The following is a 72,089-nucleotide window of genomic DNA, read 5'->3' as shown; positions in this document are numbered from 1 at the left end:
TATCTCGGGACGCGAGTCCCGAGAAAAACGGCGTTCGTCAGCTCCAGTTTGTATCCAGCCTTTCACAGAGACTTCAGATACGCCAATCACAAAGCCTGTGAAGAGACGACTCAACACCGGCGATATGGACCCTCTATGGTGGACGGCACTGATCCTCAACAACTCGTCTCAACACCGGCGTGATTACTTGGACTTCCAAAAGATGGAAATGGATAAATATTCTAAATGTTCCGATCCAATCTGACTAATCCTGCCCGAATCATAAATCATGCACTGTTCCTTCGTTGGCCAGAGGAGAACTGGCCCTCCGACTGAGTCTGGTTTCTCCCAAGGTTTTTTTCTCCATTCTGTCACCTGATGGAGTTTTGGTTCCTTGCCACTGTTGCCTTGGCTTTTGGCTTGCTTAGTTGGGGACATTTAATATTCAATAATATTATTGATCTGCCTTGCTTAAGGTGGACGTTGACTCAATTTTCTTTTAGAAACAAACTCTGAAATATTATTTTCATGTTATCACTGTGATGCTGCTTTGATACAATCTGTATTGTAAAAAGCGCTATATAAATAAAGGTGACTTGACTTGACTTGACTTAATATTAGCGATTTAACTGCACCTAGACTATCAGATGAGTACAACATTTTTATTGAATTGAGCTGGATAATGACTCTAACTTTGCAACATAGACACTGTTATTTAACTGAATTGAACCAACATTGAACTGACTTCAGCTGAATAATGACTCTATTGTCGGTTCTAGAGCTGCTTATAGCTGAATTGAACTAGTTTCATTACTGATGATCTTTGCAACATTGACACAGTTACTGAACTGAATTGAAACAACATTGAGCAAAGTTTAGTTGAATAATGACACTACTATCTTCAACTGCTTACAGCTGATATTGAATTAATGAATTTTACAATATTGACATTGTTATTTTCCTGTTTATCAATGTTAAGCTGCTTTGAAACATCTGTATAAAGCGCTATATAAATAAACGTGACTTGACTAAAGTTTAATATTGTTAGAAGTTTGCAAAAATCATTAAGCCAAAGTATGAGCAAAAGTATACACCAATAAAAACACTGCAGAACTGTTGATCTAAAAATGATATAAAAATAAGTGTAAATGTGTGTGAATGATGTGTACATCACAAATGAAGTAGGTCACATATTTCACTCTTTCTCGTATAATTTTAAACTCATCTTCACCATCAATAGTACTAAAACAGACCTGTAAAACTTCCAGCTCACGAGAAATGGATAAATTAATGCCTCTGTGAGGTCATGCCTCTTTTTGTAAATGACTGAACTTTTCCTGACCCTGCAGACCCGTGAAAAGCCCCCTCTTGATTATAAATAATAGCAATGGGTTGCTAATAGTTAATCCGATTGAGAGCTGGAAAAGTCTGATATGATTCAGCAGGAGGCCAAGAGGGCAGCAGACGTGTAAATGCTTTTAGAAACGTTCTCAATGACCCTTGTGCTAATGAAAAAGTCATTTTCACTTCAGTGTTGGAGAGCCATATCAGTCAGACATCTATAACACTTCCCCTGTGGAGTAAGTTTAGCTGACATTAGATTTTGAATGAACCACTAACCCTGATTATATGTTATAATGCAGCTTGTTGTGCTAATAAGCGAAGTCAATTCACATTTATTCATATAGCACTTTATAAAGTACAGATTGTGTCAAAACAGCTTCACAGAAATAAACAGGAAAAATAACATGCTAATGTTGTAAATTTCAGCTCTATAGAAGGCATTAAGCTCTGTTCAATGTTGGTTCAATTCAGTTCTGTAACAATGTCGATGTTAGTGTTCATTTCTGATATTGTGAGTGCAGTCAATTCAACAATATTTCTGAATTTTAATGCATTGCAATAGTTCTGGCTGCAGTACCGTGAATTTTACACTGGAATCATTTATATTTTGTGCAGAAAATGTAAAAAAAACAACATAAAAAAACAACAACAGGCTTTTCAGCTCAAAATGCTTCTTTTGTCCCCTTCCCTTATGCTAAATAACAAGCAGTTCAGTGTCTGGGGGGGAAAAACCCTGCAATTACACTGATTTACACTCAGTTCAGGGGAGTGAATAAAAACAGGCCTCTTTCATTTGCTTGCTATAAATTCTGTATATACTCACAAATTTAGAGAAAAAATGGCTCCGGGAATAAAAAGTTTTGTTGTCGCCCCTAGATGTCAAACAATAGGCCGGACAGACGTTCTTTACAAGGTGATAGGAGGAAAAGTTCAGCTGCATCTCTCCCCAGGCCTGGACCTGCAGCGATAGGGTGGCTGCACATAAAGGTGTCAGCCCTGCGGCGGGACGCGTGTAAATCAGCAGTAGAGAAAAGACCAGAAACGGCTGAGAGAGGCATCTGCCAGCATCTCACCGCCTTCTCTGTCTCCCTCGCCGTGTCACACAAGGACACGTCCCTTCTACATGACCCCTGTGCGCTGGGAGACGCGCCCCCTCCGGAGGTAATGCGTTTGTGCAAATTTGCCTTTGGAGGTCGTTAGAATAACCGTACGGCAGCGTAATGAGCTTTTGAAACGAGCAATGATGATGACTGTACTGTAACACATGTCCTTTGCAAGTATACTTAAAACATTATTACTCAAAAAAGAAGTGACAGAAAAGCACGGTATACCAGTAATAAAATAAAATAATAATAAAATGTAACTCTCCCAAAGTAACTCTTGCATGACTTGATGATTTCTGTTTAACTACAAACATTTGGATTGAAATTTAAGAATTAAGTTATTTTTCAAAACTTACAGTAAAAATGTTGAAGCAAGAACACTTGTAAGTGTTTTAGGAGTTAACCTTGTAAAGCCTGACATATGAAATAATTGTCAGAAATGTCAATTTTTTTCTAAATTGAAGAATTGAACCTTTAGACAAAACATTTGAATAAATAAATAAATAAAACTTTTTTTTGTTGAGTATCATATTTGATAGATCAGGCATTTATGGCTCACCTGTATGATATATGAGAATATGGAGCTCATACTCAAGGAGTAGGAAAAAATTATTCAGAGCTCCAAACTGAGCAAAACCTGCAATTTGATGCAGTTGCTGATTAAATTACCAAAAAATAAAATGAAATTCTGATAGCATGTATCGTAAATCAATCAGATCTTTATAGAAGTATAGCAGACCACTTACATATAAATATCAGTTGTCACTCTATATATCTCCCAATAATATATCTTAGTAAGAACATATTTAAATTATATTTTAGTATTTATTGTGGAGGCAGAACACATTAAAGCAATGTAATACAATGATCATTTAGAGATGAACAAATAAACATTCCTCAAAAGCCTAATATATTATATTTGATACACATATTTTACATGATTTTAAAATATGATGTATGGATTCCAGTGTTATTCTTTTTATAAATTAGAAATTCATATATCAATGAAACAGTAGACTTTAAGGGTTAAGTACAATTAAAAACAGGACTCCACATCGATCTACTTCCAGAAAGAGAGCAGTTTGGATGTTTAATCTAATTGCCACTGATTATTTACTGTGATGAAGTTATCTCCATGCAAACAGTCTGACTACATGTTCTATTCAAAACCATTATCCTGATGTTAACGGTTTCTTAAATTAAGGGCTCCAGGTACTTTGCATTTCATAATACTTTAGATGTCTGAGATATCAACGTTCCTGTTTGCAGATTTAAAGCCTTTTCAGATAACATACTTTTTTGTTTTTAACATGAGAAAGGATCGGGCAATTACACTATCACATTTTATCTTGAAATTTGCATATGCATGTGTTTCCAAGTGGATCAATTCTTAAAACATAATCCCAGCAATGAAACAACTTGTTTTATTAAATAAAACCCATATGATAAAGAGCAAGTTAAATAAGTTGCATACAGTACAAAAGGTATATAACACAACTACATTATAAATATACATCACAGACACTTTGTAGAATTACAGTGATCCATGAAAAAGTAGTGCCCTCGTTTTTTGCTTTCTTGTATAGACTTATATACACATCTTTTATATAAACAAAATATAAAATATTCAATACATCACAGCTCATCTAAAAAACATATGTACAAAGCTCATGTTAGTTCAGGACTCATTTCCAGACTAATTTCTGACGTAACTACTGAACTTGGTGGGGAGATTGTCCACAGGGTACACTGTTGGGCCCGTTTTCATTGTCGGGGGTCCGTTAGAAAGAACCCAGTTGCATTGTTGTGTTAGCTCAACTAAAAAGATCTTGAGTAACACTTTGGCGAATTCTTTGCCGACACACATCCTGGAACCGCCTCCGAAGGGGATATAGTTAAACCTGGAGCCGTCCTCCAGACCTTTGCTCATGAATCTCTCTGGCTGGAACTCATCTTTGTTAGGAAACACCTCGGCGACGTCATGCGTGTCACAGATGCTGTAAATGACATTCCATCCTTTAGGTATCTGGTAACCCTGAAGAGCAAATAAAAGAATTCAGTGTTAAACAAATGGGAGAGTATTTCAATAGAGGACATTTTAAAGCGGTCAACTGTAATATTAAAATCACCAGCCCTGAAATTTAACTCACATTTAATTCAAAGGTTTTGAGAGCAACTCTGAAGCCTCCTGGTACAGGAGGGTTGATTCTGAGAGTTTCTTTAATCACACATCCAGTGTACTTCAGTTGATCCAAAAGCTCCATACTTAAGGAGTTTCCAGGTGAGTAAATGCCCAATTCAACCTGTGGATAAAAATTTTAAAAAAAAATGATATTAGCCCACACATTGGTCGAGTAATGAGAAGAATCAGATTGAGAGAATGAGATTGAGAAGAACTTTTTGGGTCATACCTTCTCATGAATCTCCTCTCTAACTTTCTGCACCACCTCTGAATTCAGACCGAGGAACATCACCAGTGAGGTTGCAGTGCTGGCGGTGGTCTCATGACCTCCAAACAGAAGCTCAGTAGCTGCTTCTTTCATTGCCTGAGGAAAAAAAAAAACACTTCATTAATGATGTTTGCAGACTGGATCCTACTTCACTTTTGAGCATAAAACAATATCTGACAAGTCTAATGGGAAATAATTACCTGCAGACTGAAGGGCTCTTCACTTCTCCTGCTGTTCTCAATCAAAAGCTGAAGAGCATCTTTGTGTTTTTGCTCATTTTCATTGTCATCGTCTTGAATTTTCTTCCTGATGTTCTCCTCAATTTTGGAATGAATGAAATTGCGTGCTCTCAAACCCTGCCAAACAAATTACAGATCGTTATTACATGAACTTTATTTCGTATAACCTAAAATGCATCTTTAGACTGTTATTATACAATAACTTACCCTGTACAAGCCACTGAAGGGAACATCAATAGGCAAGGAGAACAAGTTTTTGATCATTTCCTCAAAAGCTTCCACCAGTTCCTGCTCGTCCGTCTTGATTTGCTCCGGCTCGAAACCAAGCAGGATTCTCATGGCTATACGGAACATGAGGCGTTTCATCTCCGGGTAAACCAGCACACATGGATCTCTTTGCAGCCAGTCTTGTATGGCACTCTTCACCTCCTGCTGGATCACTGGGATGTAGTGCTCTAGAGCATCTCTTGAGAACGCTCTCATAATGGCCTAAACAGGACAAAAAAAATAATAATCAATGCATAATTTCTCATTTCAATACAAAGATTAAGGTTTAAGATTTACATTAGAAAAAAAACATTTAAGGTCGCTCAGAAAATCTGAAGAGCTTCTAGGCTCCTTTTTGATGATGCCTCAAATATTCTATATTATTTAATCAAGGAGTGTTGAAAATCAAGTTCCTCAAAACCTTTCAAATATAGCAGCTTTACATGAGCAACCACTGACAGATACAACAAAGTTCTCGCATGAGTTTCATCTTATCAGTTCCTCAGAGAACAGTGTAGTTGAAAGTTGTCTTTTAAAGTAGACTACACCCAATATTAATACACAAAAGCACTGATTAGCATCCTTACCTTTTTCTTGTTTTTGTGTTGAGTGCCATGAACATTGGAGAGGGTGTCAGAGCCCAGTATAGTTCTCACTGATGCTGGCCACTGAACAGAGACCAGCTTGTGTTCGCCCAGCAGAATCTGCCTCACGTTCTCAGCTCCCATCACCCTGACAGTCGGGTTCCCAAAGAGGTGCGTTTTGTAGATGCATCCGTATTTCTGGCGTTTCATCCGGAGGAACTTCCTTCTCTGTGTAAAAGGACAACGTGTTATTGGCACAAAGATTCCAAACGCATGTTTTGATCCACATGTATCCGATATTAAACACAACAAAACATTTGTGAGCATCGCATTTACCAATTAAGTACAATCAGATGAACTTGTGCAAATCGCAATAAAAGTGCACGCGTACCTGGAGGATCAGCTGGAGCGTTTCTCCAATGAAGGGTAAGCCCATTGTACCTGGCGGCAGTGGTCTACCACAGCTCGGATCGACCCGTCGAATCAATAACATCTCCCACAACTTAACCGCGGCGAGAAAGAGCAAAACGGGAAGCACGATGGTGCAGAGAAAGGTGACTATGACAGTGTACAGACCCATGGTGAAAAGCGCAACGATCGCCAAATAGCTTCTGGATAGGAGACGCGTCTTTACGCGTAGACTGAGAGCGTTCTCGCTTGTGCGCCCTTATATATCCATTGCGCGCAGGTCTCCTCCTGTTACCTTCCTCAGATAAATTAGTTCACACAAAGTTCATCTTTAATTGTGGTGTCATCTCGCCCCGCCCACAGGGCAGAAGCTGCTCCAAACTCTGAACCATTTGTTATAGGCGCATTTTAATACCACCTCCCGTAGAAGGCAGACAATCCTGAGATTTCACTTTGAAAAGGTGTTAATTCCCCCAACACAAAAGGAAGCATCCGAGGCTCTTTTGTTGCCAATATTCCCGTCGTTTACACTCATTACTCTGGGCTTGTGTGCCATCAGAAATGCCGCAGAGGATTTAATTGAGGAGCTTAAACTGTGAAGCTCTACTTTTACATTTTAAATCCCTTAAATGGCCCTCTTTTTGTCCTTCTTTGGCGTGGGGGTCCTTAATAGGCCATTACACAGGTTAGACAGCTTACCTGTAAAGTTAAATGGGGGTATTTATCTGTATTTATTTATTTATTATATAGATTTTTTTTCATATTAAAACATTTAGACTCTGGGATTTTTTTATATATAAAAAAATTAAGATTATTTATAATAGTGACATTTCTACCCAACAATATGTCCTGTTTCTAATAATATAAACATGTACAGTTGATTTGCTTAAAAACCCATTGATACAGAGCTGATTCAGGTCGTTATTCTCTGGTATTTGCTGCTAGATCTGATAACAATAGCTATATACATTGCAAAATAATAATGCACTTCTGTCTGTTTATCTACATCACTGAGATCAGTGTTTGAAATAATTTATGACAGATATATGTGTTGTCAGTACTGTGGTGAACTGGATCTGATTTCATATTAGACTTTAACCTGGAACAGTGCCATAAATGTTATGCTGTTTTCATGTGGAGCAGTGTGTGCCGTAATATCATAAATATGAACATTGTCTCATTGCGGGTTCAAACCTGGGTCAGCTTAAAAAGTGACGGAGCAGAGCAAGGTTACGATACATGAAGAGCAAACACCCACAGCAGTCTGAATTACTGTTTTTACGACAGCCATAACGTGGAAAAAACAAGCTGGGAAGGCAGTCAATTAAAGAGACAGGATGGCTCCAAATTTTTCCCTCTCTTCATTCTTTGATGTGTGTCTGCCCTGCCTTTCACCTTTCATCCTGTGTGATGGGATGGGGAAAACTCACGCATGACATATCTATGTTAAGCCGGTATTTTAGGTATGTGTCTATGTAAGCAACTCATTCATATGTTACCCCATTACACGACCGTTGCCATATTTATTCTTCGACATGACCCGACCGTGCCAAATGCCCTAAGCGAACCTTCAAACTTGGCCTTTTTTGTGAATTTGTGCAATTATGAGTCCTGTTTTCCCTCGTAAGAGTCGTAGAAGTGTGTGAAATGCTTTGATGAACCTAATAAACTCTTTCAACCGGCGCCAAGAGCAATGCAACCTGAAGTTCAAGGATAGTTCCCTAAAGAAAGCTTGTATAAATTCTTCCTATAGCTTCTTTCTATTACAATTATATTCTATTTGTAAACTGTGATACTCTCAAGTGCTGTTCTTTAATCCATTTAATCCACTGGTAACATTTGTAACCAAACTTTACCATTGAGTTTGAAAATGGATTTTATATGAATTTATAAAGCTGTTTAATTCCATCCATTTTTGCCCTTGGGAAGAATATGTGATACATGTCATAGATCCATAAATGTATGCATATCCTGTGTCCTGGTAAATCTGGTAAACTCAACATTCTGGGGCAAAATGTCATTTTCAGGTCCCCATGAGGAAAACAGCTTATAAATCATACTAAGTGATTTTTTTTTTTAAATGTAAAAATGTATAACGTTTTGAGTGATGTGGGTAGGTTTAGGGGTAGGGTTAGGTTAAGGGGATATAATATATAGTTTGTACAGTATAAAACTCCTAAGTCCCCGTTAAACATGAAAACACGTGTGTGTGTGTGTGTGTGTGTGTGTGTGTGTGTGTGTGTGTGTGTGTGTGTGTGTGTGTGTGTGTGTGTGTGTGTGTGTGTATGTGTGTATGTGTGTGTGTGTGTGTGTGTGTGTGTGTGTGTGTGTGTGTGTGTGTGTGTGTGTGTGTGTGTGTGTGTGTGAAAATCTTCAATTGGTTTCATTGAGCCGACCCAAATAAACACTATAAAAAATTATATGATCAATAAATTGACAAATTATTTTGATGAGTTAAATCAATGTAAAAACATGTGTTAAGTAATTTTCAACTTTTTTAGGTTATAAAATTCCAGCTTTAAAAAAAAAAAATCAGTTTAATGTAATTCAAGTGATTGTACTTAAAAATTTGAGGCAACAGATTTTTTTTTTTACAGTGCATGTGATACAGCTGCAAACACTTGGGATTATGAACTATCTAATAGTCCTGACAATCCAGTGAACTGAATTGAATTTTACATGCCAAATGTTCTATTCTTTAACATTTTAGTCTAAAAAATACTGTGTGATTTAGCTTCAGTTTATATTGAAAACATCTGAATGCAAAATGAAAGTGATTAAGTTTTCATTACTAAACAGACTCCAAAGGGAGTTGCCTCAACGCTTTTCCCCCCTCTATTTATTTCTCATTTCGATGTTTATTCAGCGATCTTGAGAGTAATCTGAGTCATCGCTATCGATGCGTGTCTCGTATGAGCTGTAATCTCCAACACTGAGTGTGTGTTGATCTCAGTGCTCCTTCCCGGGTGCTGCTGACCCGCCAGTGACCCTGCAGCGCGGACCCTGACATCTCTGTGAACTCCGGCCACAAAGCTCGCCAAGTTCACTGTCCATCAAATAACGAGATACGCAGCCTGAGCAGCAGTAATTATCCACACTGCCATCTATTCTGTGCTGTCCATCACAAAAATCAAATCAAGGGCATCATTAAAGCCACTTACAGTAATGTTCTAATTGGGTCAAGAGATAAACAGCCTTTCACTGGTGTACGAGAGAGAGAGTTTTAATTGGAGCCTTGGATGTTGGTCGTCGCCTTTATCACAGTTTCACCCCTTTCATCACAGAGGTCCGTCGCCTATATTTAGCTATACAAGGAATAGGCCGTTTCAAAAAATGGTGGTAAAATTGAGTCTGCAAATTATATAATGACTTTAAGAAGGGGTAGAATTTGTAAATTCATTTCTGACAGGAATTTCCAGGGCACAAGATGTGGGTTTGTAACGAATGCGCAGTAACAACTTGTATTTTGTTAAACGCCAACCATTTTAAATGTTTTAAACAAAACACTTTTGTGCGCCCTGACTTGTAATCTAACTTTTGTGTTGACTAAAAATGTTGGCTGCATAAAAACAAAAAGTAGTACCAAGCCTTTAAGGGAAAGTTCACCCAAAAATGAAAATTCTGTCATCATTTACTCACCCTCAAATTCTTCCAAACCTGTATGAGTTTCTTTCTTCTCCTGAACACAACAGAAGATATTTTGAAGAATATGGGTAACCCAATCAGGCTACTATGGAAGTCAATGGTTCCCCACAACTGTTTGGCTACAAACATTCTTCAAAGTACATTCTTTTGTCTTCAACAGAAGAAAGACACTCATACAGGTTTGGAACAACTTGAGGGTGAGTAAATGATGACAGAATTTTCATTTTTGGGTGAACTATCCCTTTAATTAGTGGCGTCAGATTCCCCCATCCCCACATAATTCAGACCGTGATGAAAATGAATCGTTTTCTATTACCACGTATAAAGATATACCTACGCTCGGTTGAAATTACTTTATATAGCCTACCCTAGATCATATAAAATTGTTTATTGTCAGCTATTTCAGAGTTTATATGATCCAAGCCCCAACCGGCATTTCTTTACATTGGATGACGTGTACGCAGCCTGCTGGAGCTCCTGGTTTTTTTTTTTTTTTGAGTTTTTTTTTTTTGAGCTACTGGTTGTTGTTGTTGTTGTTTCCTCGCATAAAATGACTCGCATTAGTGACACGTGGCACAGCTATAGGTAGTGAATTTGTCTTTGATTTATGAGTTTACATGACATATAGACCAGCGAACGCTGTTTGAACCGTGAGCACCGCAGGAGGGGGTCACGAGAGCACAGCCAAACAGTTCACTAAAGGGTCAGACTTAATACTGACTTTAAGCTAACCTCCAGCCTCTGGAGCCTCATTCTGTCTTTTATTTGCATTTAAAAATACTGCTGCTATTAAAGGCTCCTTCCCTGCCAAACAAAACAAAACGATTAAATGGCAGAGTATATAAAACGTTCTTAACTGTGTCACTAATGGGTGAAAAACCCTTATATGGTCATTCCTGTTCTGTAGTGGCTTTGAATGCTCTTGCTTTTGTATTATATATATATAAAAAATAATGTCACTGAGCTGTAATCTAAATAATTATTTCTATAAAAGAGTATAGTGGATTAAAACATTAGAAATATGCTCCTGACAAGATTATAGGCACTTAAAAATGTAATTATTATACCTTGATCAATAACAAAATTGGCTGAGCTGAAGTTATGGCCTTGCTCATTGCTCAGTGAAAGTTCACTTTAGGTATGTCAACTTGAAGTTAATTTTGATAATTTTTATTTAACTTTAAGCATGACCAGCTTCTGTAATCGTGTTGTAATTCTGTACTTTATTTTACAGTCTCTGTTTCACATGTACATACTATGTACTTATTATAGTAATCACACTATTAACCCTGAACATACCCCTTAACCTAACCTTAACCCATGTATTACCTTACACTACTCGGTACTTAAATGCCTGATGAAGGTCGTGAGACTCTGAGACCGAAACGTTGCTAATAAAGTTTTGATACTCATGTGCAAGTATTGATAGTGTGCGGGAGTTCCTTGTTTTTTTTTTCTATGGCATGTTAAAAGCAATTTAAATGTCCTAATTGAACTAAAGCCAAACCCTGTCTTTAATCTGAGCCCTGTTTGTGAAACCAGGCCTATACACTGTAAAAAAGGGATCAGTTGAATTAACTTAAAAAAGTGAGGAAACCCATTGCCTTAAAATGATCAAGTAGGCTAAATGTTATAAACTAAGTTATGTGGAATTTTCAAGTTCACATAACTTCATTTTTTTCAATTACACATTCAATACAGTTTATTTACTTAATCTTAAGGCAACGGGTTTCCTCACTTTTTTGAGGTTATGACAACTGATCACTTTTTACAGTGTACATAATATTTTATTTTATATTATATACAAATAGGCTATAGCTTTTTTGTCTGGGTGAGTGACAAGGGAAAAATTGATAAAACATCTAAATAAAAGGCACTTGAAAAGTAACGAAAATACAGGATGAAGGCATGGAAAAAAGTTATCAAGTCACTTATATGGGAACTTTCATTCATCAAAAATGAAAAATGGAGAGCTGAAAAAATCCAATAAAAAAACCCAAAGTTGTTGAAGAAATACCCTAAACAGTTTTTATAAAGCACTGCTCAACAAGCTATTATTTTCTGGTGTAGACTACTGAATAAAGCAAAGGTGCATGAGATGCTGAAGTAGGGTGAATTTAGGTTGATTGGGACAGTAATCTCATTGGCTAATAGTGTCCCAATCCCTCTGAATTCACCCTACCTATAAGAGCCAGTGCAACATCTCTCCACTAGAGCGGCCGGCCCACAGAGCCCCCGGGGAAGGGCAGACGGCTCGAGTGAGTCCCGTGCGATGGTCCAGCCCAGGGCCCAGAGGTGCCGGTGTTGTGCCGAATTCTGACCCCGCCACATTATTATCCCCTGAGTCCCCAGTAGGTTTAGGATTAGGGGTGGGGTTAGGATTAGGCAACCAGGCAGTGGCTTCAACAAGGGGGTTCATAATTTGTAAATATATTAATTCAAATGCATTCTTCTAAAACAAACAAATTAATTAATTAAAAAAATATAATAAAACTATTCTTGTAATATAATAATTCACAGTAGGTTAAAATACACTTATATATATATATATATATATATATATATATATATATATATATATATATAGTATTATACACACACACATTTATTTGACGTGAAATCTGTATGTTTACATCACAGAGCAACAAGACTGTGGTTAAGATATTAAGAAGCAAAAAAATTATCAAATGTATTTTTGTGATAATATTTTATTAAAGCACACAAATAAAAATGAGTGGGCTTTGAAAACAACTGAAGTCACTTGGGTTTGTGTAACTCCAGGTAATGCCAGAGAGAGATTTATGGATATTGTGATTCTGTCTGCCTTATTGAAATGTTGAATATCAGGGTGACACTTTATAATAACTTTCATTAACAAACATTATATAATGCTCAACAGATCATTGGTTAATGTACATTCAAATACTTGTGATGTCTTGAAACCATGATTCATCTGTTTTGATATTTAAATATTATGGAACTAATGATTTGTTAAGGAAGTCTTTAAATCATGAGAGTTATTTCAAAGCGAAACCAATATTAGTGTTGTTACAGCCATGAAATGGAAATATGGAAACACTCTCAGAGTTAATGACAAATGTTTCATCTTTACACCCCCTCACCACACCCCCTTTTAACAAAATATTGTGGTATATACAATGGTACTCTAAATACATAAGCATACAGTTGCTTTTTAAAACTTAAATAATTTTCAGTGCAAAATGCCTGTTAAAATAAATTTTAAGAAACAAAATAAAACCAAAAGTGGGTAATGAAATATTGTGATTTTTTTCCAATGCAACTTTGCACATGCTGTAGCTGGACCAATTATTGCTTATTTATTTTCACCTTAAAATGAGATTGTAAAGCATTTGAACCCAAAGCTTTCTATTCACCCTGAGAAAATAAAAATTAGATATAATTCTGTGGCGCATCTGTAAATCATCATTCAGTGAAATGTAGCTGACTACTTTAGATTCTTTTACATGAAGAATTGCTTTTTGTGTGCTCAAGTTTGAACAAAGTCTGCCAATTTAAAAAGAAAAAAATGAAGCATTCTCATGCAAATGTTTTTATCTTTTATAAGTCACCTAATCTGAGTCAAATTCAACTCAAGGCAGACGGATGGGAAGCATGATTCCATTGCAGTGTTAAATACATTTAAAAATATTTACAATAAAAACTTCATCCTTGTTACACTAGGGAGAATTTCATTCAGGTTGCAATATGACCATCAGTATCAGCAGTCACATACACACCTCCGCTCTCTCAAGTGTAGTGTTACAGTCATTGCACTTTCACAACGTACAAAACATAATTCTCAACCTTTAAAAATACATTACAAAAAAATTACTGCATAACTTTTGTTTTTTTTCTCTTCATCAATTTACATTATTAGCCTACAGTGGTGAATATTTTGGCAGAAGACATGGAGGATGCAGTCAAAATATACCACAGTACTTTGAGAGTTGTTACCTTACAGCGACTTAAAAAAAGGGCCAAAGCAAGAATAATAATATAGTTTATAAGTTACGTTGTCAAAACCTGCCCAGTGTTTGGAGTTCATGTGAACGACTCTAGGAATGCTGGGACATTCCGTTCACCAGACTTCTAAGCTGCTTCACCACCGTCTCGATCAATTTCTGCTTGTCACGGTCGTTCTTTCTGAACTGGGAGAAGATGTTGTTCTTTTTACTTGTGTCTTTCATCCTAGAAAAGCAATATGAGACGAAAATATAACAGTTTATAACAGCGTTCGAGCTTATGATGAAGACGTGAACAGTTCAGAAAATAGCTCTTTAACACACACACACACACACACACACACACACACACACACACACACACACACACACACACACACACACACACACACACACACACACACACACACACACACGAACGGGTATTGTTAAAAATTCATGTATAACTTTGATATAAGGCGTTTGATCCACTTCAAATGTTAACTACTGTGTGAATATATACAGTATCTCACAAAAGTGAGTACACCCCTCACATTTCAGCAAACATTTTAGTATATCTTCTAAAGGGACAATACTATAGAAATGAAATTTGGATATATTTTATATATGTATAGCAGTATATACTGTTCTCTGAAAATAACTCAACATACAGCCATTATTGTCAAAATAACTGGCAACAAAAGTGAGTACACCCTAAGTGAACATGTCAAAACTGTGTCCAACGTGTCAATATTTTGTGTGAGCACCATTGTCATCTAGCACTGCTTTAATCCTCCTGGGCATGAATTCCCCAGAGCTGCACAGGTTCCTGCTGGGACCCTCTTCCACTTCTCCATAATGACATCACAGAGCTGCTGTCTGTTAGACACATGGCGCTTCTCCACCTTCCGCTTGAGGATCACCACAGGTCCTCAATAGGGTTCAGGTCTGGAGACATACTTGGCCACTCCTTCACCTTCAGCTTCCTCAGGAAGGCAGTTGTCATCTTGCCGGTGTGTTTGGAGTCGCTATCATGCCGTTCGGCCCAGTTTCTGAAGGGAACGCATCATGTTCTGCTTCAGAATGTCACAGTGCATGTTGGAATCCATGTTTCCCTCAATGAAGCGCAGCTCCCCAGTACCAGCAGCATTAATGCAGCCCCAGACCATGATGCTCCCACCACCATGCTCGGCTTTAGGAAAGACACAATTTTCTTGGTACTCCTCACCAAGGAGTCGCTACACATGCTGGACACTATCTGAGCCAAACAAGTTCATCTTAGTCTCATCAGAGCACACGACATGGTTCCATTAATTCATGCTCTTGGACAGGTTGTCTTCAGCAAACTGTTTGCAGGCTTTCTTGTGAGCCAGCTTCAGAAGAGGCTTCCTTCTGGGACGACGGCCATGCAAACCGACCTGTTGCAGTGTGTGGCGTACGGTCTGAGCACTGACAAGCTAACCTTCTGCTTCTGCAACCTCTAAAGCAATGCTGGCAGGACTCATGCGTCTGTTTTTTGAAGCCAGCTTCTGCTCCTAATGCACAGCACGAGGACTCAACTTCTTTGATTGACCCTCGCGAGGCCTGTTCCGAGTGGAACCAGTCTTGGAAAACCTCTGTATGACCCTGGCCTGTACTGTGACTCAGTTTCAGGGTGTTACCAATCTTCTTATAGCCTAGGCCATCTTTGTGGAGAGCAACAATTCTAATTATCAAATCCTTAGAGAGTTTGCCATGAGGTGCCATGTTGAACATCCAGTGGTCAGTATGAGAGATTTGTACTCAAAGCACAAATTTTAACTGCTCTAATACAAGATACACACATTTGTATGGTCCTGTCAAGCAGACAAAAACATGAAAATGATGAATAGGACATGTGGCTTTGCATGGTTAAACGACAAGCTATTTTGACAATAATGGCTGTATGTTGAGTTATTTTCACAGGACAGTAAATATATATACTGCTATACTAGCAGCACACTGACTACTCTGAAATATATCCGAGTTTCATTTCTATAGTTTTGTCCCTTGAGAAGATATACTAAAAATGTTTGCTGAAATGTGAGGGGTGTACTCACTTTCGTGAGATACTGTGTGTATATATATATATATATATATATATATATATATGTATACACACACACACACACACACACACACACACATACATACATACAGTCATATACATTTACACAGGATTTTTTAGTCACTTTTACATGTTTCATGATATATATGCTACATCAAATGCTGAATATTCAGAGTGGTTAAAATCATTAGTAATGATTTAGTTAAGATATAGTGATGCATGACTTATGTATCATGATATGTGATTTATTCATATTATATTTTTTTCAGCTACTCTGTACAGTATGTACGCTGAAATGGGTGTGGGATGAATAAATGATGGTAAAATAAATTATTATTCTAAGAATGATATTCATGCAGCATATCACATTACTATGGAGAGAGAGAAATCCATGTTGGATCTACGTACCCCCTGTTGACTCTGGCATTGGTTAGTAAAAAAAAAAAAGAAAGAAAGAGGACGAAGATTATATATTAGATTGAAAGGACAAAGCAGAGATCCATTGTTCAGATCACTCTAGGGCTGCACGATATTGGAAAAAAATTACATTGCAATATTTTTTTCCCAACGATATATATTGCGATATTGCGAGCCATCAATCCAGGCTAAAGTCAATAATTACCATACCATGATATTAATATTTTCACTAATAAGCAAGCTTCATTACAAGTGACAAAAAGGTCACCTAATATTTTATTCCAAAATTAGAACATATTTCTGTAAACAGAAAAGCAGAACACATTTTTAAATAAAACAGCAGCTTTACACCAACCCCCTGATTGGTTTACAAAAATATAACTTAAATATATTTTTTATAAAACAACTTATAAGCATTTTGGTTCACAATATTTTGTGTTTAATGGCAGCATATCTTTAGGGATATGAAACGTTATTGCGTCTGTTATTTCTTTATGTAGTTGAGAGCCTTTCGGGTAAGGTGTCACACTGGCAAAGGCATCGCAAATAGTTTTTTGTTGTGGTTGACATCCAGATTTGACTTTGAATTCATCGTAAAGAGCTTTGTGGTGCCGTTTTAAGTGATCAGACAAATTGGTGGTGTTTCCTTGTTTTGTGGCCACAACTTTATAACACTCCAGGCAAAGTACCTGTTTTTGGTCAACATCCTCCTTTTTGTAGCCGAAATAGTCCCAAATAGCTGATTTTGACTTTCTTTTTGGTACTAAATCATCCTTTTCTTGCGGCGGATCCTCTTCGTCGCTCATTTTAGCTACAGGATTGCCAGAGAATGTTGGCTGTGAGCGGTGAGCAGCGGCACAGCGAACCAATCACTGTGCAGGCACGCGGAACGTGCATGTCACCCCAGCAACAAGCCATACAACAAACTCGTGTTTACTGTGTGCTGCCGTTCTCTTGATACATCCATGGGTGCTACCCTTCACATCGCATGTTCCGGCCATTATTTCGAACGATAACTAAATATATCATTTTCATAGGCGGAAGGGGGAAACAACTCCAGGATAAAGCTAAGGAGATGCGTTTTTCCTTTAAAAACACACATAACAGATTTCCATGAAATGGAAATAAAGTTACATGTCACCGCGCAACCTACACATCCCAGCATAAACGCTCCTGATATCTTTTTTGGTTTGGATCAAAAGAACCAAGAGAAGTGAACTACAAGTGTGAACACACCCTAAGGCAGCATGATAACCATAATGGTTAAGTACTCTGAGAAGCTCAATGCAGCTTGATTTTAGCATTTCTTCACTGAGCTGAAGGAAAGAGTAGAAAACAATACGTACTTCTCCAAAAGTGCAAGTGCAGTGGAGGGGTTAACCCGCAGGTACTTTGAGGTGGGTTGTCCGTAGTCTGCCAGGTACGTGGACCAATCCCACACCATAAACAGATCTAGAAGCTTCAACACAGGAAACAGATTTTCCATATAAGCAATGATTTAAAAAAAATCAACAACAAAGTCAAGAACAGAACTTTGTGTGAACCAATAGAATAGGTTGTAAAACAATACTGAAGATGAATCAATGTCATTTGCATTGTTTTCATTAAGCATATGAATAATCATGGCTGTCACACATTATGACCAATGAATTTATAAAATGATGAATTATATTATAGAGATTGCATACAGAATTCAAGCCAATGAAATATATCAGAACTGAGAGTACTGAAAGAAAAAAAATCTAAATTCAAATGTATGTTTTTTTCAATATGTTATTTATTTGCATTACTTTTCCAGACCAGATATTTCTGACTTTTTCCATGTGAAAACCCTGATCACAAGAAACTAACAATATTAGAAGTGCACTATAAAAAAAACATCTTGCAAAAACAATACCTAACAAATAGATAAAAAGTAGCTCGAACTGAGTCTATTATTTTGTGTTTTCTGAACAAGAATACTCTAAACATTTGGCTAACAAAATTTGCTAAATTGACTTAAATATTCAAATATTTGTTCAAAACCTGTCTAAATGTTGTCCCAAATGGATTCATCTGAACAAACAATTTTACGCTGAACAATGTTTTGCATGTTTTTTTGGTTTGTTAAGTATTACATATTTGATACATCAGGTTTACGATCATATAGTATTATAGGATGAGAGTACGGAGCTCATATTAAAGGAAGAATAGATCACCTCTCAACTTTATTCAGAGGCCCAAACTGAGCAAAAATATGCAATTTGGGGCAGTTGCTGCTATTGAAATGGCAAAAAAGATAGCTATTCTGATAGCTTGTAACATAAATCAATGACAACCTTCTAACAGTAAAGCAACTATTTACATTAACTATAAGCTGTCACTCTCCCAATAATATCTTAAGATGATATTCAAATATCTAGATTTATGATTATGTTTTAAGCGTGGGGGCAAAACATATAAAGCAATGCAATATAGAGATGATTGAGAAATGAAATGAACAATTAACGTTCCTAATTTATCATACTTGATACTTACCATTTTAACATGTTTTTTTTTTTTAATTAAGAATGGATAATCAAGTTGATAAGTTGCTTCAGTCCAATAAGTGTTCATCTTGAAATATTACTAACAATATCTAAAGTTATTATTACATTTACTTTGATTTTTGATTTTACAGCAAAAAATACAAATGTACGACAACCTGAAGGGGTATCTTTTTCCAATACTAGGACTTTCTTGCTAAAAAGTTTTCAGTTCCCTAATTTCTTTTTAGTTAAGTAGTCCTTTTATACAGTGCATAAAAAAAAGAGTCAGAAGTTGTCCAAAGAGAAGTGTGTGAGGTCATACACCAATGGTGGGGGTTAGTATTAGGGCACTTATTGGGGAGCTGGGAGCACTTTAAATGCAAAAGGAAGAGAAATCCCTCCGTGACCTCTAGATAACCCGCAGAGGAGCTAATCCTGGCTCCACGGTGCTCTGGTCAGTGGGCTCCCTGCCACTTTGCAACTCGGATTCAAAGCAAGGCTCTGGACACATTGAACTTAATTTGCTGGAGAAGGGCCAGATCACTCACCTCTATGTATGCAAATCAATATCAATCAATGGGGGACAATTCCTGGATGGCTCGTTCATTATGGAGGGCTGGGAGAGGAGGGTTCAGGGGGCTAATAGCACTTCACACCTACTATGTGGTCCGTATTGAGGAGGTCTGTTTTTCGGACTGTTATTTAGTGCTGTTTGCTGCTCCTGCTGGGCTGTGACAATATTGCTGCTAAACACACTAAGACCCTGTGGAGCATCATGGGCAACAAGACTATCTGCTAGTAAATGTCAATATATGTAGACCCTGAGCTGGGTGATATAGCTAAATCAATTGAACTTAAACTTATGCATTTTGTAGACGCTTTGGTCAAAGGAGACTTATACGTCAATCAAGGTATACGTGATATGAGTTCATGCATTCCCTGGATATCAAACCAAGCTTGGACTGTTATGAATTAAATCTTAATGTTTTTCAGCCTTTTGAGAGTACTCGATAAACAGTGGAATCCCTAAGTCTGGGAGTACACTCAAAATCTAAGATGCAAAATCAAATTTAAAGCTGAAAAAGTTTTTTTAGGATTTAAAAATGAATATTAAAAAAATAAAACCAAAGAATCAAAAGCAAAATATAATATTCTTACAAAAATTCCATACATTGCTTCTGTGCCCTTATTTAGCACCATTAAAATCCCAGTAAAGTGGATTTCTTCAAAAGATCTCACCGCTACAGATTCACGAGCCCAACATGATCCGACACAGTTCACACAGTGAGTGTGAGAAAAGTTCACTTCTGAATGTTTTAGTTGAAGATAATTAAGGGGCCATTTATTATTACAGCGATTTTGTAATGATTCAATGTTGTGTTTTGATTGCCAATTGTTGCAAAAAGTACCTAGTTACTGGAAAAGCTGGACTAATAGAACAACTGCTCTATTGTTACACTACTAAAAAAGAGCAGCGTCGCTACTTTTAGTTACTTATTCGTGACGCCGGTGAAAGTGAAGAACACAGCAAACTAGGCATGTTCAAAAATGTGCCTTAAGACATTTCAGTCTCTGTTAAGTGATGTGACAAGTGAATTTTTTACCAGTATTAGTACAAGCATCTGCACAGTATCACCTTACAGACAACAAGGACTTAAGGAAATGTTTAAAACATGACAGAGTAAACACGAGTCTCCATTAGCCGCTGTGTGATTGGCAGGGACACTGTGACCTCTCTATTCAGTGTCGGCACATGCTCAAAGGAAAAAAAAACGTTAGCTACGCCACGCCAGCCTGCGATAAGAGCTCTAGGGCAGGATCTGCGTCATAATGTGTGATGGGAAGGTTATCTACACTGGGGGTTGGGGTGAATAGGTAAATTCTGATCGCCAGCGCTCTGCTCTCCTTATCTCTGACCCTGTTTGAGCCCCGCTCCGTCCGAATTGGTGCCAGAGCTCACTGAGTGCACTTGAGAGAAGCTGTCAGCAAATCCTCCAAGAAACCAGGCGAGGATCAAAGCGGCGTCATGCTAATGGTAATCGAGAGGTCTTGGCGAGTGGCCGCAGTCGTGACACGCTGAAAGACGCCACTCCGACCAGAGCGTGGCATGCAGATAAAACCAGAGCTGCGTGTTTCTTTATTTCCCATGAACAGGTGGTATATGTGATTCACAGTGAGGTTTGAAACTGAAGAGATAAATTCACTATGATTGTTTTCATAGCCTTCAATTTGCACATTGTTTGTTGGACAATGGTGGGCAGGATGTGAAATACATTTTTGTTAAATAAATACCGAAGATAAGGGTGTAACAATATGTCGTGTCACAATATATCGCAATACAAAAATGCAACAATATGTATCGTGGATAGTGACAATCTGTGTTGGGTATAGTTCACTCAAAATGAAAATTACTGTGTGAGAAAAAATTCAAGTTTACAGAGTTTCAGTGTCAGTACTACATTAAATTACTATATATAATGTTCAATATAATGTATAATATTGCAATGGGGGAATATCTGTGGGTCCTGATAATGCCAACTGTCTTATGTTACCAGTAAAAAGTTTCCTATATTATTTTAAAAATATCCAGCCAATGACAAAGTGCAATCATATTCGTCTGAAATAATTCTGTATTTTCAGCTTCAGAATCATGAATATATTATTCTGGTGTCACCGTTGTCCTGTGCATTGGGTTATCAGCACCAAGTCCAAGCCTATTAATTTCCACACCCAATCTAATACCAAATTTAACATTTGAATCAACAACACATTTTTTGTTAACATTTTACCACATGTCTTGGAGTCTCGCAATAATATTGTGAGTTCAGTATCGCGATATTTATCGAATCGTGACATGAGAATATCGTTACACCCCTAACAGAATATAATATCCAAATATAAAATCAAAGCAAATACCAAGATATATTGTATATCGCCATTCAGCCAAAAAATACAGAGAAAAGATTTTTGGCCCATATTGCCCAGTCCTACATGGAGTAGGTCAGGATGTTCTTGACTACTGTGCGTGCGATTTGAAGACACTGGTTACCACTGGTTACTAATTACCTTTAGCTTTCAGAAGCCGTATAATGCCAAAAGAGGTATTAGAAATCAGAGGGGATTTTCCAATTAGTAACGCCACACCCTAATAATACTTCCTTCTATGACATAGCTTTGTAAAAGAAACCTTGACATGACCTCGGTTTACACCTTAAGCACCTCAGGCCCAGATTAAAAGTTCAAACTCAAAGCAGCACACAAAAACAGGAGCAAACGGTGAAAAAGCATAATGAACCCCACTGCGACTAAGTGATTTCCCCTCCTGAAGGTAAGAGTGTTCAGGTTGGGATAATCCATTAGTGCCTGTTAATGCTGTACCTTCTCCACCCTTCCCCTCAGCTCCACTCAAAAGAACTGTTGATCAAGAATAGTCATGTCTGCAGAAAGGTCTGTACCTGTCGAAGGTCGATGAAAGCCAACTGCAGCGTGTCGCCCTGGAATCCTGGCACGGGCTCTGAACTGGCAAACACTGCAAATGGAATACGAAAGTATTTCATATTAATATGGGTTATTTAAACAGTTGGAGCGCATCATGTAAATACATCAAATCAAACTCTTAAACAATGTTTACAGAGCATTATTATTTCTCTAAAATGTTAACCATATGGCTAAAGAAAGCAAACATACTGATCTACTATTTAAACGTCTTCTAGTTATTATTATTTCGAGACCACATTTTCTAACATTAACTCATCGTAAAGCATCCAAATATCCACCAAACTCATGAAAAACCCTCAGACTGAGCTTGTTTTTAGACTTGTGTTGCTGTATCTATTTGTAACTGATCAGACTTTAGGTTTTCCAAAACCAGACGATCGATTGAATGATGATCAATTTTCAATGATGATCAGAAAAAAGACAACCGAGCAAAACTAGCACAACTATGTTGAAGATCTGTCAATTATTCAGATTAGGCGAGAACATTATGCAAGAATCTCTGACCACTGGATCAACAATCAAATTATGAGATGAACAGTTGTGAGACAGTGATCGACGGGTACACACAGCTAGCATAGATCATTTCCTCAGAGGTTTTTATGGAAACATATAAACAGATCCACTATGAGCACTGAGATGAAATAATAGTCAATCATTATATGTTCATATGCACTTGAGCTTAAGTAAGTTTTTGCATAGTTGAGCTGCAGTCTTCACCTGTCTATCCAACTATACATGATGCAAAACTGTGCAAAATCATGCTAAAGAGGACCCAGGTTTGAGTCTGATTTAGGTCATATCTCAAAACCCTTGTCACCTCTCTGTTCCTCCACTTTCCTGTCAACTATCCACTGAGCCACTATATAGTCAAATAAAAAAATCAGACTGTACACTCACAACATGGGAAAAGTATTTCTGTAGGTGCATCTTAACTCTTGTGTTTTGACTAGTGTAAGATGAACTGCCGCTAATGGGACAAACACCATTCAGACCTTAGAGAAGGGTCAGGCGATCCCTGGCGTACCTGTGCAGTTGAACCCTCACAAACTCTACTTCACCCTGAGACATCTGTGACCCGAGGCCACAGGTACGAGCACGCACACACCGCCTTTTCACTTCTGCTGACAGTGATGTAGCGTGACTGAAACCTTAAATGGTCGAGGAGCAGAAGATGCGATGCTAGAACCAAAGAGCTGTCTACGTATTAACATTATTGATGAACACTTTGCTCTGACATCTCTATTGTGCCATTTAGAACTAAAGGGGCTTATGTGCTTCCCTAGGGAGATATTTAAGAGATGAAACCTCAACAAGATCAGGTTCTGCATTTCACAAAAAAATTTAGAATATCATAGAGACTTTGGACTTGGGACAGTGTCATTTTAAGGTCAACCCCACTAGTGGTCCAGTGTACTCAAAATGGACTCAAAATTGTAAATATTTGTAATATATATATGAATTTACGTTACAAAATAGCCTTTGGTCTTATTCTCACCAAAGCTGCATTTACTGGAACAAAAAACAGCAAAAAATGTAATATTATGAAATGCTTTCACAATTTAAAATAAACGTTTTCTATTTTATTACATTTTACAATAAATGAAAACAAATCATTGTAAAATATTTTTACATTATATTTTACAATGTAATTTATTCCTGTGATGCAAAGCTGAATTTTCAGCATCATTACTCCAGTTTTCGGTGTCACATGATCCTTCAGAAATCATTCTAATATGATGATTTGCTGCTCAAGAAACTTCTTGAAAAACAAGAAATTTCTTAATATCAATCTTGAAATGTAACATCTTAATGTCACTTTAAAAAAAACATTTTATACGTCCTTGTTGAACTAAAGTATTAATTTCTTTCAGAAAAGAGCTCATTGTGTGTACCACAGACTACAGTTTTGTCATATGGCTTTGAAACAGCATTAAGATGTAAATTATTTTTCTTTTTGGGTTAACTATTCCTAATATAAGTGGGCATGAATATTGCATGAAAATGCAGCAAAAGAATGAATGTTGACTAAGTGACTAATGTTGCACTAAACGGTTCCATATCAGTTCGTATCAGAACAGGTGTGGATTTCTAAAAGCAGGTGGAGTGCGGGTAATCAGGAATGTTCCTTGAAAGTTAATAAGTAAGATAACTGCTTCTGAGAACAGCTGATAATATCAATAATAGCTGCTGCATGAGTGCATCTACCGCCATGCACAGAGCAAGAAACCGAACATGCCTGCCTGTTAATGCATTAGCCATACTCTGCTTTGAAAATGGTTTCTGGTGAAGCGCAAACTTTTAATTTCAGAATGGACACATTGTGAAGTGGCTCTGTATAATGAATTAATGAATTACAGCGGAGGGGAAGATATATTCAAAACTACTTCAGATGACTGAAAATTTTACATGGAGATATTTTATGGTTCTTTATAGTGTACAAAGGCTGGGAATGACAAGAGGGTAAATAACTTAATTATTGGGCTAACTGTTGAAATGACGTGGCGCTGGCATTGTAAATATGCAATTATTAACTACTCACGTTCACACTGTATGACGTCCAGGTTGAACTGCTGAATGGCTCCCATGCTGATCTGTTTGAGCTCAGTATCCAGCAGCATCTGCATCAGCGATGTGGCCAGGTGTTTACAGGCAGACATACAGGCCGTCTGCGCCACCTTACCCTGAGGAGCGGCACATAAACACACCAGCAAACCGTTACTACAGGTGTCCTCTTCTACTCACGGCAACAGTGTTGGGATCAATGTCTTAATGAATTCATAGTATGAACTTGAAACTGTCTCTGAATAGCTGTTTCACCCTTTTTCTTAAGTATTCTTCTTTTTCTTCAGAAGTTCGTGGTCAGTACGATTTTTTATGTTCATCAAAAATACACTTAAAACAGTAATATTGTCAAATAACTGTTTTCTGTTTGAATATATCTAAGCAGCACAGCTGTTTTTAAACATTGATAATAAGAAGAAATGTTTCTAGAGAATGATTATTGAAGGATCAGCTTCAGAATAGTTTTTTTTTTTTTTTTAGTCTTTGCCATCACAGGAATAAAAATTCAGCTTTGCCATCACAGGAATAAATTACATTTTAAAATAAATTCAGATAGAAAACAGTTATTTTGAATTGTTAAAAATATTTTACAATATCCCTGTTTTAACTGTATTTTTGATTAAATAAATGCAAGTTTGCTGATCATAAGACTCCTTACAAAAAACACATTAATAAATTATTATTCTAGATTTGTAGTATATATATATATATATATACTACAAATCTAGAATAATAATTTATTATATATATATATATATATATATATATCGACTGCTCATTTCCATATAATGAAAGTGAATGGGTCTGTCAAGAACTAAAAAGACAAAAAAGAACATAAAAGTTGTCCATATTATTCATAATCTATGTTTTAAGTCTTATGTCAAAATATAGCTTTGTATGATGAACAGACTGAAATTTAAGCCCTTAACCTTTATACATTTATGTTGTTTTTTTGTGTCATTTTGTGTCACATAAAACTTGGCGGCTCTAGTCACCATTCTCTTTCATTGAATTTTTAAAAGATCGGCCTGGATACTGTTAAAAATTTCCCCTTTTGTGTTCCACTAAGGACAGACAATCATCTGGGTTTGGAACAACATTTTGGTGAGTAAATACAGGCAGAAAAGGTGAACTATTTTTGGGTGAATGTATGAAAGTAAGCACAGCGATAAGTGAATGTTGATTCATTTCCAAATTCATATATACCATAATTCATAAAATCCTAACCTATAATCAGGGGACGTAATGGCACAACATGGAGATGACACAGGCCTTCCAACTCTTGAAAAGCTCAATTTTCAATTCAGAAACGCACACAAAAACACAGTAACAAGTCTCATATCTGAAGCAGTCGCTCATGCAAGCCGACGCGGCTCATAATCAGCAGGGTTGTAAAGAGGAAAGAGGTGAAAGACCAGTCAAACTCGGCAATAACAGACGTCAAACACTCAAACACACGTAAAACTCATGCAACTGCTGCTCCACCAGTACGTGCTGACAACTAGCAAAGAAATGAATAAACAATTCCATTTGGTTTTTCTACCCAAAGCAAAAAATGCAAACAAAGCTCTCTGCAAAAAACAAGCCTGTCATTATCATGTTATCACATGTTAATATCCATTAGACACATCACAGATTGCTATAAACAAGACTAAATATGTATTATTTGGTGTGTAACCAACATACAAAAATTAAGCACCACATTGAACAACCAATCCCATTTAACAAACATATGCATAGTTAAAAAACCAAAAGCCCAAAACTTCAGAACCCTCCAAGCCTCAAATCCATGTTCATTCCTCTTTATTTCTAGAGATTTATATAAACAATGTAAAATCAAGGCTATAAAAGCAGGCCCTATAAAACATAACATTTCACCCTTGAAAAGATGATTTTTGACAAAAAATATTGTGACATTATGTGAAGCAGTGTTAATATAGTTAACTAAAAACCATACCATGATTTCAAAATATATATATAAAAAAACACTATAAAAGTATCTCAATAATACTAGAATAACACTGATGTGAAGTGGACCTTTGGACCAATGAGATATAATTGTGGTTGGGACCAATCACAACACCATATATAAAAACCAAGCGATCAACAAAATATCTTGTCCTTTGTCGCATCCCATTTTGTTAGAAAAATGTGAATGGTTTTATTTAAGCATGAGCTGAACAGCTATCTTTTTTTAAAAGCCCTTTATGCTGTGCTCACATCTATTTCAACCACAAATACAATCCTTAACGGTCTATGTTTATACTAAGATTGCTTATATTAGTGAATTAGAGTGAATTAAGTTAGCTGCACTAACATACAGATTATGTAACATCTAAGTACTTGTTAAAGGTAATGACATACAGCTGTCCTGATAGTGTAGTAGGTTATGTTTCATTATGCAGCATTAACAAAGCAGCATTCTGATTTGAGACGCACTCATTGTTGAGATTATCATCTTAAAGTGACAGATCAGACAAAATCAAAGTAAAACAGTGCGAAACACAATAGAAGATATTTAGAAAAATGTGCTTTTGTCCATACAATGAAAGTCAATGAGGTCCAGTATTGTTCGGGACACCATTCACATTCATTTTATGGATGAAAATTTTTTATTCAAAATATTTTCCTTTGCGTTCCGAAGAAAGAAAGTAAGTCAGGTTTGGAACAGCATGAGGCTGGGAAAATGGTGACAGAATTTTTGGGTGAACTGTCTCTTTAAATACTGGTACTAGTGAATCTCAAGTAAGAATGGCATGTGTGTTCTGCAGATACTGGTATCAGCTTCAGACAATCATGGGCAGCAGATCAGGGGTAGCATGCCAAATGATCTGGTTTACATTCTGCATTACACGTGGAAAGGGAAGCAAAACAAGGTTGGCAGCAAGTCCACAGAACTGACATGAACATGCAGTTTTAATGTTTTTTTTTTTTTTTTTTTTTTTTGCTTTTGAATAATTTTAATTTTTCTGTTCCTCCTCTACAGTTCGAAGAGGGTCTACTTACCGACATTGCAGCATGATCATTGTTGTTATTCTGAGCGGAAACCCCAAGAAAATAAAACACGGACAGGGAAAGAAAGTATAGCGATAATAAATGGACAGACAAAGGAAAATCAGAAATACCAAGCATGCCTGGCAGAAAATAAATCAAAGGATACATTCACTTACAGGAAATATGTTACATTGTTGAGAAACCAAAGCATAACCAACTTAAACTGGAGGTTAAAGCAATTTGTTTAAGAGGACAGTGCAGCTGAAGAGAAACGCAAGCAAGCTGTATCGTTCTGTTTTAATGGATGAGTTGGCTGTGCTGATTATGTGAAGGAATATACAGAGATTAGACTGGTTTTGGGAATGGATGTCTTATTTAATATTATATTTGTGTAACGACACCTATAACACCAAACACGACATTCCTGTGCGCTTATGTTAAGATTTACACCTACTGTCAAACAATGGAAACTAGAAAATGTGTCATTCTGGAAGGCTACTAGAACATCTGCCCAGTTATGACCATCTAAAAAGCTTAAAATGCAACATTGTTTGACGCCACACATGCAATAACACACATTACATGAACCCACAGGTGGAGAATGATGGGTTGAATAGTGTGAATAGGATGACGTGGAACTCACCGGAAGGTGCGTGAAGACCTGGAAGGTGCTGCGCAGGAAGTTGATGAGGTCCATGAGGTATCCGCTGGCCCTGCCGTCCGACTCCGACATGCCCCATTCGTAATCGGCAAGCTGAATGAACTCATCAATCTTCTGATTGAGTTTAGTGTATATCTCTCCTTCAGCTGCATGTCTAGCATCCTAAAAATAAGAACCCATGCATTTAACTTCATCCAGATTGGCAACATTGTGCCATACAAACATTGGCACAACCAATTGAATTCTGGAATCCTTTTAAACAGTATTGAAAGATTCATTTTGCAACCAATACATGTCTGCTTTTTTGTTTAATAGGGTGGTATAATGCCCTTTTACTTTGTTGTCCCCAGAGTGTGTATGTGAAGTTTTAGCTCAAAATATCCCACAGATGTTTTAAATAGCATGTTAAAATTGTCACTTTATGAGGGTGAGCAAAATTGCATTGTTTAGGTGTCTGTCCCTTTAAAAGCAAATGAGCTGCTGCTCCCGGCACAGAGGGCGGAGCTACAACAGCTGGTTCTTAGCAGCTTTAATTGCCTCACACAGACATGCACAGAAAATCTCAAAAACTTTTAGCCTTTTATGTTCAAACTGGAGTAAGACAATTATGGAGAGACTCAATAAGAAGTGACAACATGTAGACAACATTCCTGAATGGTTAGTTGATTTATTTATGCAGCTTATATGTAGTTATCTTCTAGTCATTGTTTGGCTTATTCTGTGTTGATCATCTATAAATCGTATACAGGGGCGGGGTTTATGTAAATTTTAATGTTGGTGGTGTCACTAACCTGGGAAAAAGCTACTTAAGTAGAGAAGTAGTCCCTACCAGCCGTTTGTTGTAGTCCTTAAAAAGCTATTTCTCTTAAAAAGAAAATCTCCCTTTGCTTTTAACTTTGAATGTTGTAACTTTGCAGATGTTGTTTATGCTCCATTATCAACATTACACACTAACTAAAGTTAGAAAAGTGCAATCATAATAAACCACCCCTTTAACTTTTCATGCTACAATCAAATGGCGCTTTTCCACTGCATGGTATGGTACGGCACGGCTCGGTATCGCTCACTTTGTGGCGCTTTTCCACTACATGGTACGGTACGGCTCGCTTTAAATGGTACCACATCTGTTGAGGTTCCAAGCGTACCGTACCTATACTAAAATGTGACGTGAAAACACTTCAGATCACTGATTGGTCAGACAGAATCGTCACTACCAGCGTCACTGTATTTGCGAGACATCAAACCCGCTAGATTTAAATAGCCAGTAACAGCCACCGCTGTAGCACTTGTTTTAAAAATACTTGCTTGACTTGCTTGAAGAAAAAAGAAAGAAAAAAAACTTGTGGTCAGTGGACGAAGTACAGACGTTCCTCTCGTTGGTTGCCGAGGAGCGGATAAACTATAACGATCAGTCTATAATCCCACCCACTTTGAAGCGGTACTAACTGCAGTGGAAAAGCAAACCGAGCTAAAGTGAACCGAGCCGTGCCGCGCTAAGCCGAGTCGTAACACGCAGTGGAAAAGCGAAGCGAGCCGAACCGTGCTGAGACGTAGTGAACCGTACTGATGCAGTGGAAAAGCAGCAAAACATATTGGTTTCACTTTATTTTGATGGTCCCTTTAACACATTCTGTTGACTATAATGGCTCGTTTCCACTGAGCAGTACGGTACGGTACGGTACAGTACGGTTCGGGTCGGTTCAGTAAACCATGATCCAGCTAGCGTTTCCACCGCCAACAGTACCCTACTTGATAGGCGTGGTGTTTGCCGGAAAGAAGCCATCAACCTCATTTTCGCGCGAAGAAGAAAGCGACAAAGTAAACACCAATGGATGGCATACAGCAGATCTTGTCCTTGCTTCTCGGCATGTTTGTCACAAGAAGACAAGCGCCGACATTAGGCATTTCTCAATACCAAGTATGTAAAGTTCTCAGCAGAAGGACTCCTGAGGACGCGAGTCCGGTAATTCTCCAAATGGAACAGCGCATTCGTGAAAGCGTCACTCAGCTCGCTCTGCATGTACATTTTAGGCAACAATAAAACGAAATATGTTATAAAACACCACTCTGCCTCTTTTCGTTTTCATTTAAATAAATTTTAAACATTATAGGCACACAAATGTGGTTCAGGCAATGTATAGACCTGATTATATTATTCACAGCATGTTTAACGGTAGCCTATTTATAACAAAACGAAATATAAAACAACCCTGCATTTCGTTTAAATTAAAAAAAATATTAAACATTCCAGGCAATATGTGCATTTGTACAAATGTTGCAATAAACAACATTACAGTGATAATCTTGTAATAAAAAATGACAAAACTCAACCCTATCTCTTTTTGTTGAATTTCAGTTTTATCAATAATAGCCATTATAAAAGTATAAGTAAAAGGTAACGTTACAAGAAGCTATACAATAAGAAATAAAGCAACAATTCAGTCAAATATACAAATTCAGCGCTATAGTCTAACGTTAACGTTACAACGGAAAAGTTATAGCCTAAATATATGAAACTTCACTTAGCCCTCAGCCAAAACGATTGGCCAGGGAATGAATTATCGATTCACGAGACCAAAGATCACCCGTTAGATATACACAAGACGAATTACCACTACACAGTCAGCGGCAAACGTCAGAACGACTGGCCGAGGAAAGGCTGTTCCAGGCGGGGAACATGAGTGCCGAGCGCCCGGTGATCCCTGGAATGGATCAAATTATCATAAATCCTTATAAATAAACGGCAGATTTGAGCTTTAAACAACTGCATTCTCGCCTCAAAAACTCTTAAAACTACATTTCGTGAAAGAATAACCGTAGTATTATATTCCAACTGTATATAAAAAAATTGCGCTTCTTATGTTGTCATTCCCCTTGTAGCATGCGCAAGTGATGATACTCTGTCAACCAATCAGCGTTCTGCAGTGAGTCTAGCTCCACCCTTTAGTACCGTACCACTGTGCTAGGTACCCCAACGGAAGGGTACCCAAAAAGTGGTACGGTACGGTTCGGCTTTTTGGTACCATTCACAACTTTTGACAGTGGAAACGCAAATAATTGCGTACCGTACCGAACTGTACCGTACCGTACCGCTCAGTGGAAACGAGCCATTAGTAACGTTGCACCTACATGTCTACTAACTCTCATTAGAGTGTTAGTAGAGTATTAGTAGACTGGTAGGGTTAGGGTTAGAATAAGATGAAATGTAGATGCAAAGTTACTTATAGTCAGTAGAGTGTCTGTTGGGGAGCATCACAATAAAGATTTTGCAGATATTAAGCAGACAGTCTACCAACACTCTAATGAGAGTTAGTTGACATGTAGTTGCAAAGTTACTTACAGTCAAAAGAATGTTCAAAAGGGACCATCAAAACAAAGTGTTTGCATGCGTATCAAATGGTACACATTTTGTGGATCTTTAATGGTAAAAAAATTAAAATGCAACTCCAAGATGTAAAACAACAAAATGTAGAACAGGGGGGTTAATACTTATGCAACACATTAACTTAAGCAATGCCAACATGCTGCTGCGTGCTCAATGACTCAAAAAGAGGTCACCTGATAACACCTCCGTTTAAATACACTTAACACACTGGCATCAAAACAAGCTCTTTATGAAGTTCAATAAGCCCGAGGCGGCTTCTGTCCCATGCTGTCAATGACAGCTTTACTTTGAGCACACTTCTCCAGACGGCTGATCTCTGATCAGAGTGTGCCCATGGCAGTTATACGAGTGAGTGAAATGTGTAATTAAAGAACATGTCTGTGAATGACTTTACCTTGAAGGTGGAAAGCCCATAGAGTCTTGTGGTGTGAACTGTTTCCGGGGAAACATTGGTGATGTTTGTGATGAAATCCTCCAGGTATTTACACGCGTGCTCTAAGTGAGTGGTGTTGATGATAATTTGAACTAGCTGCAAAACACAACAGAAAGAAAAGCGTAAATTATTTTCACACTGGGCTTTGCAGAGAGAATAAGTCATTGCATCAACACTACCTCCGTTAATCCTATGTGCGGCTTTTTGATGAGGTTTTGTAAGCAGCTGCTCAACGTCCTCGTCAGGAGCAGGTTGGTGGATTTACGGAGCATGTCGTCAATCTCGGTTGAGCTGAAACACAAGTTAACCAAGAAATATGTTCAATCATTGCACTCTTAGTCCATAGTTTTGCCAAGCTTTCTATTCACCTTATTCCTGACGAGCTTACTGTGTTTTGAATTATGGGTGGCACTTTCGTTTTGGGGAACTTCCATTGATAAAGACTGAAAATCATTTCGAATCATAAGGTTGCCCAACAAATAAAGCTGATCCGTCAGTCTGACTGAATGAGCTGTCAATTCTCCTTCATGTTTTATTTTCAGACATCATGAGAATAACTTAACACTTGGCATTTTAACGTGACATGTTATAACAAGAATATCTTTGGCAAGAGCTCTTTTCAATCGCTGTATTCTTTTCATCATGATTATTTTCTTTTTTCCCTTTGCATTCCGTTGTAATGGTTATGACCATTGATATGACCATAAATATTCTCATTTCCATTATTAAATATCACAAAAAATGTCTACACGTCATCCCTACAATTCAATTTCATCTCAACACGTCACGTGATTAGACATTGCAATGCATAATGAAACAACATTTATAGAAAACAATTGAGAGTATATTCCTCATTCATGCCCAAAGGATATAGACATTTAAGGACAAAAATCCATTTACAATCCCTCTGCAAAAGTCTCGCTCCAAATTACTACTCCTACGCGACTGTGTTACATGTTCTATAACTATGAAATTTAATTCCGAGATCGAATGGGACATTTCATTAAAATGACGTGCCACTGGAGATTTTTGGTCTTTCCTTCTGATAGCACTCATATGTTCAATGATACGTGTCTTATTTGTCTATTTGTCTTACCTAGGTATTGTTTGTCACATGGACAAGATAATATGTAAATCACATTGGTAGAAGGGCATGTAACAAATTGTTTGATCTTATATGTACGGTTCGTTATGCTACTACGAAAGGAAAAACATCTTCTACGGATGTGTCTGCATGTTGCGCATTTAAGACGGCGAAAAAAACCAATGTCCTTGTTTATACGTCCATCAGGACTAGTCTTTATGAAGGTGTCAGATTTGACCAAATAGTCTCTAATGTTTCTCGCTCTATAATGTGCAAAAAGAGGCGGATCCGCAAAAAGACTCTCGCCCACTGGATCACACTTAAGTATATACCAATTTTTTTAATCACATTCTTGATCGCTTGACTGTGTGCAGAATAAGTAGTGGTACAAACTACAGAATGGGACTTCTTTTGTTTGTCCGATATATAGGACTATTATCGTACTTTCTCCAAAGCTGATTCTACACTGCGTATACGCTTCAGTCGAAGAAATCGGGTATAAGGTGGGTGACCCTTTTTTAAAATAAGATGGATGAGCACTTGCTGCATGGAGAATACTATTTTTATCCATTGGTTTGGTATATAAAGAGGTTGATAACGTACCGGATTTAAATATATCTCTAGTAACAAGGAAAACGACAGTCCACTTTTTCTTCCCCTTCTGGGGAATATCGGCCTATATTCTTGTGCGGATCTTTTTTCTGATTTTTGAGTTCCTTTTAGATCTACGCAACGCAAGAAGATATTACTCATCAGTTTGGGACTAATGTTTGGCGCTACGCCTTTCCACCCCCTTGACTTATGAATTTCCACATGGATTGTCTTAAAGCATATTTAAAACACCACAGACATATAAACAACAATAAAAACGTGGAAAAAAAATTAGCGAAATATTTTCTTAATTTAAAGAAAATTAAATTTAAACTTAATTTAAAAAAAATTCTAGAGTATTTCGATTTTAGAAATAAATGTAATATAGATAATGTAGACCGACTTTTTTTATTCACTATTTTAAACTTCAAAAATGGACACTGCAAAAACTGTAATTTAGGGTACATCAAGGCAATTTCAAGCAAACTGATATTAATATTTGTGTGAGCTAATATGCTTTCCAATAATTGATAAATTAGATTTTTATGAAGACAATTGTTAAAAATATTTATAATTATCATCAATGGACATGAAAATGTACCCTAAATTGTAGAATTACTATTATTTCCATTTATTACAGCTCTCTAGAATAAATTATGATTGTTCAGTTGCAGCATTCTGTTGTCGAATAATTTTGTATAACGACAATAAATTGAATGTTTTCCCACTGATTTCCTACATAACTGTGCTAGTTTTTAAATCAACCACAACACTTACACTCTTTCTTTCGACATAATGAAATCGTTTATATTCAAAACCACACTTCATGTCCATTTATTTATTTATTTGGTAAGTAGACAAGGAATATGGCTTCGCAATAGTACTTCAGCAGAAGAGAGAGTAAAATTTTTAAATTGAGTAGCAATGTAGTGTTTTGTTGTGCTGCACTGCTACTTGCCAGAAAAATTATCTTGCTAATTGAAATCTATATTGTTTTAAAAACAACTGAGACGTGTCAAAAATAAAATATTCGCATGGCTACTTTGGGTTAGTTACTGCCAAAAATGACTTTTAAAATGACTTTAAATATTTTTTTTTTTGCACATTGGACCGGTTTCACTTTCATTGCGCTTTCTTTTTTTGTTCTACAGAAGAAATCTCTTTAACCAAGCATAGATGCTTGCCGTCCCATCAGGGTTGACCGGGTCCACAACTAGCCCTACTGCTGCCCAGAACGCTTGTAAGGTGTGAGTGTTTACAGGACACTGCTGGTTGGTGTTGATTTTACAGTTGGGGACTGTCTCAGTGTGAGGTGTTGATTAGGAGGAGTGATCAGGTGGCAAACGCTCCATGAAGAGGCGCAGAGGTCACTCATTATCGCTTGTTTAAATAACAAAGAAACCATTAGAGAGGAGTGTGAAACCGGCAGTCGTTTGCATTGATTAGCGGAGGGAAAAAGACTGTGTTAGATCAATCCATAAGTGTTCTGACAGCCTCGTGTGGGTCTCCTCACACTCTTCTCACTGCTCAAAGCAAAATAAGTTTCATTCGTTGGCACATAATCTGTGGAAATGCCTAGAGCAAATATTGGTCAAAATATTGGCCATGGCGAAGCACTGGTCAACCACTGAAGACTCCGATATTTAGTACTTTGCATGAAATTGAAGAACAAATTGGTGTGACGTAATTATGAACAAAATCAGCTCAAACTAAGTTTGTTTCTGGAGTTCGAAACAGAACAGCTTGCCAAAACAAACATTCCAGAACAGTTACTCCAGCTAGTAAATACCTTCAAACTACCATTGGTCTGTGGCGATTATGCAATAGGTAGGTGTGGCTCGGAGTTTCCTACTTTCTTGCTGCGAAAACCTTCTCGGGTTAATTTCTTCTGTTCAGTCCGTCGAGGTCAGATGGGAGTAAAAACATGAACACACCGGAGAGCTGCTTTATAAAATAAAGTTGTAATTCTAATTGAAAGAGACACTAGCTATGTTTCCATCCACCTATTTTTATGCGCATTTTGGGATATTTCATAAAAAACTGCTAGATAGAAATGGTAAAATGCGCATAAATTCTAAAAAAGCGCATAAAAAACATATGCGTTCACTTGAGTCGGATAAACTTTTAATCCGATAAGAAAACATGCTCATAAACTACAATTTAAACACATTTACCGAATAAATTCCTTGATGCACATCAAAAAAAGTCATGCGACTTTACGATGTGACGGTTTTATCTGCACTAGCACTAGCGGCAGTTTATCAGGAAGTGACGATTTTGTTCTCTTCGGCTCACTGGACGGAAAAGCTGCTTTGTTTGCAAATGTTTTATGCGATATTCCAAATTTGCGCACAAGTTAAATTCACAACTTTGGATGGAAATGTCGCTACTGACAGTTTTATCATGTTTAATACCATAATGCTGCTTGGTTTAAAGCAATCTATTGTATAAAGTGCTACATTAATAAACGTGACTTGACTGGATTGCGAAATTGCAGATCTTGTAAAGATATATTCATGTTGATATGATCAGATGCTTTCTAAACTGCTGTTTTCTCACCACTGTCATTTTGTTGTGTTTATTTAGATATTGAAAGGAAAGTGCACATATTTACATATTCACTAAACGTCGGAGTCTGGATGTTCGCTAACAGTATACCACAGCAAACGTATTTCTTTTGCTGTAAAAACTTCCTTTTACCCCCTAAGCAAAGAACAAAAAGAACTGCGCCGCGAGTTGACCTTAAAGGAATAGTTCACTTCAAAATTAAAATTCCTGTCATCATTTACTCACCCTCAAGTTGTTTCAATTCTGTATGAATTTCTTTCTTCTGCTGAACACAAAGGAAGATATTTTGAAGAATGTTGGTAACCAGACAGTTGATGGACAAAATAATAGGAAAAAATAGGAAAAAAAAATACTATGGAAGTCAATGGGGTCCATCAACTGTTTGGTTACCTACATTCTTCAAAATATCTTTTGTGTTCAGCAGAAGAAAGAAATTCATACTGGTTTGAAACAATTTGAGGGTGAATAAATTATGACATTATTTTTATTTATAAGTGAACTATTCCTTTAATCTTTGCTGCCGAGCAACAGGGCTACTCGCATGGACGGGATGGTGGGAGGTAAAATCCACCGGCTATGTGCACTTCCAACCCACTGGGAAAGAATTTGAGTTGCCAGTGACAAGCACAACACAGACCCCTCACAACAGCCAGCCGAATGCCACAGAGCTTAAAGAGAACAAATATTGTCAGAAGTGATGGCTGGAGGTGGAAGGGAGGGTGGTGGTTTTAAAGACAGTCCAGACCCGTAAATGAGGGCTGCCCATGAAGACAGTCATGTCACGATAACAGCTCCACAAGCCCATACTGACAAGAGATGAGTGAAGGACTGAAACTCTGCTGCTAAGCGTTTTCTATTGGGATGTTTGGCTAACAAGAGCAACTCTGCATCCAAAGCAGAATTTCCATCAGTATCTTCATTTCAAGCATGCCGGGATGGAATGAGACTGAAAAGTGTTGAATGTCTGCTGATGAAGATTGTGGAGTCTGCTCACCTGCGATGGAGTGACTCTGAGAACTTCAAGCTGGCGTAAATAAACTCCTTAACTTGAGAGTAGATTTGAGGCACTGACTGGGACATGGGCAGCTTCTTTGGAAATTGTTGCTGTTTAATGAAGAAAGCTTTTATGAATAAAAAAATCATCACTTTTGGTAAATATATTCATTCTGAGAATATTCGGACACTATACAAGGCACTAATTACATCAATTAATTGGCCAAAATGGCGTTTTTGAGTGTTTGATATACCTTTTCTATCTCTGCATCATGGAAGGGGAAGCGACTGACCACAGCCTTATACTCTTCTTCATTCTCCACTGGAATGGGGCTGTAGTTGTCCTGCTCAAAAATATCCCTGTTTCAGCACAGGAAACACATATGTCATTGCATAACACAAATATAACCACATTGATTCACTAACATCAAAAACAATGCAGTTGTAGTTCAGTTCAGCTCACCTGAACACCAAGGCCCATTTCTTAAGCAATGTTTCATTGTACTGATCTCGGACCTCAAACAAAAGGTCAAAAAGTCTGTTCACAGGGAAGCCATAACCCTACAAAAGCAAAAATAATATTAGTGAGTAAGCAGCACAAATCTAGAAAAAAATTGACCAGAATTTATAGATACATTTAAGATTAATATAAATATCAATAAAATGAAATGTAATTGGAAAGCAACATGGATATGCTTTAACCAATACATGTACCTGTAAAGTGTCTGCAAATATAACTATTAGGTTCTTCAGTTCTAGGACCAGGTCAGGATCACTGCAGTAGGACTGTTGGGTTAAAAAAAGTAATAATGATAGGAATGACAATAAAATGGTGCAACTTCAACTTAGGGGTGGTGATGGCGCAGTGGATAAGACACATGCCTTTGGTGTGAGAGACCCGGGTTCGAATCCACTGTGAGACACCAATGTGTCTCTGAGCAAGACACTTAACCCCTAGTTGCTCCAAAGGCGTGCGACCTCTGACATATATATAGCAATTGTAAGTCGCTTTGGATAAAAGCGTCAGCTAATTGAATAAATGTAAATGTACTTCACATTAACATTCTTCACATATATGTTTAGAACATAAAGCATCTCTAACTGAATCTCTCAAAGAAATGTGCAGGTCATATATTCTTATAATATATATAATCCTGGAAATGTGAAAATTCAGCTTTTACATCACAGGAATAAATTAAATTTTTTAATTGAATTAATTGACAATTTATATATATATATATATATCTATACGCATACAGTATATACACACATATATTATATAAATAAAACTATGTTAGAATTGCGATTAAACAATTTGAAAGCACTTATATATATATATACACACACACACACACACACACACACACACACACATATATATATGTATATATATGTATATATATATATATATATATATATATATATATATCAATTAATCATAAAAATTACATAAAATTGGCAACATTTCTTAATGGGCTTAGCTTAAAGCTTACATTTATTTATTTATTTTTTGATTTTGGAATTACAACTGCACAATAAAAATTTGTGTTATCCATTGATTCACACAGAGAAACCAATACTCACTGAACCACATTTCTGTGGACCAGATTAGGTTCAGCATTTCACTTTAAATGGGTAACTCACAGCCAGTCACTTATTGATCAAATACACTTGTGCCTTAATGAGTTTTTAGGTTACATTAGCATCTAAATGAGGCCGTCCGACCCTCCCCCCTCGCAGATGGAGGCCTGTCCATGAGGTTAAATAGGAGAGAGCAGTGTTTGACCCAGCCAGGGGAGTGATGACTGACAGGATTAGTGAATGTCTGAGCACACAGACCTGCCCACCCACTGCTGTATGAAACCACATGGCACCGGGCAGCACCATTCCCCAAAACAGCAGCACAGATGATCAGGAAAAATCCTTTGAGAATTTTCTTTGGGATTTTTCCAAGTATTCACACTAATGAAACACATTTTTTTTCCTTAAAAAAATATTCTAGCTATAACTACCATAGAAACGTGTTGCTGCCTCAGTTTTTGGCAATTTAACGCAGTTCTCAGTCCATGGAAGTTTGATTCCACCACACAATAAAAAATGAATATGAGTTTATATCTCACAATTCAGACTTTTTTCTCATAACTGCTTATAACTGCTGTTTATATGTTACAACTGCAAGTTACTTGTACCAATTGTGACATTTCTCTATATTGTTCTATATTTTCTATGAATTCTATGTTTACATCTTGCAATTCTGAAAATTTTCCCTCAGATTTCTGAATTTACGTCTCACAATTTTGACTTTTTGTCTTGGAATTTTGAGTTTACATCTCGCAATCCTGACTTTTTCCCACTCAAAATTCTCAGTTTATTTCTTGCAATCGCAATTCTCACTTTTTTTCCTCAGTAGTTTTAGGGGCAATAAGCCAAAATTGTGAGATGCAAACTAAGAATTCGGAGTTTATGTCTCACAATTTTCACTTTTTGTCATTTATTCTTATTTACATCTTGCAATTCTGACTTTTTCCCCCTCAGACTTCTAAGTTTACATTTTGTAATTCTCACTTTTTTTCCTCAGAAGTCTGAGTTTAGGGCTCACAATTTTTTCCCCCACCATAAAATAAAAAAAAAGTTCTGGCTTTTTTTTCTCGCAATTGCAAGTTTATGCTGCAATTCTGACATTTCTTCTCAGAAGTTTATATCCCGTGGCGGGAAAAAAGCTTCCATACAATCAATTACATATGAGTGTTTTTAAGTAGTTAATGATTCACAGTGAACTGCAGATGTGTGTTTGTCCTAACGCTATGAGATACAACATACGGCTGGCATATTCAGCATTCGCAAAGATCTCCAGAGCTTTTAACCATGAGCCAGACGAGCCTCTTCCAGGTTGGTGGGGTTTGATAATTAGGGTGGTTGTACAGGAGCTGCAGATTTGATTTACAGCCCCTTGCACTAGTGTGATTCTCTTGTTAAACATTTAGATAGGGCACAGTGGCCTGCCTCTCAGACGTGGGGAGTGAGTGCGTAAATCACACAGTTAAATAAGCACTGGTCAAGCTGCAACACACGCCGTCACTCCACACTTCAGGACATGATGTACTTCATTGACTAAGCATGTGAACATGAACACAAAAACACACACATGCAAATATGTCCCTGAACGACGAACAAAACAAAAGACCTTAGAAATGGACTATATATTTTTATAGAGAGTTATATCACAAATGTTGTTGCCATTTAAAAAACAACAACAAGAAAATGCCTTTTTGATTGTATAAATGCAGCCTGACCAGTGAGTTACACACTCTAGGTTCACACACATTTTGACCATTGACTCTCTAAGACTTTTCCAGTCATTAATTATGACTTTAAAACATTTTTATAGAGGTTTCTGGGGCTTTAATTTTGCATGGCAGGAATCAATTCTTGGAATTAATAGATTTAAAAGACTGTACAAATGTCTCCAAAAACTATATTTTTTTACTATTTTTTTATTTTCAAAACAAGGCATTTGGAATGATAATTGGAAGCATTTCCTGGTGAGCCCTTTCGGTGGTAATCCATTCAATCTGATCTAATGGAGAGGTCAGTTGGGCCTAATGAGGACAGATTGCAACAATAACAGCAGATTAACTGTGAATATTCTAAACTGCTAAGTGTGTTTGGAGGGCCAGTCAGTTGTAAATCAGTGAGGGATTATGCAAATACCCTGCGGCTGGAGCTCACAGCCTGAGTCCTGTGGCCCAAACAAAGGGGTCAAGCCTGCTCTCTCCCACTGCTAGCTAACTTTCAATCACAAAAAAAGAGACTCGGGCCAGAGTATGGCAGAAAGAGAGAGATTGAGAGAGGGTGGGGGTGTCAAATCCTTACATGAGACTCCTTAGTGCATCCCCCGCATACTAATTCGAGACTGGTGTTGTCAGAAATACCAGTACCAAGTTGCTACTTTACAAGTTGATAAAAATTTAAAAAATAAATGATTCACTCTCATGTTGTTCCAAACCCATTAGACTTTCGTTCATCTTCTGAACAAAAATTAAGATATTTTAATTTGTCCCTCCATTGACAGTCCACGCAACAACTACTTTGACAACTAAAACAATTAATATATATAAAACTAATCCATATGAATTGAGCGGATTAGTCCAAATTTTCTGAAGAGAATCAATCGCTTTATATGATGAACAGGTTGAATTTATGCTTTTATTCACATATAAACATTCATCAACTCACACATCAGTTGTGGTAAACGGAAACTCAAGCATGTTGGCTTGATGTGTGAGAACCAATGAGGTTCATTCTCGTGTTACGCAGCACGTTTGAGCTTCTGCAAGAACTAATGAGGTTTGTTCTTGTGCGTCAAACCGTTTCGGGTGAGCTTCTGTTTATGTTCGCAGATCAATGTTTATATTTTAATAAAAGCCTAAATTCAATCTCTTCAGAAAATTTGGACTAAACCACTCAATTCTCAAATGTTTTTATGAACTTTTTGAAGCGTCAAAGTGGTAGTTGCGCAGACTGTCAATGGAAGAACAGAAGGCTCTCAGATTTCATCAAAAACATCTTCATTTGTTTTCTAAAGTTGAACAAAAGTCTCACGCGTGACAGATTTTTCATTTTTGGGGGAACTATCACTTTAAGTCTTGCAGTGTAAATGCAGTAGACCTTCCATGTGTTCTGTTACCTGTAATGTGTTTCTCTTTGTTTATCATTTTGTAATTTTTTTTATTTGATGTCTTAGTTGAACAATATTTGAAGGCTACAATAAATGGATGATTTACTTATAATTATTAGTATTAATAATTTCCTAATTTCATTTTATATTTATTTATTTAGCTGCGATAGTTTTTGCTATGGTACCGAAACTGATACCAATAACTTACTGGTATTGGTACCGACTACTGAAATTTTGGTATCGTGACAATAGTCGAGACGAGTGTGTGTGCGGGACTCACAGAGTGTGTGCGGAGCACTGCGATGATTTTGGACAGGGCCATGTTCCACAGCTCATCTGTGAAGGCTCTGGTCACCAGACCTTGTGTGGCGTGTAAAATGTGATCTTCCACCACAAAGAACCTGCAAAGCATGATGGGAGTGGGCATTACATGTTGTGAATCAACTTTGTACATAAGAAAATGAACACACTGCCCTGCACATAAATAACTTCACAAATGAATCCAGATTTTACTTACCCAACAATCTGATTAAAGTACTTTCTGTAGCCCTCCACTGTTTCATGCTGGAGGAGAAAAACGTACAGTTAAAACACATAAAAACAAATAAAATTGACGGGATTGTTTAAAGAGCAAAGAATACTAACCATGTTAGATTGAGGCTGCAGTACTAGTCTTGCTTGTTTTTTTCTTTGCTTCCTATAGTAATTTTCAAACGTTTCTCTGTCTCCCTAAAAAAAAGAATATGGCATTAAAGTGGGTTTAAATAACAAATTAATATCCATCTAACTTAATTTTACAAGAGCATTTAACTTTTGACTTACACGGCATGTAGTTGTGCATTTTACCCCAGAGCAATTCGTATCTGGAATTTATCAAATGAGATTCTGAGAACTGAACTAAATCTTGTGTTGAAACCAACCCAGGCTCATTGTACATATGTGACTGCCTGCCTACATATCTGCAAAACCTGAAATATACTGCTCTAAGTACATTTTGCGGTTCTTTTCAGGTGACATATCAACAAGAGGCACTTTGCAGATCCAGGTTTATTAAACAGCCCAGCGAGATGAAAAAAACGTGCCTGTGGGTACATTTTTGCAAAATGATATTGTGTTACTTGTAGCACGTTTCACGGCACTTTCTAAGTGAAATGTCCAGTGACTGGCGCTAAATAGCGTGTTCAGTTTTCTCAGAAACAGTTAAAACATGACTGCGGCAACATTGGTTTGTTATACATATCATGGTTGTTTGAAAATGAAATGTCCTGTGAGTGGTGCAAAAAAAATATTTTTATGTTTGAAATTAACATTCTTTGAACACTAATTCCTACCCTAAACCTAACCGATAGTGTTAACAAAAGCAAACGTGAGGGGGAAAAAACACATTTGCTGAACCAATCATGCCACTTTAGCTTGCTTCTACAAAGCTTTGAGCTCTTTCTCGAGTGTTGTGACTCGTGTTTCATGGGACTCGTACCTGAGCGCTCTGCATTGCAAGTGCAATACTGTAACAGGTGAGTTACCGGGCAAGTTTACTACATCAGAAGCCATACATACGGAATTGGTTATGTGATGCAAATATCAAACTGTATTAGTGTACAATTGATGCACTATGGTTACGTTTTTTGAGGTCATAACAGAGTATGAAATCAGTCTTTATTTATCAATAATTTGTCCAATAATCATAATTGAATTATCGGTAAGCCCCGCCCCCCTTAGTTACTGTCGCTATCAAATAGACAAACAAACGGAGTTTCTAACTGTCTTACAATCACAGCTGTCAGTGTGAAAACCTTGTCCCAAGATGTTTTTGATCAATTTTAGACATGGAAGTACCCTTTCTCTTCAAGGAGCATTCAAGTGGGACTTAAATATGCCATGGAGGGATATATAAAAGATTTTTAAATAAATATGGTAGGTAACAAGATTCATTTGGAAGCGAGGGTTTACAGATCACAATGCAAGCGGGAGAAGCCTCATGTAATGGTCGCAGATGGCTGTTTTTGACCAACTGTACATGGCGTGAGAACAGTTAGCTATTTAGGATTGTACGTTAGCATGGACTCACTAACTTTAATTGTAACCTAATGAGAGTATGACAACCAGAAAACTTATGTTTTCATCATCATTGGGATTGGGGTTGAATCCTTAGGGAACCAGGTTACTGCGCTCACATCATTGATATTATAAATAAACCGGGCTTCAGTCGTATTGCGCAGATAATTGGTCTGTTCGCGCAAATCTTATCACACTTTTAAAAAGCGCTGGTGAACGTGGGCCCAGTACAGTGATTCAATACAACCCATGCCCATCCTCTCAGGGTACCTGGAATCAGTGTTACAAGTACCCCAGGCACACTGTTTTACCATTTGTGTAGAAAAAAACCCATAAAACCGATGAGAGCTTCGGATCTTCCAATGTTTCTCTATGGTGCTGAAACCTAAAGATGTCCGATTTCTGGTCCCCGAGCAACTAACACTCAACTGCCATTGGCTAATCTGCGTTCCAGGGGAGGGGCTTACCAATAGGTCAATTGTGCAAAAAGGAATAGTTGTTTTGCTGCCTCTAGTGGTCATTTTATCTGGAAACTGCATTGAATTTTGTGTATAGTTAAGTTTTTGTGGTTTGTCAGAAATGTATCAGTCAGAGTCAAATATATATCCAACAAGCATGGGTTGGTTTAAACATACAATCCCTCTGAATGTTAAGCACCTGTGCCCCCTTTCTCTCTCTGTGTGGCTGAAGAGTGGCCCTCGGCCCCAGCCAGCACCTGTGAGCTCTCGGGTAGCACAGCGGTCAAAAGCGCTCATGTTCTCATTAACTGAACCATTGAGGGGAAAGCGCTCGACTCATCCTACGCCCAGTGAATGCACCGCAGTTTGTGCACAATCTGAATGCCAAAGCGAAGAACTTTTTCACTGCTTTGTTTTTATGGCGAAAAGGAGGTTACTGCTCGGTCAATCCCATTAGATGCTGCAGTCTGACCCCTTTTGTTGGTGTGCTGATGGACTCTGGATTAGTTCTGACCAGATGAGCGATGGCACCAAGCGCTAACAAACTCCATTTCACCTCTCTATAGTTTTCGTTTGGTTTAAGGCAAAAATAATATTGATGGCATGTCTGTCAAAACTCTGGAAATCCCTTTGCTTATTTAAGCCATTAATGTTTGAGGAGCCACTTGGGAGAAAGTATTTCAGTGAAAATGCAGTCAACTCAAAGGCTGGCCGCCTATTAGAAAAAGATCAACAGGAATGTTTCTCAATAAAACACATATTCTGTTGTAATGCAGAACCCAAACAGGATTTCATAACATGTTATGAGATGGGCTGTTGTTATATTGGTTGTTCACTGTGTGCACGGCACATCTGTAGTGAAGGAGACTCTGGGAATTACCAAAACAGTGTAGATGTGAAGACATCGGTAAACTGGTGAAAAATCCACCAGATCCTGCGCCGTCAAGACCTTAAAAAGAAAACGAACAAGGTTAAAGGCACATTTCTTGACCTGAGTGGCTATGCTGGCAATAGATACCACTAAACAAAGCTTCAAGTACGTTTTAAATCGATCAAACAACATATACAAGTTTAACAAAATATTCCTTTAATAACAGGTCCTGTTAAAGGCATAGCAGTTCATTTATGAAACAGATTGCAGTTTACACCACGTATTAACATATGTCTTGAAATAAATGTGTTCCAGTGAAAGGTTATATATTTTGCATTAAAAATTTGTATTTTATTAACACTTTTAATACACGCACATAGACTATTCATGTCGAATACTGTCCGGCCCCAAAACAGATGGAGTGTGTAGCTTTTAATTTCTTAAACAACCATGTAGGAAATGTAGGCAGAGTCAAATATATCTTGATTCTTGCATTGTCAATACAACATATTGACCAAAAATTGATGCACCCTATGATGGAAAAACATCACAACATTTGTTTCCATCAAGAGGTGCATACATTTTTAGTCAAGATCGTGTATTGACAATGCAAGAGTCAAGCACTCTGTCAAGTTTATTCCAGCACATCCCAAAGACTTTTAATGAATTTAAGGTCTGGACTTAGAGGTGCCAATTCATGTGTGAAAATGATTCTTCATACTCCCTCTGAACCAATCTTTCACATTTTGAACATGATGAATCTTGACATTGTCATCCTGGAATATGGCCATGATGTTTCTTCCTACATGGTTGTTTAAGAAATGAAAAGCTACACACTCCATCAGTAAGGGTTAAAAGAATTGTTGCCAAACATATAACATGTTAGAAACATAATAATCACTGCAATAATGAAATGCAATAAGCATTTGCCAATTTAAATCCAAATAGCGATTTTCTTCTTTTTTTTTTTGCCGTGCAGTGTATAATTTTTTAGATGAAATCTGGACATTTTCCCCTGAAATCTGGATGCCGATGCCAGATATTAAACAGGGCCACGGTACAGTGCTTTAAATAAAAAAGAATGTTCATTTGGGACACAATGATGCTACTCTTCCTCAAAATGTGACTGTGCATCATACCTCCTCATCCATCTCCTCTTCCTCCGGGCTCAGGCCATTGTGATGGAGGGGTGTTCGGCCGTTCAGACCGTAGAGAGGTTTGGCACAGCTCAGAGCGTCCTGCTTCTGCACCGTACTATTAAACGTACGGTGCTGCTGAGCCTGTGAGAACAGGGTGACGGACAGAAGACCAACAGTAACTACAATGCCAGTCACGTCATCTGTATTGAACTAACGACTTGAGACTTTAGATTTCTATTAGCTACATGTGCGACAAATTTAGTACACGTTTCAAAAGCTAGTTAGGTGTCTACATAGATAGCATTTTAAAGCATCACTGTTTTGCTCAGGCTGTTCCTGAGGTAGGCAGCATCGACATGCTAATGTCAAGCTCTACTGAAATCAATCAAGTATGCACTTTGCATGATATGTAGACGCACATATGTAGATGTACAGTAGTTACGTTCGATTCTTGAAAGAATCTTAAGTCGGTAACCAGTCGAGAACAGATGGAAATGAACAGATCAAAAAGAACCGAAAGATCCAGAGGATAACCTTGAAAAACTTCAACAGTCAGAACCAGATCATTCAGTTCCTTTTTGTCGGACATGACCAAAAAGCAGACTTATTTTGTACGTTTTATTATTATTTCTGTCGAGTTCTCATTTTGCAAGCAGAAGCTCCGATTGGCTTCTTTTTTTTAAACAGGTGATTCCCTGGAGGTTTGAGATTTAGCGTGCTCCTTGTCAACCTTTCTCGCTCATTGTGACAACTAACCTATGCCACTGCCACACCATAAACGAGTTAAAGTAGTCGGAGCAACTTATCTCTATTTAGGGATATGACGGACACGCACAGAAGAGTGACGCAAGTATGCAATTTCGCACAAAAAGCATCCCACTAGGTCTAAAATATAAACACTAATAACAGGTTTACCCTAGTGAATCAGGGCAAATCAAGTCACATTTTGGAAGAAAGGTTGATGGTGTATTGACTCATCATTTCAATTTTGAACAAAAAAAGTTACATAGTGCAGCTTTAATAAAGTAGGCAAATAAATTAAAATAAAATAAAATAATATTTAATAAAAAAAAAAAGAATAAAAAAAAAACCCACCTGTCTCATTGCGGTTTCACCAATCTTGTCCGAGTGTTTTCGGATACTTTCCAAGAAGTCTTTCAGGTCGGACATGGAGATCTCCTTAATCTCCTCTCGGAGTTTAGGAAGCGTCTCAGCCATAATTTGGCAGAACCTGTACTTGCTCACTCTGGGAATATAAATGTTTTCTAGTTGCTCCATGGTTTTCAATGCAGAGTAGTATCTGAAATGGAAAAGATTCATGTCAGTCACCACTTTGGTAGTCCATAAAACTCCTTAAAATCAATGATATGTCTATATGATAACAGCTATTTATATATATATATATAGCTGTTATCATATAGACATATCATTGATTCTAAGGGTTAAATATGTCTCTTTTTCCATCTATATCTACACCAAAGAATTTTTGTTTTCAGAATATATGCAACATGGACTCAAACATAATAATTGTGATTATATGAATGTGCCTGTCCATATTCAACGTATAAATAAGTTTATTAACTTGTACAGCTGGTACCTCTGATTGCTCCCTGACCTCACCGCTCTGAAGTGCGCGTGCGTCCGTGTGGAAGGCCAAAGTGGCGCCCTTCCCAGCAAGTGTTACATGTGAACTGCGAAAGAATCCCTGCCTGATTAGACCATGTCCCAGCCTAGTCATTAGAGCGCAGTGGCGACACACAGATTAATGGAAAAAAACATTGCGCTAATTGCCTCAATTTGGAGGATGCCTGTCATGGGCCTGCCGGTACAGGACAGTGATGTGAGGAAGGGCACGCACAAGGTCAATTGTCTTTGCGTTTGAATAGTTTATTTATTCATGATGTGTTATGACTGACTAAGTAGACATTAATGGACAAAAATGGTCATTATTTTCAAGTTCAATGTGAACTTACAATTCATCCCTTCTTTCCAGGAGAAAAGATCAAACACTTCTTCACGAAAGGGGTTTGAATGCATTCTTAGCAGAATTATAATAGTTTTTTTCATGAGAAAACTGGCACTTTCCACACACTCCTTTACTTTTTAAAGCTAAGGCACAAATATCATGTTCTTTGAAATGAAAACTATCAGATATCTTAGATCAATTACTATTTTACAGAAAATTATAACTTTTTTATTATATACACAACATGAAAAGTAGATCACTTTAAACAATGAATGAAGTCTAAATGTCTGCTCAATTCATTATAGAAATCATTTTTTTAGTTATTTTAATAGCCAAATTGTGACACCATGGAAGTGATATCATTTGGACCCTTATTTTGTTCCCCAAGCTGTATTTTTTTGTATAAATTTTTACACTAATTGTAGTTTTGACTACATTTATCAAGTTCATTCATTCAATTATTATGACAGATATTACATGGATGAGTATAATCCCCCCCCCCCCCTCCCCTCCCCTCAAATTTAAGGAATATGCATCAATAACTAAAAACCAACAAACCAACCTTTTTCCTAAACAAGCCTACTTAGGGACAACAACATTTTGACTAAATCTGCAACCTTATCAAATGGTGATCTTTTTTGTTGGATTTTTTTTAAAACACATTTTATTGAATGTTTATTTCATTTTTAATGCTAGAACATAAAATCATTCAAATAATAGTTTTAAACTGCAAACCTCAAACTTAAAAGCTCATATAATATTTAGTTGGACATCATGAGGTGGATGAAAAACACTGTCTGAAAGTTCAGCACCTTTTGCTGAACTCCTTTTTGAAGAGTTTCAAATCTATTTCATCACCATTAATGACTATGACTGATTTGCAATAAAGATAAAAACTTAATTAGTAATAAGTTACCTTTTTGATTCAAGCTGCTCCTTCAATTTGCTGTACATTTCCAGGACTGTAGAAATGTAAATAAAAGAGGATAATATAGAGCAAAAAAGACATTGTATTAAAAGAAATCAAACTGAAAGATTTTCAGTGAATTGAAACCACTTCCTAAGTTTCTTTCATTGCTTTTCGAAAGAAACGGACTAAAGAAACCACAACCTAACTTAATTTATCTACAGCATCATCCAACAGGTTAGTTTGATAAAACCACTGTAACAACAGAACATCAAATTCTCTTTCCGTCTGTCCTAACAGTTAGTAAATTAAGTTAGAGAGACGGTAAGACATAAACGCAGAGCACTGTTTAATGAGGACCTGGCCTCGTTACTGTAATAAGAAACCTAGGAACATTAAAATTTACAGTTTCTTGATTGTTTTTACTCGTCTTTTGAAGAAATCTCTAGAGTGTTTGCAAGCCATACGGCGAGATTTTAACGAGCGCCTTTCGGTTACGCGATCGCGCCGTCTCACCGGGAATGCAGAGCTGCAGCTTCTCCACTGTGGTGGCCATGTTCCTCTGTTGAACCCGGCAGCGGATGACCTCCTCCGTTTGGGCCGTCACCTTACATAAGGGAAGGTCAAAGAGTGTGAAGCCCTCTCAATTAACGAGACAGTCCTCTCTGCTCTATTGTCTGATAATCGGCATTCTTTTCTAACGGCAGACATGCTAACAAAGCCAGACTGTGCCATACCTCCCGTCCGGCGTCTTGAAGTCTTCGATTGGTGTCACTCACTTGGCCCTTAAAACATAATATCACTTTTGTTAGACAAATAAGCCCACAATTCCCTGTTGTAACTGCTCACCCTTGTAATCAGATCATACTTCATGAGGAGTCAAGAACAAAGCCATGCAAATTCAAATTAAATGTGCAGCGGGAACTTGAACTTTTGGTCGGTAGGGAGCTTTTATGGCCGGTAATTGCTTCTGACAGCCCTTTCTAACAGATTCTGTGACAAACTTCTCAATTTTACTTGGGATTTTTGAACTTTGGTTGTTCCTCTGGCTCTGTCAAACAATTCAAATCAATGACCCAATTGACCATTGGTCCCTTGTTGGTAACTTCAATGAGCTCTATGTGCCATTCATTGTCTGGGACAAAATGCGGATAGCATTTTCTGGTAATTAAACATTCATTTTTTTCTTCTTCTTTTTTTCGTCTGAACACAAACGCTGGGTGGCTGATTAACATCAAATGTGAAGACCTCCACACCACTGCTCCAGTATAGTGCCCCAGGTGCAGGGACTGCACGGCCGCAGACTTTCCCACATATTAAGTCTCATTAGGTCATCGTAATAAGGAACCGCTTTTTGAGTTTATTTAAAATCTCTTTTATTCGCGAACAAAGGGGGCCAACGACCTCATTGATGCCGTATGTCCTCTCTTGTTATCTGAATATGCTTTATATAATTTGGGTCTAATTACGAGGATTGGTGAGCCACTCCTGTGCCGTTTGGTCACCATATTTCATTCTGGGAAGTGGAAAGGGAGCTAAAGAGAATTGGCGTGCGATTCCAGCACGAGGTCTGGAGCGCGCAGCTGAACCTCATGAACGTGCAATGACTGATCCATCGTGGACGAAAGCTAGACGCTATGGGCGTCTCTGCATCCAATGGGATTTTGTGGAAACCAACAAAAAACAGCACAATAAATATAAAAAATTAAATTGTGCAACAAACTTTGTTCAGGAGAATGGTGCTTAACCTTTCTTAATACAATTTCAAGACAACATAATTGTCTGCAGTGGTTCCCAACCTTTTTGTGTCTGAGAAGAAAATATTTTAGGGCCCCCCTTCACATGTAATGATATTGTTGCTCTTGTAAGCTTGCAGCAAGGATGACAAAATTTTTTGTTTTTAAATAAAAAGTCTGTTTATTACTATAACCAGATATGTTTATGCAGAAATAGAAGCGTATAATATTGAAAAAAACTATAGCAAAAACATCAGTAGGCCATTTGTAATTTAATAACGTAAGCCTAGGAGTAGCCTATTAATTGGCCCTATTTGAAATGCAATCACAAAAATATCAGTATTTACACTGGTGTTTAGGGAAAAAATTATTAATATAGGCTATTACAAAATGACTGGTGTCTGGGACATCGTTGAAAATATATTTTTTGGTCAGCCAGGGGATCGTCAATACAATTAGCTAATGTAATATGATCCTTCGGCATTCTAGCGATTAATAAACATGCATTTATTAACAGAATAATGTGTCTTGCGGAACAACACTGTAGCCGGAGCTACTTCTCTCTGTTTATGTCAATGACGAGTCACGCAGGCACTGGGCTACACCGCAGCGGCACGACCCCAACCAGTGTAAAATAGTTCCAATATAAACACTTATTACAGGTGTACCATAGTGACTCAGGATAAGACAAAAACGCGGTTTGGAAAATGGATTCATGATGTGCTCGCTCGCTCATTATATAAATTTAGTAAATTTTTAACACAAAAAAAGTTACGGACTGCTGCTTTAATTCTCACTGTTCAACACTTTTCAAAATATGACACGATCCCCCAAAGTGCTCGCTGAGGCCCCCTTGTGGGCCCAGACCCCCCTGTTGGGAACCGATTGTCTACTGTATACTCTACTGTAGAAGAATATGCTCTCTTATGCACCAGCCATTTTAAAGGCTAATACTGTCTAAACATGGATTTGAAATGAAATACCCCTCTCTATGGGCAAAATACCCAAAAGTACTTTAAAACAACATAAGGCAATTATTTTGCAATATTGTTTGTGCATAATGTCAGTAAAAATCATTATGTTTTTTGTTTTGTTTTTACATTGTTTTTCACTAAATGAACATAAGGAATAATATTTCATTTATTATTATTTTCTTTAGTACACTGCCGTTCAACAGTTTGGGGTGAGTTTAAAAAAATATATAAATATTATTATTCTTATTCAGCAAAGATGCGTTAAATTGATTAAAAAGTGACATTAAAGACATTTATAATTTTACAAAAGATTTCTATTTCAAATAAATGCTATTCTTTTGAACTCTATATTCATCAAAGAATTGCAGCAAATCAATATATTAGAATGATTTATGAAGGATCATGTGACACTAAAGACTGGAGTAATGATACTGAAAATTCAAATTTTAAAATATCCTCAAATACATTTATTTAAAATTGTATTATTTCAAAATATTCCAGGTTTTACTGTATTTTTCATGAAAGAAAATGCATCCTTGTTAAGCATAAGAGACTTATTTCAAAAACATTGTAAAATTTTTACTGACCGCAAACTTTTGAACGGTAGTGTATATTTACCATTTTAAAAATACAAAGTAATAATTAGTAATATTATCTACATACATTTCTTATTACAACATTTTTAGTGTGTAAAAAATGCCACAAGGACTAAAAGCATTTTGAATTGATTCCATGGAACTTAATAAAAAGCTTTTCAACAGGATTTAAAATCAGAGCAACATTCACTTCCCAGAAAAATCTGTTTAAATAGTTGTGGTTATTCTAACTATCACCAGCTCTGTTTAGTATAATGCTATATTTTCCAGTACCATGATTTTACCATCTGAAACTATTATAATACCATGGTACTGTCACATATAGTAGGGAAAAAATATTATGTCTCAATATTAATGAATAGTTTATAATTTCTAATCCCTGAATAATTTTGATTATGATTTCCACCTACCATCAGTTTCTCAGCATCCGCTCGGACTTTCAGCAGTTCTGTGATGGCGTCCACGAATCCCTGATGATGGAAGTTGCACATTTTCTCAATCTCTCGGTCATGGTTGCGTATTCTGGCATCAAGTTTCTCCATAAACCTTTTGTGTGCGTTGGGCTGATCATCGTAAACGGATCTATAAAACAAACATCAAATTAATACATTAAACTATTGCAAATAACAAAGAAATCTTCATTAAAGATACACAAAGTGTCCCAGAATTCTTCATAAATGAAGAGAAATGTGTCATCAACATTAATACATTTTCCATGGAGAAGCACCATTTCTAAACTCAACTTTTATTTATAAAGCACTTTCAAAATCATTAGAATGGACCAAAGTGCTGTCCATAAATAGTAAATCACTCTAAAATACATAGAAACATAAATTAACATCGAAACATGACAACAAGAAAACCATACAACATTTCACTCACAGTACACAAATATCCATGCTTGACGAGGATTTTAAAGATAATGGCAACACACATTTCAGAAAATGTAAAACACCTATTATTTTAATGTGATTAAAGGTGATTTCCATATCTTGTGTTTCCCCTTCAGATAACACACTTCTCCTTCAATACTCGGCAGGTGGTGTTCTCAGTCTCAGAGCATGTGTGTATCAGTAGCTGTGGTAGTCTGTGTACAGCAGGGAGAGCTGGCGAAGTGAGGCCAACAGATGGGCCGCTTCTTCAGTGCGCTGTGAGATCACAGAGTGTTTTGCCCTCCTCACTGCTCCAGATGGCCAAGAGAGCCGAAGAAGAAGAAGAACAGAATAATCCAAGATGATTCAGGGTCTTCACTCACTTCCTGACACAGACGGGAAAGTGTGAAGCGAACTGACATTGCACAAGTGCTGCATGAATTCTCATTTACAGTTAATATGAAACAGTGAACAGACCATTTTATTAGTTTCAAAGCAAAACAGAATGCTCAAAATGCGCATTCAAAACCTTTTTTTTTGGACTTATTATACCCATAAGTGATTGATTTGATTCCAAAAAGTGGTATAAAATGCCACGGTATAACCATGATTCATAACCTAATAGGGGCTGTAACACATTATTAGAGGATCCATGAATTATCTGAGAGATTAAAAAAGAGAAAAATTTAGAGAAAAAATTATTTATCTATAAATGTATATAAGATATTAATGAAATATGGTCAAGACAATATTTTAACAAATTCCTTTGATACATTGCAGGTTTATTACAGTTAACTAAAACAAAAACTATAAAAAAAACATTTGTTACCTGAAATAAAATAAATGTTATATAAAATAAATGTTATATAAAATAAAACGACAATTACTTTATTTTAGCTAATTGCCAATGCAACATCTCATTCTCTTTTAGTTAAACATGATGTACTAAACTAAAGCAATAAAATTATAGACCTAAAAAACAAATAAAAAAAATTACAACAAAATTACTAAAAGGAACTAAAATGAAAAATATAGAACTAAAAAAAAATTTGAAATATACATATAAACTATAATAGTATTTTAATGATCCTAAAATAACAACATTTTTAAATTTTGTCTTTACAATAGAACATTTCTTTCTTTTTTTTAAAACACCATTTAAATGGGTTTTTATATTCACATATATATTATACATGAGAAAATGTACAGTAGCTGCCTTTAGAGATGGGGCTGGATGCTGGATGCATGAATAGTTCTCCAAGTGCGCCACCCTGTGTGCAACAAGGGAACGATGCATGAAGAATCTGATGCATAAACAAACCAGCACCCATAGATCAGTGCTTCTGAGTTTACACTGGACATGACACAGTTACTCATCACAAGTGACAGAAGTGATGTACACATGTAACAAGTAATGAAGATGACCTTAAAACACTAAAATTTATTAATATACTGCCATGCATTAAATAGACCTAGCAATATGACAGTCCCACTCCCAACAACATTCAGAAGGGGAACGTGTTTATTATACTTCGGAGCAGTATATAAACCATATCACAAACTCATTGAGGTCAATTTTTGACAGTTTCCATGGATAAGTGAATTAAGCAATTAAAATTGTATCCCTATCATGTGTGCATAAAATAAAGTACATTAGTTTTCTTGTCTTTATTAAACGCCCATTCAGTTCAATTTTCAACTCACATTTATTTGTATAGCGCTTTTCACAATACATATTTCAAAAAAACTTTACAGAAAGTGCATGCGTCTACGTTACAATTTACGTTTTACAAGTGATCTGTTATCAGAGATGTCTGTCCAAGTTATACATTTCAGAAATGTACATATATACATCACACAGTTAGCTAACAATGTATTAATTTAACAGTGTATTAATTAAGGGCAGAAACAATGACCTCACTGAGATAAAGAATACATTTTATAAACAAATGTTCAGGATTATTGTGTCGCAGCCGCATCCCGCCCAGCACACCTTTCTTTCCTTCAAAGTGGTGCGCTTTCGTTCCTCCCTAAAAACCCAGCCAAATAAGTGAGTGTTGTAAAATGCAGTCTCCTGTTGCTAAACTATAAATTGAAATTGCGCATTGAAAATACACCCTAAAGAAACCGGTACATTTCGTAAAAACTACCATATATCGCAAAAAAGGTTTTATGCTCACATAAGGTGCTTTTCCAGGCAATTCGAAAAAACTATATTTCGCAAAACTGCACTGAAAACACCTGGCCTACGTAAGTCTTGCTTTCTCCTGGGTTCTAAAAAACAAAGAAATGCCACAATTTATACAGACCTCGAACAGATGGGAGGGAGAAACACCTCATACGTTGCCGCTCCCAGGTATAAGGTGCCTTCCTTGTCATTAATACTTAGATAACACACCTACGTCTCCTTTGATTAAAAATAACGGTGCAGTGGCTGCGATATACTTAAACCTACTAACATACTTCGCCATGATTTTAAGTATGACTTATCACGCGCTTTAGTCGCATAACAGCGCTTAATGGAAACGCAATAGTTCATTTCGCAATAGATTTTTATCGACATTTAGAAAATATCGCAAAAGTTTTCCGCAAATCTGTAATGTTAACTGCTATTGTTCCCCAGGCGTCTTTCTGTGCGAACGCTCTGAGACGGAGCCGAATGCGGATAAGCAAAGGGGCTTTGGATACGCAGTAGAGATATAACACTGTGGCTTAAATCTTAAATAAGCATACACAGTTGAGAAAGAAAACGTGTGTAACAGTATATTGAATCTGTGCATTCGCTCTTAAAGTGACAGCAGCCTAATACCTGCTGCACTCTGTCATTAACGTTACGAATGCCGAACGTTATGGACTGCAGCTTTAAGGAGAACGATCATATTACATTAGCTAATTTTATTCACCATCCCCTGGCTGACCAAAAAATGGGTTTTTAACCATGATAGCCCTTAAAGCCAAATGCAGGCCCAGACTGACCATTGAGGATGATATTCGTCTTGCCCCGTCAATGATCTCTCCACGCATTGACCAAATTACTCACTGCCAGCAGCAATCCTCACACTGATTGATAAAGCCTCACAAATAACATGCAAGTATTGAGGTCCCAGACACCAGGCATTTTGTAATAGCCTATATTAAATCTGTATTTCCTACACACCAGTGTGAATACTGATAGTTTTGTTATTGCATTTTAAATAGGGCCGATTAATTGGCTACTCCTTGGCTTACGTTTTTAAATTACAAATGGCCTACTGATGTTTTTGCTATAATATTTTCAATATTATACGCTATTATTTGTGCATAAACATATCTGGTTATAGTAAAAAACATACTGTTTGTTTAAAAACATTTTGTCATCCTTGCTGCAAGCTTAAAAGAGCAACAATATCATTCAATGTGAAGGGGGGCCCTAAAATATTTTCTTGGGAAAAGGGGTATTTCTGACACACAAAAAAAGGTTGGGAACCACTGATATAGCCTACCAATAATCGTGTTAAATAATTGTGATTTCAATATTTTAAAACCAAAAATAATTTGCCATTATCGAGCAGCCCTAGCAGGCATTGTGCAATTTTGTTGCACACCTACGTAGGTTTGTGCAGGAAGTGAGACTGGAATTAGGCAATTCTCTGATTTTTCCAACTTTGCAGACCTTTTACATTCATAAAGAGCTATAATACAAACGACATGACAGGGAATATCCGAAAAAGAAAAATTGGGATACTTTAAAATACAAGATAAATAAGAAGAACAAAGTGTGGTGACATGGTGTGAGGCTAACAAAGTTCTGCTATTCATTTGCTACTTTGTTTTATAGATGTGACTGCTGTAACTGACAATGCAAAGGAACTCATTACAAAACATTATGAATCATGATGAGAATAATAAACTCTGAACATTTGCTCAAAGATCCATTCAGACAAGATAAATTTGTCTCTCTATGACTCTGATGTGAGTATCAGCCTGCAGAATCACGCGCTTCCTCTGTTCACAGGTTTGTTTGTGACAGAGGTAGAGCTTGCTTTGAAACTATTTCATGAGACATACTGGAAATGAAGCATCTGAACAGTGGCAGAAATTAGCATGGGGTCATGTGAAACGAACTGCATTAAATGATCTCAACCAAAACTACAGACAAAAATTAGATATTCATAATAACAAATTAGCTAAGTCTTGGATGGCTCCCGGCTAGTAAAACAGCCAGCTGGCTCTATCTGTCAGATGCCAAGAAGAAGTTTCGGATGAAATCCAGGTTGCCATTGACAACACACCCTCGACGTCTAGACTATGAATGGACTGCTTAAACAACCTTTGAAATGGCACAACTACACAATTTTGCTAGTTCTGAGTGAATTATTTTACCACAATGTGATACAATTGCTAGGATGTTCTGAGTGGCTTCTAGCAGGGATGAGAAACCAGTTTCATGTTCACAAAATCTTTCCAAAAATCAATTTTCTATTTGAATAGAGGATATGATGAGTGAACACCAGATTTTTTTTTCAATGTTCCACAAGGGGGCAAAGAATTTAAACCAAACAGCTTGTCTTTATTTCTTGTTTTTGTCAATGTTTGTTGTTTAACGAAAATAGCCTTTTAAATTAAGTCGTCATATTCATTCATTTTAAGTCAGCTGTAGTCCATATACTGTACAAACACACACATTTACATGTGCCAACAAAAATATGAAAACGATCTTTGTTTTGAAAACAATATATTCAAGAATGTGAATTCTTTAAGATTAAGTTTATGTTGTGTATTAGGGATGGGACGGTATGAAAATTTCATATCACGATTATAGTGACCAAAATTATCGTGATTATCAATATTATCACGGTTTTGTTAACCCTTTCACACGTAAGTTTAAAATATTCAAACTGACCCCCCAGCGTGAGTTTTTCAAGGCGACCGTTATTTAGAACTTGTCACTTTAATGTTTCCATGGTGACGCGTCATTGCTTGTCACGTGACACAGCGCAACCACAACACAGCGCTGAATGAATGATGATCTGCTTTTATGTCATTTTCCCTTTTTTATTAAAAATATTCACAAATGTATTAGCTATAGCATGAAACACTGATATTCCGATTGTCAAATATGTGCAAGTGGATGTGTTTTGTTGTTTAAACACCTTTATAACGATCGCATTAGTTGAGCTGTCTGCGCGATGGGCGGCGCCATGTTAGTTTGTTTCACAGTTCAGAGAATGGGATCTGTTGGATTTACAACACGTCAATTCCTCAACTTCTCACGAAATACATGAAAGTAAGTGGCCGGTGAACTGGGAGAAGAATAGGGTCAAATGTAAAGCTACTTACATAATGTGTATCTGATATGAATAAAACGTGTCGTCTTATGATAATGTAAAGGATTATTATTGCCGCTTCCATAAACATCAGTGTGTATTTAACAAACTCAAAATCATTGTTTTGCTAGTGTGTGTATTTAAATATCTGAAACCTAAAATAAACATTATGTGGTTGAAAACACTCAATAGTTGTGATATATGGCAGCACTGAGTCCGTCCTTCTCTGGCTCAGCGCCAGCAAACGTGCGAAAGGACATTTGAATTTAGCAGATGATCACGTGATGCACTGACCGTTCTAATCACACCGGTGTGATCGTACGTGCGAAAGGGTTAAAACGAGATGAAAGTGTTCAAAAAGAACTGATGCTCACACTGAAAACAATTCAACAAGTTTTATATTTGAAAATCAACAAACAACAAATAAAAAGCAGCTCTATGCACTTTTTAAAGCAAGATTCTATTCTGTGGTATTTTCTTCCTTATAATGACCGTCGTCAATAGCAACGAATTATAACACAGCGCACATGCATGTATATCACAACGGACGCGCGCTCTCATTTCATTCAAATACAACTTGCCGTCTAGCGTCACCTTTTTTTGATTGTATTGAAAATTAAATCAGAGTTGATTTATTGTTTACAGAGTTTGATAATATTGTTGTGATCATCTTGTCTGGACGAGTTTTGTACGCTGTACAAAATGGATTTAATATTTAATATTTAAAACTTTAATCTCAATGCAATATGTCCCCGTGATTATGTGAGGGAAAAAATCGGTGTAATAATAAGTGTAACGTTACAATGACATTATTATCTCTTAAATGTCATTCTTAATAGTCTTAATTGTGGAAACTTGTTCGTTCGTCTTTAGCTCAAAGCCACTTGCTGTGAACTTTTTTTTTTAAAAAGCTTCACGTTTATGTCAAGTTTGTAAGATAAAATATTTCAACTCAAAACAACATTTTGTGCCCAATTATTTCCCAGACTTAGTTTGGTATTGAGGTTACAGTTAACTTGCCTTGCGTTTGCTATACAACAGTGGATGATGGTCACTCAAGACGACTCGGCAGATTTGAAGTGTTTCCCCGCAGCGACTTTTTTGTGCAAGTTCTGCAGACAGGGTGACCATCCTCGATTAAGTTTCTCTCAGGTCTTTTGTAAAAGCCAAAATATGACCACACCTCAGATTTGGTCCTCTTAAAAGGCTGAAAAATCTCCCGAGCACGGTCACTGCGTCCGCCATTCCTTCTCGAATAAAAATAAAAAAAAACAACGTTGCGTGCTGCGTCAGACTGTTGCTAGCTGGACAGGATTTATAGTGAGTTTACAGTGAGTTATTAAAATCGCGATAATCAAACACGGTTCTAATGACTATTAAATTTTAAATGATAATACTAACCGTCAGTACATTTTATCGGGGTTTATAGTGAAACCGGTAATCGTCCCATCCCTATTGTGTATATAACACAACTTTAACCTCATATAAGATGCATTTGGTTCTCAATTAACCAACTGTAAAGTATGCCTACTTTTAGTTTGCCGGTGTTCATTCACTGTTTTGGCTTCAGATCATGCAGCTCAAACTGGTCAATAGAGTGCATTAGAGCCCGTCCACTATAGAACTTTTTCCATTCGTTTTTCCCATTGAGATTTAAAAATAGTCTTTGTTAAAGCATTATAAGTCATGAACCAAACCAACCAGATACAAGGTGACTTAACATAACAAACTTTAATTTTAGGCAAAAAGTATTTGAAAATAAGACAAAAAGACAAAGATAAAAGACTGTGTACTTCATGGATTAATGAGGGAAAGAACAACAACCCCATTAAGTATTGGGAATGACATCACACTAGCACTTTTGGTGCGGACCCGTGTTCGATTAACTAATTGATGACATATGATTCAATAAAACTGTGTGTTTGTTCTCATTCACTTTCCTGACAAGTGTGACTGACGCACTGCAAGCAGAGAAAATCACATATTTAATCACTGGACTTCCACGACACAAATTGGCACAATCTCAAATGATTTTGTCTCATTATAACAACTTAAAATACTCCATTTATGGTAGATATTAAGTCTAGCCTGGGAAAACCCAGACGAACTTCCGGCAAATTTAGATTTGCTCTGCAAGTTAGTCTGGCGAAGAACCCATTCAAGCTGATTTCCAATCTTTCCAAATCGAGGCACCAATCACAAACGTTGAGGCGGGCTTTAAAAGATGACGATCGATAGATTGGTCTATCCAATTGTGCCCAGAGGCATTTGAGCGACGTCCGTTGGTGACGCCCCTTTGGAAATGATCTGTGAATGAACCTTCCCCAGACCCTAACTCAGTTACGACTGAGAAGGGTCTGGTTTTAACCAGGCTATATTAAAACCCTAAAACAGGCAAAGTGACTCACGAGATACATCGTTTTTATTGTCTTTTTTGGGGCATAAGAACGATTTTTTCATCAAATCCTTTTATCACTTATGACAGCCTGGTCTGTCTTGAGTATGCTGGTCACATAATTTGCTTAAAATTTTTCTTGATCAATTAGTCAGCCTGACCTAAATCCAACATGGCTGCCAGTGGTGCAGAACATTCCGATTTTTAGAGAAGTAAATATATATTAAACTTACTTTTCTTCTGAAAAAAAAAAAAGAATACTGCTAACATTAAATGTGAACATTGTCTTAAGGTGCTGAAGGAGAAAATTAAGTAATATGTTGTTCATGTAGTTATTTAGCACGTTTTGAAATGTATGTAACTCCTGAGACACGTTGCCTGTTTAGGGTATAAAAAAGGGATTAAACTAGCTCTATTTAAAATGCACTATTCAAACTTAAATGATTGTAATTCAAGAATGCTTTGGAATATAGACCTAATTTTGGTCTTGTTTTAAAGAAAACAGACAGCAGATTATTGTTGAAGTCAAAGCACTTAAAAAAATGAAAGTATGAAAAAGTTATGGAAGTTTAAACTTACATTAAATCAAATATACTGTACTTAATATTTTTTTCTTTTTTATAAAATATGTATTTTACTAAATATTTTTTACTATAAAATTACTATAAAATCAAAGCCATATATCTAACCAAGTTGTGTTCCAAATTTGAAGTTGATGTCACAAAAATTGAAGTTCCCATGAGATTTTTATTAGGCATAATACTAAAAATAGCCACCGGGTGACTTACATTCCATTGAATTTAATTGTATGCATTCTGCCATAACAAATTAATACATTTCTGTCCAAATATCACTTCTGTCACAAAATATGGAACCTTGAGACTCAGACCTTTCTGACCATATGTGTTTTTTCAAGATTAGAAAAGGTTTTGATCTCAAATTATGAAACGCGACGATGCCCAAAAGGGGAGGAGCCCGATAAAAGAATTTAGAGTACCGTTTCTATGGTAACGCAACGTCCAATTTCAAAACGGGTTCCACAGGCTGAATCTTGAGTTCGTACGCTTTCGAATGATATATCATTTCTCAACATTAGATCAGGTAAAGTATAGGATATAGTTGTTTTAAACATAGAGTGGCAGTAACAGTTAACATTGGTCCTTTTTTACCCCAATCAGCCAACGTGTCTCAGGAGACACAACTCATAAAATCGAAAATATATAATTTTTAAAAAAAAATTCTTTTGGATATGTTTAATTTAAGTCCAGATGATATAAAAAATGACATGAAATTTTTTTTGCTTAGCATTTTCCACTCTTGCCTGTTTAAGGGTTAAGTCATCATTCGAAACTGAATAAAACTAAATAAAAACAAAACATTGTGCTTTTGTAAAATAAAAAAAACAAACAGGATGCCGCTTTCTGCCGTTCCGGTTTCCTTTCGATGAAGTTTGTGGAGCGCATCACAAAAATGAATCAAAACTCAGCGTATAGGCTACTAGCAAGCTCTTGCGTGCCATCTGAACTCTTGTTTTGGGTTAGTTCACGCTGTGTCCGAAATTGCCCCCGATACCATTAAATAGGGCACTATTTTGAGGGGACAGCCATTTGTAGGGGTGTCCAAAATCATAGTGGATGTTATTGAGTACACTCATTCAATCCCACAATGCACCGCAATAACAATTGTACAACTGATGTACGCCCAGCGGCTATAGAATACCCATAATGAACTGTGAGAGTCGAGCGCTGACTGAATTCCCGCGTCTTGCCAGGAGACGGTGCCGCAGAGGAATCAATCATCTGTCCATTTTCCAAACAGACTAAACAAACTGCGCTGATCCAGCCTAATATAATACAGGTATAAATTCTTTTTTAATTGATCAATCTTTTCATTACTACTGGAACTGCCAGTTTGCTGCGTTTCAATTCATAATAAAACAGCAAGCACAAACTATGCAAAAGCGACAGCCGTTCTGGCGGACTCAGTGTCCGAATTCACTCACTCATTTTCATTCACTCCTTCAAGTGGACTATATTAGTGGAGTAACGTAGGTAGGGAATAGTGAATGAGGGTATGGGGGGGATTTCGAACACAGCACATCACTTTTGCTGCGTCCTTATTCGCATACTATCCGTCCTAAATAGTATTCGAAAATAGAATTAGTACGTCCCAAATCGTAGTATGTTGAAATGAGTGTTTCAAAGATACCCGGATGGTCTACTATTTCCGGTCAGAATCCGAAGTGCAGATCGATGCACACTCTAACGGCTGATATTGCCCACAACCCATCGCGCGTTGGACGAGGATTCGGTTACGGTGCCGATCCACTTCTCCGTGCGACACTTCTGTCGCGCCGCGGCTCCGCTTTATTCCTATGGGTGACGGTGCCGATCCACTTGTCCGACACGACTGTTGCGTGGTGTCGTGAAGCCTCCCCACATTTGTACGTTGATGGGCGTTCATCTGTTTGCCGCTATGTGCGTGGTTTTGACCGAGCGGGAAATGTTTGCGTATCAGAACAGAGGACCTGCGAGAGACATCCCTCCGTCTCCATATGCTCTACTTCTATTGGATAGACGCCTCGCGTTCAACAGACTTCATTTGCATAAAGATGGGCATCGGCCAGCTTCTTGACGCGCGACAATTTTCTAAATGAAGTGCCGCCTTCCCGGAATATTTTGCGGGCACGACAAAGTCGCGTGATGTCACCCATAGGAATAAAGCGGAGCGCGGTGCAACAGAAGTGTCGCACGGACAAGTGGATCAGCACCGTGACATCACGCGACTTTGTCGCGCCCGCAAAGCATTCCGGGAAGGCGTAGAACTACAAACACGAGTGAAAAGTGTTAAAAAAAAGTACAGACATGGAGGACGCGCGAGTTCGGTGATTATGTAGAGAGGTTTAGATAAAGAGGTTTGAGTGATTAATTATCAGTATCTAACCTGACGAAAATGAATGTATTCAATGTTGTCCACATTATATTGCATCTGCAGCATTGTGAACTTTTGTAAAGATACGTTTAGCCATCACCTTTTAAATGCATCATTATATTCAAATTGCAAACACATGAGGAGAGTCTCCGCATGAAAGACCCACGACTGGCAGATGAACGTGCAACAACATTTCTCTCCGAAACAGTAGGAAATCAAATTAGATTGAATGGAGGATTTTAACTGTGATGAGATGATTGACAGGGCAGTTTACGGTGACAGGATGCACGCAGCACGCGACAGAGCTGTCCATTAAAGATGATGTGATAGTATGTCCCAAAGCTTGCCTACTCTTTAGCTACACACTCAAAAGTATGTACTTTTCTTCACAAAAAGAGTACATACTTTTAGGGCGTATTATAAGTAAGCGAATTGGGACGCAGCATTTGTCTTCTACTCTTTTTCCAGTTGTGGAGGTTAGCAAACAGTGCTATATTACCGTGTGTGCCTTCTTCTGGATTGGAGTGTGGATCGCTTGACTTGTCAGTACTGAAATTTAAAAAAATATGACGAACCCAGCATTTCCCTCTAGCATTTTTGAGCGCTGTTGAACAGATTCTTAAACACCTCTGATTGATCACTTTGTCGACACGCTCAACATATATGTCTCTGTTTGGCCATAGTGTTGGCGTGTATATGTCTGTTATTGTTTACAATGATCAACGCTTTAAAAACATGTTTTTCTTTGACGCTCTTCATCGAACGCTTACAAAGATACACACGGGTGCGTTTGAAAGTGGCGTCTAACAGCGGATATATTAGGGATCGGCTGATAGATGCCTGCTTTTAAATGCGCTTGGTGAAGAGCGTCTCTTGGTACCGAAGTCAGTTCTCTACAGTCAGAAAATGAATACAGTCATCTGACTGTATGTGTCCCGTGACAGTTCAGGACAAATACATGTACCCTTACACCCCTAATAAATATCAAATGTAAGTGTTTCGACAGCATAGCAAGCTAAATTTTGACAACCCTAGGTGAAATTATTGCCCCAAACGCTGAAATGAAAACTCTGCTTGTATTTTGAGGCGTAGACCAACTAAGATGTATTCAGCTTTACAAAACAGCTTTTACTTGCATCCCCTGTGCGGTTACCTTGTCGGCCTTTTCCTGCCAACTAGATGGAAAATTCTGAGGGCAATTTTCTATTGAAAACACGCAAAGCTTTCTAAAATTGGTACCCACTTCCACTGCCGTTCAGAAGGTCATATTACACCCTGTAATGGGATATCCTTTCTGAGAATCTGCGCACACACACACACAGAACTACTATCAGCAGGACCAGTTTCCTCCTTCCTGTTATTGAACTCAGCAGACCAAAGAGCGGCAAGTTCCGGACAACTGCCAGGAGGTACTGAAGGAAACACAAACACAGAGCGAGTAAAAGTCAAGCCTCTTCACTTACGGCTCAAACACAAAACATAGAACATTATACATCTACCACAGGGTAGTTAATGAAACCTAAAACCCACTGTAACACAAGCTTGAATGAGTGTCATTCACTGTGTTTACATTTAACAATATAGGCTTAGGAAATAAGGTTATTCCAGGGTTTTTGCAAAAAGCATCATTTTGAAGCATCATGTAAACGTGAACAGTGTTCTCGTTTAGGACAAAATGGTTTACCACACCCAGGTTTTTGACAGAGAACACAGGACATGTCGTCATATAAACACATAAGTGACATTTATTACAGGTTTCTATAGATGATCTCTAAATTAAATGTCTGAAGTAATGGAAAAGTACGGAGAAAGCTGCTTGATGATGGCAGCAAACTTATAGCCTATTTGAGTTAAAGGGATAGTTCACCCAAAAACTTTAATTCTGTCTACATTTACTCACCCTCATGTCAATCCAAATTCCAAATCCACAAGACTTTGATTAATCTTCAAAACACAAATTATGATATTTTAAATGAAACCATATCCATATACATATAGTAAGTGTATATTAGGGCTGTCAAAATGGGTGAAAATCTAAATTCGGATTGTACTTATGGTACCGTTAATATTCGAATTATATTCAAATTTGAACAGAATAATTTCAGTTTGCGGAAAAAAAGCTTTTGGCTTGTCTCCTGAGGCCACAAGAGGACGCAATGAGCAAAATATTAATGCACTGCATTGAATTGTTATTCAAAGCAATGAAATAACTGTCTGTAAAAAAAGCACATAACATTTAAAACTAATGTTCATCAATCCATTATAATATCATAAATTACATAAACAATTGTTATGAACATAAAATCTGTTATGAATAAAATCAAAACAAAAGAATAAAAACATGACATACAGTGGAATGAAGAAAAAAAAAGTCTCGAGACATGTTTTTTTATTTACTTATGTGGCAAGTAGCCGTGTAATAAGCGGGATAATGTAGCCTACATCCAGCCAGTTTTTATTTCAGAATAAACCCTGACAGGGTGATCAGGACGGATGTACATTATCACTTACATGACATGTCTTTACATAATTTTTTACTTGATGGCACTTGACCTTTTTAGTCATGAAAAAAAAATGAAGAATGAATTTTAATCTAATATAACTGATTCAGTGGGAAAAATCAGTTGCTCCAAAATCCCCCTTTTTTAATCAAACTGACTGCCAAATTGAAACATAGTGCAACCAAGTGGAAAAGCTGAGGCAGGTCACGATAAAGCACTTTCCCTGCACACCTTTGAGTGTACAAGGTGAAATTATTAAAGGCAGGTGAAGCTTTCCTTCAAAGACTTGATAGTATATGTGGAATGAGAAAATACTGGTAATGATCCGTGTGAATGTCAGTACAGAACGTGTGGCCTCAGGACATGATGCACAAGCTGGAATGTCGACAAATTTGCATGTCCTGAAGATCTGCTTTCTGGAGGCCTTTATCAACAGCTGGTTTGGTTAACATTCAAATGAATGAAACTCTCACTATCGTCACAACTGTGTAATATGAGCCATCTAGACCTTCTGTTGCATGACAGAAAAGTCTAATTTTGAAAAACAAATTGCAAAGTGAATTATGGCTTCCAGAAGTTTAAGTTATAGCCAAAAGGGCTACTGAGTTTTCTGACAATATTCACATTCATATTCAGAAATAGAGAAGAGCATTCACTCATAGTGAAAAAAGGTCAGCTGAATTCTGCTGAAATCAAAATTTCTACTGTAAAGATCAAGCCAAAGGCCTCACAATGAGATGCAGCGGAGTGCTACTGAAATCTATAATTTCATAAATGCATGGTGTGATGTAGCCAAACTTAAATCAAAAATCATAGCGACTAAAGCTAACAATTTCATGATGGGATACAGCCACGCTCGACTGGAATTAAAAAAAACGAACAAAAAGTCATGTCAAGATCATGATTCACAACATCACAAATACTAATGTAATAAAAATCAAGTCAAAGTCATCATTCATGATTTAGCAACTGAAGTGCCACTGAAATCATGATTTTATCAGAAATCATAAAGCCAAAAATCTCATGAATGGTAACAGCTGAGCTATAAAGAAATTCTTTTTTTGAGAATTCATAAAGCCTTATGTCATGATGGAATCCAGCCGAACACTACAGAAATCATGATTTTATCAGAAATCATAAAGACAAAGACATCATGACGAAATGCAGCTGAGCGCTACCGAAATCATGATTTCATCAGAAATCATAAAGACAAATATGTCATGACAGGACACAGATGAGCGCTACCAAAATCATAATACTATCAAAAATTAAGAACCCAAAAAGGCTGATGGGACATAGCTGAATGCTACTAACATTATGATTTGTTTGTTTTTTTGAAATCATAAAGCCAAAGATGTCATAATGGGATGCAGCTGAGCGCATCTAAAAACATGTTATTTTAAAATCACAAAGCCAAAGGTGTCATGAGAGGACGCAGCTGAGCACTACTAAAATCATGATTTCATCAGAAATCATAAAGCCAAAGACGTCATGATGAGACGCAGCTGAGCGCTACTGAAATCATGATTTTATCAGAAAACATAAAGCCAAATAGATATGTCATGACAGGACGCAGATGAGAGCTACCGAAATCATGATATTATCAAACATTATGAAGCCAAAAATGTCATGACAGTATACAGTTAAGCACTTCCGCAATCATTATTATTTCTTTTATTTTTTTTAGAAATCATAAAGCCAAAGAAATCATAAAGCCAAAAATGGGAAATAGCTGAATGTTACCAACATAATGATTTGGGGTTTTTTTTTTTTTTTTTTCATAAAGCCAAAGATGTCATAATGGGACACACCTGAGTGCTAACAAAAATCAAGATTTTATCAGAGATAATTTTAACTCTAAAGAACTCATTATGGGATGTAGCTGAATGCTTCTGAAGTCAAAATCTTATAAGAAATCATGAAACCAAACATGACAGTCCAGCAAATGTCTACTGGAATAAAAAGCATCATCGTGAAATCATGATTTCAACTGAAATAGTCAAGCCGAATATCTCATGATGAAATCCAACTGTGCTGAAATAATCAAATTGTGAGTGACATCATGATTTCTACTGAAATGATCCAGCTACAACTGAGCTAAGAGCAGAATATTAATATCCAGCTCAAACCCAGACTCATTTGTTAACGCCACACCCACCCATATTTCGTCAGCTTTCACTCTTCCGTACTTGAAAAGTGTTTGGAAAAAGGAAATAGAGTGTATATACTTGAGTATTTAATCTGACAGAGCTGTCCATTTGGAAAAACTAAAGCTATTTTGCTCCGAGCTTTCCACCTGTCGACAGCTCCATCATATCCATAACGCAGTGAGACGTCACTGGGCCTGTGCTGCTTCACCTCAGATGTTTACATCTAATATTATTAAATCAGAACAACAACAACAACAACACACAGATAGATAGATAGACAAGACAGAACGACATGTCATGGTACATTATGACAAATATTTCACACATTACATCTTCAATACTAGCTGAATGACAGGAATACGGCGACCAACTGCCTGTGTCATTGAACGTGTGTGTGTTTGAATCATTGTCAGGACAGCATACAGCGACCATTCAAATCATTCATGTGGAAAAACACAAAATTAAATCGAATCGATCAGCACTTTATTTGATAGCTTTATAAGCAATGGCAATGTCCTACTGAGCTGCATCTTTAGCAAACAAAGGCCTTCTTTCCATCCATTAGACATGAGAAAACATCACATCACCATCTGAACCTTAACTAAGAGCAGATGATGCACATCTCTCACCGTAGCGTCGGCCCCACACACGCCGTGTCCGTGCTCTCGATCTCCTGTAATATTCGTTCATGTTCGGTGATAGTCTCCAAGCTCTCGCTCTCCGCCATGTTGGCTCTAATCGTCACAGTGTTCATTTGCCGAGAGAGATGCAGTTACACGAGTCCGTCGATAGAGGGAGCTACGCCATCTGGCACAAAATCTATGGTCTGGCAGGGTCAAGCTAAAATAAGTGGAACCTTATTAAATGTGTGCAACTCTCTTTTCTCTTGAAGGTATATGGCACAAAATCTAATCTAAACACAATTTATGAATGGATTAATTTTGTTATTTCTTCTGAATATCAACTTTTGTAAGATTTAGTCAGTCAAAAAGATTGAGGTTAATTGATATAATTTAGTGTCTCTGGAAAATGTTATGGCATTAAAGTATCAAATCAAAAGTTTTTTTAGGGATTTGTGGACACATTAATGGTTTTAGATTTGTGAGGAATTTTTTTTATTTTGAAGTGAAAAGATAAAATTAGACCTCATCCTTCCTTGATGAAAACTATCATTATTATTATTATTATTATTTAAACTAAACCCCCCACACATTTGAGGCAAAAAAATAAATAAATAAAAAATCAACATTAATAAGAAATTTCTTGAGCTGCAAATCAGCATATTAGAATAATATCTGAAGGATCATGTGACATTGAAGACGGGCATAATGGTCTGTAGAATAAATTCAGATTAATCGCTTTTACTGGGATTCTGCTTTGTCTGTTATTCTTTCAGTTATTAAACTAAATTGTCAGAACACCATTGCCTCTTTGAATAATTTAGCATTTTGTGCCATGACAACTCTATTAGAAAAGGGTTCTGTTTATTTCCCTTGTCAACACACTGGCTAATGCATCATCATTAGTGTTGGGTAAAGTTACTTTTTAAAAGTATTACATTACAATACAGAGTTATTCCCTTTAGAAAAAGTAACTAATTGCATTACTTAGTTACTTTTTATGAAAATCAATGCATATGGCCATCTGCCAGAAGCTAGTTATTTTAGTCGATAGCGTTTTACGGATATTTTTCTTACACGAACGCATCTCTTCAGAAGGCCTTTATTAAACCCCCAGAGCCGTGTGGAGCCCTTTTATCATGCATGGACTTTGATGGACTTAAAAAATAAACAAGACCATTCACACCCATTATAAAGCATGGAGAGCCAGGACACCGATTGTATTCGTCTGAAAGAAAATGTCATATGGCTTGAGGGTGAGTGAATCATGGGCTAATTTTCATTTTTGGGTGAACCATCCCTTTAAACCTTCACAATTTGGTTTCCCCAATTTTAAAATGCATCCATAAAAATAAAAATAAACTATTAATATTAAATCATAAACATTCCATATGGTAACGCAATGCATCCATAAAAACGCTCTTTACCTTAAACTCGTTCCTAGAGGCAGGTCTACTGATTCCAGTTCCGCAAAAACATTCCCATAGACCTTTCCTTCCCCTTTGTCCTCTTCTTGGGGACTTGAGGGAGTCTTGAGACTGCTACTGCTGCCGTACATGTCTGTTAGTCTGTGTGTTGTGTTGGGAGAGCCGTGCTCCAGCAGGACATACACATACTATAGTCAGCAGAAAACTGCAACTAAGGAAAAGGGACAGACCTTGTGATCCCTAGTACTTTGAATCCAACAAAACAGGCTTAAGTGCTGTCCTGTTAAATATTTCCCAATTGTCCTTCAAGATTTTAATCACACTGCTGGACTGGGATCTTTTCTTTTTATATTTATAAAAATGGTACCCAAGTCATAAAAGACACAGAAAAGGAATGTAATAGTGTAAAAATGCTTTACAAATGTTTATAACAAGCTCATTTATACATAAATTAAAACTATTTGTAAGAATAAACTTAAATCGTGCAGCGTGTCTTAAATATATTCACTTTAACTACCATTCAAAAGTTTGGATTTTTGTTTTTATGAATCAAAGTATCTTATGCTCTGCATAATAATAATACTGCATTATTCAGCAAATTAGAGGAATAAATACCATTTAAAATATATTCACATAGAAAACAGTTATTTTTTTAAATTGTAATATTTCACAATATTACTGTCATGAAACAGAAGGATTCACACAGGTAAAGTAATCAACAGGTTTATTTGCAGAAGTACGTGATTG

The 72,089-nt window shown here is 37.0% G+C and overlaps 2 protein-coding genes across 8 annotated transcripts; both read right to left on the bottom strand.

Annotated features, from left to right (window-relative positions):
• Positions 1–3,836: 3,836 nt before the first annotated feature.
• Positions 3,837–6,713, bottom strand: cyp26a1 (cytochrome P450, family 26, subfamily A, polypeptide 1). The gene is made up of 7 exons (XM_077206013.1): positions 6,358–6,713; positions 5,970–6,194; positions 5,323–5,604; positions 5,077–5,232; positions 4,838–4,972; positions 4,577–4,729; positions 3,837–4,461 (listed from the first exon to the last, which is right to left on the bottom strand). Exons 1-7 carry the CDS (start codon positions 6,544–6,546, stop codon positions 4,123–4,125), a joined length of 1,479 nt encoding a protein of 492 aa, XP_077062128.1. The 5' UTR covers positions 6,547–6,713; the 3' UTR covers positions 3,837–4,122.
• A 5,998-nt stretch (positions 6,714–12,711) lies between these two features.
• Positions 12,712–71,493, bottom strand: exoc6 (exocyst complex component 6). 7 transcript variants are annotated; one of them, XM_077206005.1, is made up of 23 exons: positions 71,343–71,493; positions 53,551–53,722; positions 50,572–50,619; positions 50,351–50,441; positions 49,844–49,889; positions 48,057–48,261; positions 46,962–47,102; positions 45,832–45,900; positions 43,084–43,167; positions 42,956–43,002; positions 42,719–42,839; positions 38,475–38,546; positions 38,224–38,321; positions 38,015–38,120; positions 37,762–37,871; positions 32,704–32,815; positions 32,486–32,620; positions 28,689–28,868; positions 28,058–28,087; positions 25,029–25,170; positions 22,447–22,520; positions 17,831–17,943; positions 12,712–14,228 (listed from the first exon to the last, which is right to left on the bottom strand). In XM_077206005.1, exons 1-23 carry the CDS (start codon positions 71,471–71,473, stop codon positions 14,096–14,098), a joined length of 2,460 nt encoding a protein of 819 aa, XP_077062120.1. In that variant the 5' UTR covers positions 71,474–71,493; the 3' UTR covers positions 12,712–14,095. The 7 variants fall into 7 exon arrangements, with proteins under 7 accessions (XP_077062120.1, XP_077062125.1, XP_077062121.1 ...); XM_077206010.1 differs by lacking the exon at positions 71,343–71,493 and adding an exon at positions 69,925–70,071 and having other exon boundaries at positions 17,827–17,943; XM_077206006.1 differs by lacking the exon at positions 71,343–71,493 and adding an exon at positions 69,925–70,071.
• Between the last annotated feature and the right edge of the window lie 596 nt (positions 71,494–72,089).

Source organism: Siphateles boraxobius, unplaced genomic scaffold (genome assembly GCF_051911475.1).
Source record: "Siphateles boraxobius isolate OS27281-9 unplaced genomic scaffold, OSU_SipBor_1 55, whole genome shotgun sequence".
Taxonomy (NCBI): Eukaryota; Metazoa; Chordata; class Actinopteri; order Cypriniformes; family Leuciscidae; genus Siphateles; species Siphateles boraxobius.
The sequence above is the reverse complement of the archived record's forward strand: the minus strand, read 5'-3'. Positions and strand labels throughout refer to the sequence as shown.

Excerpts from the sequence above, each read along its gene's own strand:
- cyp26a1 (XM_077206013.1), bottom strand. The coding sequence starts at position 6,546 with ATGGGTCTGTACACTGTCATAGTCACCTTTCTCTGCACCATCGTGCTT. Across the intron at positions 4,973-5,076 it reads AAGAGCCCTTCAGTCTGCAG|GCAATGAAAGAAGCAGCTAC; the intron begins GTAATTATTTCC and ends TTTTTTCCTCAG. Across the intron at positions 4,730-4,837 it reads GAGAGGAGATTCATGAGAAG|GTTGAATTGGGCATTTACTC; the intron begins GTATGACCCAAA and ends TTTTATCCACAG.
- exoc6 (XM_077206005.1), bottom strand. The coding sequence starts at position 71,473 with ATGTACGGCAGCAGTAGCAGTCTCAAGACTCCCTCAAGTCCCCAAGAA. Across the intron at positions 53,723-71,342 it reads CCTCTAGGAACGAGTTTAAG|ATCCGTTTACGATGATCAGC; the intron begins GTAAAGAGCGTT and ends TTTGTTTTATAG. Across the intron at positions 47,103-48,056 it reads GTGAAACCGCAATGAGACAG|GCTCAGCAGCACCGTACGTT; the intron begins GTGGGTTTTTTT and ends CTGTTCTCACAG.